The sequence below is a fragment of the Perognathus longimembris genome, chromosome 26 (genome assembly GCF_023159225.1).
Source record: "Perognathus longimembris pacificus isolate PPM17 chromosome 26, ASM2315922v1, whole genome shotgun sequence".
In the NCBI taxonomy this organism is placed as follows: Eukaryota; Metazoa; Chordata; class Mammalia; order Rodentia; family Heteromyidae; genus Perognathus; species Perognathus longimembris.
In genome coordinates this window covers 5903260-5971136 of record NC_063186.1, presented here as the reverse complement: position 1 = coordinate 5971136, position 67877 = coordinate 5903260, and the positions used below count along the sequence as shown (strand labels likewise).

General features: G+C 57.1%; 5 protein-coding genes across 6 annotated transcripts; 2 read left to right on the top strand and 3 right to left on the bottom strand.

Annotated features, from left to right (window-relative positions):
- Positions 1 to 10437: 10437 nt before the first annotated feature.
- Positions 10438 to 11715, top strand: Ccr9 (C-C motif chemokine receptor 9). Its single transcript, XM_048334460.1, has 2 exons — positions 10438 to 10451; positions 10614 to 11715. The coding sequence occupies exons 1-2, from the start codon at positions 10438 to 10440 to the stop codon at positions 11713 to 11715; spliced, it is 1116 nt and encodes a 371-aa protein (XP_048190417.1).
- A 428-nt stretch (positions 11716 to 12143) lies between these two features.
- Positions 12144 to 48026, bottom strand: Fyco1 (FYVE and coiled-coil domain autophagy adaptor 1). The gene is made up of 18 exons (XM_048334560.1): positions 47895 to 48026; positions 36058 to 36188; positions 34244 to 34350; positions 32202 to 32327; positions 31376 to 31482; positions 29347 to 29490; positions 27622 to 27712; positions 23660 to 25855; positions 23250 to 23342; positions 22730 to 22848; positions 22009 to 22176; positions 20899 to 21045; positions 20457 to 20665; positions 20039 to 20183; positions 13189 to 13284; positions 12894 to 13104; positions 12387 to 12496; positions 12144 to 12286 (listed from the first exon to the last, which is right to left on the bottom strand). The coding sequence occupies exons 2-18, from the start codon at positions 36110 to 36112 to the stop codon at positions 12211 to 12213; spliced, it is 4200 nt and encodes a 1399-aa protein (XP_048190517.1). The 5' UTR covers positions 36113 to 36188; positions 47895 to 48026; the 3' UTR covers positions 12144 to 12210.
- On the top strand, positions 16067 to 17166 carry Cxcr6 (C-X-C motif chemokine receptor 6). Its single transcript, XM_048334561.1, has one exon. It carries the CDS (start codon positions 16109 to 16111, stop codon positions 17147 to 17149), a length of 1041 nt encoding a protein of 346 aa, XP_048190518.1. The 5' UTR covers positions 16067 to 16108; the 3' UTR covers positions 17150 to 17166.
- Positions 48027 to 49992: 1966 nt separating the features above from the next.
- Positions 49993 to 51012, bottom strand: Xcr1 (X-C motif chemokine receptor 1). The gene has a single exon (XM_048334459.1). The coding sequence runs from the start codon at positions 51010 to 51012 to the stop codon at positions 49993 to 49995; it is 1020 nt and encodes a 339-aa protein (XP_048190416.1).
- Positions 51013 to 64030: 13018 nt separating this feature from the next.
- On the bottom strand, positions 64031 to 66910 carry LOC125342289 (C-C chemokine receptor type 1-like). 2 transcript variants are annotated; one of them, XM_048334414.1, is made up of 2 exons: positions 66648 to 66910; positions 64031 to 65213 (listed from the first exon to the last, which is right to left on the bottom strand). In XM_048334414.1, the coding sequence occupies exon 2, from the start codon at positions 65200 to 65202 to the stop codon at positions 64081 to 64083; it is 1122 nt and encodes a 373-aa protein (XP_048190371.1). In that variant the 5' UTR covers positions 65203 to 65213; positions 66648 to 66910; the 3' UTR covers positions 64031 to 64080. The 2 variants fall into 2 exon arrangements, with proteins under 2 accessions (XP_048190371.1, XP_048190372.1); XM_048334415.1 differs by having other exon boundaries at positions 64031 to 65186.
- Positions 66911 to 67877: the final 967 nt, after the last annotated feature.

The following is a 67877-nucleotide window of genomic DNA, read 5'->3' as shown; positions in this document are numbered from 1 at the left end:
AGATGAGCGGGGACGGTGCCCTGGCGCTGAGGAGCTCTGGCTGGGTGAGGAGAGGGCTCGGGGCGGCGAGCACCTTCCTTCCTCTCAAGGGAACTGCCCCCAGCTTTCCCCTGCGCACGCGGCGCCTGATTGGCTCCATCAGCCTGGAGCAGCCGCGAAAGCCGTAACGCATCCCCACTCCCCAGGAAGTCCTGACAAGCTTGCAACAGCTCACAGACTCTCTCACAGAGCTGTTGGGTTAGACAGCTTCCAAAGCTGTTCCCCGATTCTCAGCACGCTGCAGAAATGAGGGGTGGGCCGCACACACGCATAGGCCGTTGCCTACTAAGATCCACCACGAGGAAAAGGAATGCAACGACACACATCAACTCAGAGTATTTCCAAGTGCAGCTTCACTCAAGTCTGTTTCCAGCCTAATGGCACTTTTGAGGTTTAGTGAAACCCAGGACTCACCCGAACTTCTGCCTATTCAGCGATCAGCAGAGTAAACCGAGTGCTCGAGCCCGGAGCCCGTGGCTCACCTCTAGAATCCCAGCTGCTCAGAGGCTGAGATCTGAAGGTCCGGCTTGAACGCCAGTGCCAGCAGACAAATCTGTGAGACTCGTCTCCAGTTAGCCGGCATAGAGCCAGAACCGGAGTCACGCGGTGGTGGTAGAACAGCAGCAGCGTTGAGTGGAGAAACCAAGGACGACTACAAGGCCCTGAGTTCAAACCCCAGTACTGGCACCAAAATAAACGTGTGGAAGGCACGTTCCCCCTTCCCCCAAGTCATCCATCGAATCACCACATGGTGGCCCGAACAGAGAGGCAGTCACGAGAGGAGGCAGGGGGGCCGTCGGGCAGCAGCTCTTACGTAGTGTTGACCAGAGAGTTTAGAGAAAGCCTTCAGGCTTGGGAAGAGAGTTGGGCGGGCAGAACTAGACAGTGGGGAAGCGAGGAGGCAGGGGCAGGGGCAGGGGGAGCGGCGGGAAGGAAAGAGGGAGAAACAGACGACTGTCAGCAGCAGTCCCTCTGTCCTCGTGGGCAGCACATTCCAGGGCAGCCCAGGAAGCCACGTGTGGTTTGGGGGTGCCTGGCTGTCGGGTTCCACCCACAGGGCCAGGCATGGCCAGAGACTCAGGTGTCTGTCGGTTTTCGGCCGTTCCGAGGCGATGAGGCGGCAGGCAGAGGACGGAAGCCTGGAACGCGAGTGGCGGGCTTATCGGCAAGGCCTGCTTGGATGTGGTTTACACATCCTGAGAGAGCAGCGCGGCAGAGGGGGGAAATCGCTGTCCCCAGGATGAGTTACGACGCGCGTGCGTGTGTGTGTGCGCGCGCGAACACAGAGCCCATCTTTGCCATCAGAGGAGTAAGGAGACGTAGTTGTGCACTTGTTTGCCCCGGCACTACTTAGCATTCAACAGAAACGACTTAGCATTCGGGAGAAACGACAGATGTTTGTGGCGTTGCTTATGATGTTCTATCAACAGAAACACTTGTTGGAATCCTAAAATGGTTAATGTTGTTATGTGTGGGCACCCCCTGCCTGGAAGGCTTTTGTCTGCAATGACGCTTTGACCTGTCCTTCGAGCGTTGAGTGTCTGTCAGGAATGCCAGTACGTCATCTAGATCACCTGCAAGTTGCTCTGTCCATTCAGAAACATCTTTCCGTGTGTCAGTTCGCAGGTTAGGTCCATTTCACTTGATTTTATGCCTGCACTGGGGTTTGAACTCAGGGCCTTGCGCTTTTCCGTCAGGCGTTTCCACTCAGGGCTGGAGTGGAAATGCGAGCCACAGCTCCACCCCCGCCATCTCATTCTTCCTCATTGCCACACGGCATCCTGCAGGATGGACGCACCGCCGCTCTGTCACCCTCGTATTGCCGAGCCACGTGGGGATGGGTTTCTATCTTCCAGAGAGGCCGGCCATCTTCAGATAAACACGTGTGTGTGTGTGCACGCGCGTGCGCGACTAATGGGCTGTCAGTGGAAAGCTGTGAGCCAATGGGATGCAGACTTTATATTCCTAATAGCTATTGCCATCCTCCCCCAGTGGTAGGTGCGTTTGCCATCTTGTATCCAGTCTCCTGTATTTAAGCCGAAAAAAAAAAAAAAAAAAAAGGCAGCAGAAACACGGGATTCTGAGTGCGCGTCCGTGCACGGTGACCCTGCCCACAGGAACTCCGTTCTGTCAGGTGCCCGATCTGCGCTCGGTTCTCAGAGCTGCCTGGGATGAGCCCTTTGTTCTGCACCCAAAAGCTCCCTAGCTGATGTGTCCCCTCTTATCAGTCACAACCAGAGGACAGCTGGGAACGTGGCTTAGCAGTAGAGCACTTGCCTTGTTGCATACACGAAGACCTGGGTTCGATTCCTCAGCACCACAGACACAGAAAAAGCCGGAAGTGGCGCTGTGGCTCAAGTGGCAGAGTGCTAGCCTCGAGCACAGAGAGGCTCAGGGACAGCGCTCAGGCCCTGAGTTCAAGCTCCAGGACTGGCAAAAAAAAATACACACCCAAACCCCAGAGGACAGGGGAGCCTTCTGGTCTCCCGGAGTCTGTGCCAGGGGCTCTGGCTCACCTCTCTTGGCCAGGATGTGTCTAGAACATTCCTTTTTCACTGAGACGATGGAACCAGCCTTCTGGGATCTGCCTCTTCACTCTTCCACTTGGTTAATATTTTAGGCATCATTTTTCTTTCTGGTCTTGGGAGCAGAGCTGCTTCTCCCCCCCCCGCCCAAGAGTGGTTTGCAAGAAGCAGGCAGTCATACACAGCACTAGAATTTTGTTTTTCATCATACCAGAAGGTCACGAGAAGCATCTGCTTGTATAGAAATGCAGGCAAAACAAAAGCAGCGGTGTGTGTGTGTGTGTGTGTGTGTGTGTGTGTGTGTGTGTGCAAGCGCTTGCCGCATGCACGCACACCTGTACGCCGTTTTCTTTCCATAGCGTGACTTTTAACACCCACACGCCTTTAGCAGATGGAGGGAGTGAAGCCCCCCCACAGCAGCGGCAAAGATGAAAGACAGAGAAATGGGGTGGCTTGCTTCGCCATCCCCGGGCGACCCCGTTCCTGGTGGCCAGCTCCTCCACAACCACAGAGAGCCCGGGATGAGGGCTGGCGCCTGCCCTGCCTGCCCTGCCGACGCCCCCCTAAGGGAGGGAAGCCCGCCCTCCCTCGCCGGGGGCTGTGTGCGGAGCTCCCGCCCGGGCCATGGAGCCGAGGCCCAGCGCGTCCTCCGCCGCAGCTCCCTTTATCTCTGCAGTGCATCTGCCTGGGCGCAGCTGAAGGCTGGGGGGGCTTCAGAAGGTCGCGGCGGGGGTGGGGAGCGCCTTCAGGGTGCCGAGGGGCCGAAGCAGGCCAGAGAGGTCCACGTGGGCCCTGGAGATGGACCCGGGGGGTGAAGACTGCGACCCGGGGCAAACGTGGGGAGCGATCGCAAAGATGGCTTGTGATAGGCGATAGCAGGGCACGCCGCCTTGTAGAATTACTGAACGTCGTATTTCTCCGTTTAGCTAGGCAGGTTCCGGGGCTTGAGCTTGGGCTCCAGGCGCTGCGCCTGAGCTTTTTGTGCTCCAGGCTGGTGCTCCACCCCTCGAACCACACTTCCCCTTCTGGCTTTTTGGTGGGTAATTGGAGATTCAAACTCTCACAGACTTTCCTGACCCTGACTGGGCGGAGATCTTCGGATCTCAGCCTCGTCCTCAGGAGAGGAGGCTTCCAGGCATGAGCCATGGGGGCAAGGGGGAGGCCCCGCCCTCCTAGAAGGCAGCGTTGGAATGGGTTCTGTTTGGCCCTTTGTGAAGGTGACTCGCGGGCCGGAACTGCCCCTCGGGAGATGCTGTTTTTTGAGCTCGGTGAGAATTTCCACTCACCAGCCCGGCGGTAGAACAGGGCGGGGACCAGCCCAGACCCTGCTTTGCGCAGCCCCAGGCCTGGCAGCTCTCCAGGTGCTCCTCACCCATCCTCACCGTCAGCCCCCCAGGAGCTGGGCGCGCGGGCGTGAGCCAGGGACGCTCGCCCACACCCAGGCCTTTCTAGCCGAGTTTGTAGGTGGGGAACGAGGAGCATGTCCGCCCAAATCAGTCAGCTGGGGCCCAGGTGGGTCTCGATGCTTTTGAGGGTCAGATGAAGTTGTGACAGGAAAGAACTGTGTGTGACACAAGGATCCAAGTGTGTGTGTGCGCGCGCGTGTGTGTGTGTGTGTGTACGTGCTGTTACTGGGGCTTGAATTCAGGGCTTTACAATTTCCCCTGAGTTTGTTTGCCCAAGGCTGCCACTCTACCACTCGAGACACACCTCCAGGTCCAGCTTTTTGCTGGTTAACTGGAGATAAACGAACATAAAAAGCTAAGGGCCAACACCCAGGCCGTGAGTTCAAGCCTTATTCCTGACACAGGAAGAGAGAAAGAAAGAGAGAAGGAGAGGAAACAGAACGAGGCCTCCTCAGCACTGTGGCCTTGAGCAGGTGTGTGACGGTGTGTGTGTGTGTGTGTGTGTGTCACACCAAGGCCTCAAGCCAGCTGCTGCCCCCCCCACTCCACCCCCCCTCCCCAAGAAGCTGTACTTCAGCCTTCATTAGAGAGGCTCAGCTTTTTGGTGCGGTTGCTTTGATGTGGCCATTTTGAAACTGAGGACATTCTGACACGGGCTATTTTGATGAGGTGGAGACATGCTGACTTTTGGAAGAACCTTTCAACCTTTTTAGGGGAAAAAAAATCAAATATTAATGCACCACAAGGTTGGGGGTGAGCAAGGGTCAGCACCATGGAGAAAGAGGGCAAGGTGGAGTCTGTAGGGTAGGGCCCATTCTTATTCATACTTCTAAGAGGAACATTTAAAACGTTAGTGCTGGGGTTTGAACTCAGGGCCCGGGCGCTGTCCTTGAACTCAAGGCTGGTGCTGTACCACTTGAGCCACAGCTCCACTGTGGGCCTTTTGGCAGTTAATTGGAGATGTGAGTCTCCGGTCTCCGCCTCCTGAGTACCTGGGGTTGGCGAGAGCCACCGGCTCCTGGCTTGATAGTGTCCCGCCTCGTCTGCGGCTGCACATTGTCTCGGCACAGCCCGGCAGCCTGGAGAGGTGGATGCTAAGCAGTGGGGCTCAAGCAAGATGGCCCGGTTTGAACGAGCAGAAGGGACCAGGCTCGTCTGATCATTCGGTCCATGCTGAGCGACGGTGGAGCGAAGGGCGGGCGTTTCGTGGCCCCTGCCCCCTGGGGAGTCACTCTCTCCTTTCATTCTTACTGATGGGCTCTCCGCCTTTGCTTTTTTCTCTGTGTCCGTGTCTCTTTCTTTCTCGTGCTGGCAGGGCCTGGGCTCTGTCTCTTCGCTTTTTCACTCAAGGGTGGTGCTCTACCGCTTGAGTCACACCCCCACTTCAGGCTTTCTTGGCGGTTCACTGGAGCTAAGGGGCTCGTGGACTTTCCTGCCTGGGCTGGCTTTGAACTGCGGCCCTCGGATCTCAGCCCCCCTGAGTTGCTAGGGTGCCAGGCGTGAGCCGCCAGTGTGCCAGGCTCTCTGCCTTTTTCTTGTGGGCCACGTTCCGTGGCGATGCTGGGCCGGTGCGGTGTGAGAGAGCAGCCCGCCCCGCCATGTGGCAGAGACGAGGTGAGTCTGCTCTACACGTGGCTCCCAGCCCCCTCCCCAGGCCCAGCGGGAGTACCGCGAGGGGGTTTCCATCCGTCCCCCAGCTACTCAGGAGGCCGAGGGCTGAGGATCTGAGATGAACCAGACGCCCTCGGCAGAGAGTGTCCACCGCCCCCCAGCGCGGACCAGCGGCTGCGGGGAAGAACGCGCCTGGAATGGGTGCGAGTGGCTGGGGCTATGGGACCCGACAGCGTGCGTGTGCGTGTGTGTGTGTGCGCGTGTGTGTGTGTGTACGTCTGTACTTGGGCCTGAACTCGGGGCCTCACACCGTCGCTCGGCTTCTGTTGCTCCAGGCTGGCGCTCCCCTTGAGTCCTTTTGCCGATTCACTGGGGATACGGGCCTCCCTGGCCTTCCCTGCCCGGGCTGGCTTTGAACCGGGATCCGCAGAGCTCAGCCTCCCGAGGGGCTGGGATGGCCGCGCGCGCCACCGGCCCGACGATACAGAACACAAAGGACTACTGCAGTGATTCCAAATAGGGGTGGCACTGCACACGAGCCTGTTGGGGTGACAACCCAAGACATCTTGTACGTGTGCACCCCCGTCTCTGGGACCCCGAGAGCAGCGGGGCTTCCAGGACGAGCTGCGCCCAGTGTCAGCGTACAGGGCCCGTCCCCCTAAGATGGCGTTCCCTCTGCGGACGGCTCCCCACTTCCCCCTCGGCCGCCCCCTCCCTGCAGTGACACGGCGGGCCGGGCCGGGGGGCTCGGCTTCCTTTCCGGTGTTTTCACCAGATGGCTGAGCTGGGAGCCCGCAGAAGGCCTGCTGCCCTCACCCCGGGCGGAGCCGGCCCCGCACGCCCCTCCCGCTGAGCCCACGCCACCCGTGCCTGAGCCCTGCCCCGGCTGCCGCGGTGGCTCTAACCCCCCACCCCCCACTCCAGGTGCCGTGTACTTTTTCTAGAAAGTTCCAGGGCAGCCAAGGTGAACTGGCGTTGCCTGGCTTCTTGTAAGGTGAGTAACGAGCTCTCCTCCAGGCCACACTCGTGAAGGGTCAGGCTCCAGGTGGGTCGGTGATTTCTGTATCTCAAAGGAAGGAGCAGAAGGTTCTGGAAAGAGCGGTCCAGAGGGGCCAGGGCTGAGAAAATGGGGTCCTCGGGTCTGAGAGGAGGCCCTCATGGGAAGGATGTATCCTCAGGAGCAGAGAGGGAGAAGCGAGAGAAGCCTGGAGCTGAGCGGTGGAGGGGGCCGCGGGGCTCCCCGCAGGGGTGGAGGAGCTGGGGGGGGGGGCAGGGAGCGGCCAGACAAGGGAAAGGTGCTTGAGGGCTTTCAGATTGCGTGTGTGTGTGTGTGTGTGTGCGCGCGTGTGCACACACGCACCCAGCCTCCATCCTGGGGAGCCTGTCCCCTACTGCCTTTGCCAAGCCAGCCTGTGTCCTTCCCCCAGGCCAGCAAGGGTGCCGGGTGGGTGCCGAGTGCCGGACACCCCGCAGCCTGATGGACAGACAGCCCCAGCCCCCACCGCCACGCGGCCCCCCTCCCCCAGAGGAACCCGACTGCAGGGGCGGCTCAGCCTCTGCAGCAGACAGGCAGCAGGAAGCAAGGACCCTCCCCCCCCCCACCCCCCCACGCTAGCCCGGGCTCTGCGGAGTCCTTTTCGTTTCCTCCTGGGCCCGCTACTCGTGTGCAGTCACTCCGTGGCAGGGGCGTCCGTCACGGGGGTGACGGCAGTGTGCTCACCCGCACGCATCCCCAGGCCCGCGCGCGCTTCGGGGTGGCATCCCTCCGTGAGGACGTGTTCCCATCCCAGAGCAACAGCCCCGGCCCTTCCGCCCCGGCAAGTTCCCTCCTCAGCGAAGCCCTCGCGGCCCGCGTGCCCGTGACCGCCGCCACCCCCGGGGGCCGGTACCTGTGCCACACGTGGGTGCCCCCTCCCCGGCCGGGGACAGGGAGGAAGAAGGCAGGGGTGAGGTTGCGCTGCTGCGGGCATGGAATGGATGAGACGTACACTGAGAAATACTTTCTGCTATCGCAAAGATGCACATTGGGTGACAGTTACGTACGGCAGCGAGTACCGTCCTTGTCCAATAGTGTCGCTACCCTCCCCTCGCTTTCTCTCACGTCCCTCCCTTTTTTAAATTAAAAAATATATAATTTAGGTTCAGGAAGGAAGACTGTGTGTGCATGCCTGCCAGTACGGGGACTTGAACTCAGGGCCCGGGCGCTGTCCCTGAGCTTTTTCACTCAAGGCTGGCACTAGACCACTTGAACCACAGCTTCTTGGTGGCCCACGGGAGATGCAGCCTCAGACGCTCCTGCCCACGCTGGCTCTGCACCGCGATCCTCAGCTCTCCGCCTGCACATTAGCTAGCGAGTCACAGGCGCGAGTCACAGGCGCGAGCCCGCAGCGGCAGCCTGAGCAAGGTGGTTCAGCTTTCCTCTCTGGCTCCGTCCAGGTCTGCTTTGTAACGGGAGGAGGAGACAGCATGGAGCTAGGGCAGGATTTCAGAGCAGCAAAAGGAATCTCTGGGTTCTGTAAGTAGCTCCCCGCTTGTGGGGTGCGCTCCTTTCCACGCCGGCCAGGGGGTGAGGGTGCTAACACCCTTCCGTGGATGTTATGAACGGAACTGCTCTGAGCTGCTTCTCCTTTGCTTCTGTAAGGCTGACATGCTTTCACGGCAGCGCTTAGAATTTCACGCGCTTGGCCAGCTCTTCAGCTCACTCACCACATTAAAGGAAACAAAGTCAGGTTTTGCTGCTCAACCCAGTTTTCCAGAAAGGCATGGTGATTTTTTATTTTATTTTATTTAATGTGCCGCTCCTGGGGCTTGAACTTAGGACCTGGGCGCTGTCCCTGAACGTTTTTGCTCAAGGCTAGCGCTCTGCCACTTTGAGCCACAGCTCCACTTGTGGCTTTTTGGTGGTTCGTTGGAGATAAGCGTTCCGTGGACTTTGCTGCCCGGCCTCCTGAGTAGCAAGGGATGCCTGGCTCATGCCACTTACCTTAATGCAGTTTAAAACTTAATAGAAAGGCGACGTGCAGAGGAGCTAGTCACCTAAGCCAGGTAGAGTTCAATGTACTTTTTGAAATGGCCACACACCATAATCTTGTACGTCTTGTGTTTTGATCTAGTGATTTCGGTGACCTCTTTTCTATCAGCTTGAGGCGGCCCTTCCTCTTTTTATTGGCCACATGTGGTTTATGGGATGTATGAATCATAACGTTGTATACCTACCGGTGGCTGAATATTTAGGTTGTTTCCAGTTCTTTTGTGTTTTATTTTGTGTGTGTATTGTCCTGGGGCATGAACTGAGCGCCGGGGCCCCGTCCTTTAGCTTTTTTTGCACTCAAGCCCGGCATTCTGCCTCTAGCCTTTTGCTGGTTAACAGTCTCAGACTTTCCTGGCCGGGCGGGCTCTGCTCCTTAAATCCTCGGGTCTCAGCCTCGGCGCTCAGCTGCTGGGGTGACCTCACGGGACCTGGGCGCCTGCCTGCCGACACGGGATCACCAGGGCGCCCGTGTCAAAGTAACCACCGGCCTGTTATCTTCACCGAATCTGCTAGTTGGCAGAGTAAGAGGAAGGAAGTGCGGGTGAGAGGACAAGGCATTCAGCAGCTCAGGGCTTGACGAAGTGGACTCCTGGCACTGTGATCCTAGTTACTCAAGAGGCTGGGATGATGGAGGACCGCAGTTTGAGACCAGTCTGGGTAGAAGAGTTTCCATGGCTTAGGTGGTGGAGGACGAGTCAAGCCAGTGCAAGGTCATCAGTTCAAGCCCTGGTATTGCCTCCTTAAAGTAAACTAATGATACGCAGCCAGGAGGCTGAGAGCAAAGGATCACAGTTCGAAGCCAGCCTGGGCAGGAAGTCTATGATACTCTTTTTTTGCCAGTCCTCGGGCTTGAACTCAGGGCCTGGGCTCTGTCTCCTTTTTGCTCAAGGCTAGCACTCTGCCACTTGAGCCACAGCGCCACTTCCGACTTTTTCTATATATGTGGTGCTGAGGAATCGAACCGAGGGCTTCATGTATACAAGGCAAACACTACCACTAGGCCATTTTTCCCAGCCCTTCTATGAGACTCTTATCTCCGATAAACTACTTAAAAAGAGCTGGAAGTGACTCTGTGGCTTAAGTGGTAGAGCGCTAGCCTTAAGCAAAATAATTTTGCTCAGAGACAGCACCCAGGTCCAGGACTGGCATGCATAAATGAATGGAGTAAATAAATAAATAGATACAAAGGGTGAAAAAAAAATAAAAGACCGCTTATGGTTCCTCATCCGTGAGTGGGAGAAATGCTATATTGCCTAAATAAAAAAGAATGGATACTGGTAAGCATAAGAATATTCCAGCCGAGGGAGTCATGATAGATTAAAAATGAGAAGTCCTCCTCATCTCCATCTTAATAACCAAAGTGATCTGAAATCTGGACTATTCATCTGCCGTTGGTCTGTGTAGCCCTGGCTGGTCTGGAACCCTCTCCGCCTTCTTCCCCACACGCTCTGGAGAGCTGGGATTACAGGGATGTGTCCCCGGGCTCGGCTCAAGCTTCACCCCTGCCTGCCGTTTCTTTTCATGAGCAGGGACATATTTAATGTCTGCGTTTTCGGTGTCTGGTTGGTGGTGTGTGATAATTACAAGCCTCTCTTTTTTTTCTCCCCCTCCCTTTCTTTCTAGAAGCAGGCTGGTACCTGACCCACCATGACACCCACAGAATTCATAGTAAGTACCGAGCCGTGCCCCGTGGTGCCCCGGCCTTTCCTGTCTTGAGCGGAGGCCGCAGCGCCCCTCGCTGGGGTGGGGGGGTGGGGGGTGAGGACGGTGCGAGGCCGGGCAGTGCGCGTGCGCGTGGCCCAGGCCTAGTGCGGCTAGCGGGTTCATGGGGGGGGGGCGGCTCGGAGGCCTCCCCGTCCCCCCCCACCCCCCCCTGTCGCCCCGGCTTGCCGGCCTCCAAGCCCCGGGAGCGCCTGGGGCTCCTGGCACGGGGAGGGAGGGGAGGCCGGGCGGGCCTGGGCCTCACGCGCCCCCTCTCCCCCCCCCCCCCCGCCCGCAGAGCGACTACGGCCTGGAGGCCACGTCGCCCGCGGACGACGACTACGCGAGCCTGAACCTGAGCCTGGGCGACGCCTTCTGCGACAAGAGCGCGGTGCGGCGGCTGGCGGGCCGCGTGCTGCCGCCGCTCTACGGGCTGGTGTTCGCGGCGGGCGCGCTGGGCAACGGGCTGGTGCTGCTGGCGCTGGGCGCGGGGCGGCGCGGGCGCGCGCCCACGGCCACGGCCCTGCTGCTGCGGCACCTGGCGGCCGCCGACCTGCTCTTCCTGCTCACGCTGCCCTTCTGGGCGGCGGCGGCGGGCGGCGGGGCGGCGGCGCCCACGCCCGCGTGCCGCGCGCTCGGCGGCGCCTACCGCGCCAACCTGTGCGGCGGCGCGCTGCTGCTGGCGGGGCTCGGCGTCGAGCGCTACCTGGCGGTGGCGCGGGCGCGGCGCGGGCCCGGCGGGCGGCGGCGGCGGCTGCGGCGCTGCCGGGCGGCCAGCGCGGGCGTGTGGCTGGCGGCCGCGCTGCTGGGCCTGCCCGAGCTGCTGCTGAGCCGCGCCGCGCCCGCGGGGCCCGGGCCCGCCGCCTGCACGCTGGCCTTCCCGCGCGCCGCCGGCGCCCGCCTCAAGGCCGCGCTGCTGGCGCTGCAGGCCGCGCTGGGCTTCCTGCTGCCCGCCGCCGTCATGGCCGCCTGCTACGCGCTGGTGATCCGCGCGCTGCTGCGCGCGCGGCCCTCGCCGGCCCGGCGGCGCGCGCTCCGGCTGGCGGCCGCCGTGCTCGCCGCCTTCGTCCTCACCCAGCTGCCCTACAACGGCGTGCTGCTGCTGCGCGCCGCCCGCGCCGCCCGCGCCACCGCCCACGCCGGCGCGCCCGCCCGCGCCCGCTGCGCCGCCGCCGTGCGCCTCGACGTGGCGCTGACGCTCACGCAGACGCTCGCCTTCCTCCACGGCTGCCTCAACCCCGCGCTCCACGCCTTCGCCGGCCGCCGCTTCCGCCGGGACCTCGCCGCCGCGCTCGCGCGCCTGCGCGGCCGCCGCCCCGCCCGCCGCCCCGCGGCCCGGCCCCGCGGGAGCCTCCGCCCGCCGTCCACGCAGCTGGAGACGGCCTCGGGGGCGTCGCTCTGAGGGACCCCGGCCCGCCCCCGGGCGTGGGGCGTGGGGCGTGGGGCTCGGCGCGCACGCGCGCAGGAAAAGCCGGAAGCGGCGCCGTGGCTCACGTGGCACAGCGCGAGCCCGGAGCCCCGGACAGCCGCGGACAGCGCCCCGGCCCGGAGAAGAAAGCCAAGCCCTCGCTACGGTGAGCCTCGGTGCCCGGGCCGCCGGCTCCCGCCCGGCCCCCCCTCCACCCGAGCCCCAGGCCCTGCCGGCGCCCGCGTGGTGGGGGGGGGAGGAAGGGCGGGAGCGAGGGTGGGACGCGGAGCTCGCGGTGGGCTTTATTCACTCCTGAGGGCCGCGCGGGGTGGGCGCGGATCTTTGGCAGATGGGGGGGGGGGTAAAGTGCGTTCTGACCGCGGGCCCTGCCGTCGGGGGTGGGGGGGGGTAGTGTGCGGTGGGCGGGGCGGTCGGGCCTGTAGTGTCGCGGGGAGCGGGGCCGGGTGGGGCCCGTCGGTCCGCCGTCCGCTAGGGGAGGTCGCTGCCGTCGTAGATGACCGGCCGGTCCACCGTCAGGCGGTAGAACACTTTTTTGGAGACAAACCTGAAAATCGGTGGGGGGGGGGCGGGGTGGTGACGGTGTCAGGCTCCGGGGAACCGGGGGCGCCCGGAGCCCCCTCCCCGCCCCTCCCCCGCCCCCCCACCTGGAGAAGGTGTTGTCGAAGATGAGCAGGTAGACGCCGGCCGCGCGCGCCTTGAGCTGGCCGCGGATGTGCTCCCGGTGCGAGTTGCAGCGCGTGGTGGGGATGAGGACCTGCGGGGGACCAGTGTGGGGGTGGGGGGGCCGTCGGTGCCGCCCTCGCGTGGCCACGGGGGAGGACCACGGGTGGGGTGGGTCACGGGTGCAGGGAGGGGCCCCTCCGCCCCCTGGCGCCCAGGGCGGGTGCAGGATGGGGGCTCGGCGGCGACCCCGGGCGCGCCCCGCTGCCCCTGGGGCCCGCGGCCAAGCCCAGGTCGCCGCTGGCCCCCAGGATGACTGAGGTGGCTGCAGTGGCTCCCCCCCTCCTGGGGCGTTGAACGCGGGTCCTCGCTTTCTCGCTCCGCTGCAGTGGAGACTCGCCTTGAGCAGGAAAGCCACCCGCGCGCACAAGGCCCGAGTTCGAGTCCCGGCCGTGGCACGCGGGGAAGGGGGGGGTTCCGGGCGCGCGCACCTTGCACTGGTCCAATGGCGTGTCCTCCGCCTCCCGGAAGACCACGCTGAAGGAGATGCTCTTGGGGTCGGAGGAGAAGACCCAGCGGATGGTGAGGCCCGGCTCGGCCACCGTGATGGGGATGAGGCTGTAGGTGCTGGAGCGCACGAACAGCTCCCGGCTGCCCTCGCCGAAGCCCGCGATCTCCTCCACCGTGAGCGGCAGCCGGATCCTGGAAGCAAAGCCCAGGGGCCGTGAGGGGCGCTGGGGTAGAGACGCGGCCTCGCCCGGCGCCGCGGGAGCGGGGGGCACCTACATCAGCTCCCCGGACTTGAGCAGGCAGATCTCGGTGTCCTGGCCCCCGGGCGCGTCCTCGGCGTCCTCGGGCGTCAGGGGGCTGGGCGCGGTGTCTCTGCGGGGACAGGAGAGCAGGAGCCTTGAGCGCCCGGGGCGCCCAGGCCCGGACCCCGGCTGGCAGGAGGGGCGCTGGGAAGCGACTCCAGGAGCCTCCCGCCCTCGGCCACACTGCAGGCCCTGCCGGCCCCTCTTGGGGAGGCGGGGGTGGGGGTGGTGCCAGGATTAGGGTGCTGTCTGCTCGCTTCCCCACCATCCCCCTCCCCCCACAGCGGGCCTGTGGGAGGCAGACCGTGGCTCGCGCGGTCATCCGGGAAGGGTGGGGGCCTTAAGTCCACTTAACCAGCGACAAAAGCCGGCAGTGGAGGTGCGGTTCTTGAGCCACGACGCCAGGCCCCGTGAGGCTGAGATGAAGCCCGTCAGGACCTGGGGCGGGGGGGGGGGGGAAACGGGTCCACGGAGCCTCCTCTTGGGTTAGACCCGTGTCTCCCAAGCCTGCAATAGACGGCCACCTCGAACTTGAGTGGTGTCCTGTGTTTATTTGCTCCTGCCGCCCCTAACACCAGTGGAATCCGTGAACCCCCAGCAGGTACGAGGAGGCTGCACCCCTGGACCTGACAGATGAGGGTCCAGAGCCCCCCAGGATGGGCTCGATCCCGGCACCCTGGCTGAGAGCTGACCAAACTCCCCAGACAGCTCCCGCGCCCAGCACTGCCAAACAGGACCCCAGGGTCCCAAGGAGAAAAGCTCCCTCCCAGCTCCCCAGTGAGGGGCGGGTGCTCTGACCCTCTCCCCACTTAGTTCCTGACCCCATCCTGCAATGATTTCATGCTTCAGTTACTCAGCAGCGGCGGGTCATGAGTCACACACGCGCATGCACGCACACGAGTGCTTCAGGGACTTTCCCTCGGGGCGACACGGCTGTGTGGGACGCTGCCAACACCTGCAGTTCACCTTCACGCCCACCGTGGGGCGCCACCGACACACCGCGCCTGACAGCCAGCAGCAGCCTGTAGCTGCCTGACCGGCAGGGCGCCCCCTGCCCCTTCCCTTCCGACACCCCGACCCGCGAGAAGAGGGCCAGGCCTCCAGGGATCGCCGATAGCCCCGGCGGCCCGGGCCCGGCCTCAGAGGATCTGTTTGAAAGGACAGGGCTCTTCTCTGAAAAAGGGGTGCTGCAGCCAGGCTGGGGGTAAAAGGCACTGAGCCAGGCGCCCCGGGCCGCCGAGCTCTGAGGGTCACAGTTCAAAGCCACCAGAGCAGCCGTGGTTCTAGAGGTGGAGCTGGTTGCGAGCCGCCATGCACCTGCCCCTGAGCTCGCCCTGCACCGCCCCGCACGGCCTCCCCTGCCCTCCAGCCTGGCACGGCCGCGGAGGCACCAACTTCCGCCACCACGGTGGAGGCCAGGGCCCCTCGCTCTCCAGCTCTTGCTGGGCGAGTTCCGAGCCCTCCCCAGTGCCCTGGGCGGGGCCTGCGGATGAGCCTGACGGCACCACGTGCCCGGGAGGCTTAAATAGGTGGGGCCGGCCCCCAACCACAACAGAGGAGGAGACGGCGGGTGGCGGGCCGGTCTGCACGCGTGCACGCAGCCCCTCGGCGGGTGAGTGTCCCCTGCGCCGAGCCAGGTGAGAGGACGTGCTGGGCTGGAGGAGGCGCTTGCGAGGCAGGCAGGCAGCACGGGGGTCCTCGGGCCCCATCGGGGACGAGGGGGAGTCCAGCCCGGCCACACTCATTCGCTGGACAATCTGCTATCCTAGCATTTCTCCTGCATTTTACACAAGCTTTCTATTACAGTTTTCCAGTATAAATCGATTTGCCACTGTAGAAACCTTGGAAACCATAGAGAACTACAGAGGAGAGGGAACAATTCCACCAGCCGAAGGAAACTGCTGATAAGATTTGGCCACGTCCCGTCATTTTTAAAGGGTAGTGGTCAAAATCATAAAAGCTGTTTTGTTTTGCACCAGTCCTGCGTCTAGAACTCAGGGCCCGGGTGCAGGCCCTGCGCTTCTCCTGCCCATGGCTGATGCAACCACAGCTCCACTCTGGGCTTTCTGATGAGCCTCAGGCCTTCCTGCCTGGGCTGGCTTTGAACCATCATCCTCAGGTCTCAGCCTCCTGAGGAGCTGGGATGACGGGTGGCAGCCATTGCTGCCTGGCTAGTCCGTGTCCTCAGCAAGCCCAGCGCAGCAGCAGGGGCTGGGAAGGAGGGTGGCTGGCCTCAAGAGAGCCGGAGTTGCTTGTGTCATAGTTGAGACGTTTCCACGTGAGGGAGAAGCGCAGCCCCAGCCCCCTCTGACCTACTTCACCTCGCGCCCCAGCCGGGGAAGGGGCCTCGCCGGCTCGCCTATCAGGCTGGGAGATCGCATGTTGTGGTTGAGTCGTGGGGACTAAGCGGGTCTCCCCGCAGGGGCAAGGCAGCCCTTCCTTCCTGGGGAAGAAAGGAGGCCCACAGAGACGTCAGGGGAGACGCTGTTCCAGCCAGGACCAACTTCGCTGACAGACGTGTCTCGAGTGGACTAGAAAGCCCCTCCCCACGTGCGGCCTGATAAAGCATGGCAGCCTGCGCAGACACTGCCCTTGCTAAGCCTCGGGAGGTGTGGGCGGGAGCCAGGGAGTGCCGAGGCCCGGCTCCCCGGTGGGGGTCCGGGCGGCCTTGGCCCCGGGCGCATGCGCTCCAGATGCCCTGGTCTCGCGTGGGAAGGCAGGGCCTGGGCCCTGAGGGCTCGGCCCACAGCGAAGCCCCGGCCCCTCCTGGCTCCTGAGAAGCCGGCAGGGACCCCGGCTGCGCGCCCACCTCGGGGTGTGACGGGAAGCGCCCCCGCCGCCCCAAGCACAACTGCTGTGTTTTCTCTGGCGCGCAGGCGCGGGTCGGAGTCGGGATGGAGCCCACGCCCGAGGAGGAGGAGGAGTACCAGGACCCCGGCTTGTTCGGCACCCCGGGCGACAGCAGGCAGGCGCACGAGCGCTTCCTGGCCTTCCAGAGGGCCTTCCTGCCCGCCGTGTACCTGGCCGTGTTCGCCCTGGGCCTGCTGGGCAACGCCCTGGTGCTGCTCGTGCACGCCCGCTACCAGGCCCGCCGCAGCCTCACCGACCTGCTCCTGCTCAACCTGCCGCTGGCCGACCTGCTGTTCGCGTGCACGCTGCCCTTCTGGGCCTACGCCGGCAGCCGCGAGTGGGTCTTCGGGCAGGCCGTGTGCAAGGCCCTGCAGGGCGTCTACTCCGTCAACCTCTACGCGTCCATGCTCACCCTCACCGGCATCACCGCGGGCCGCTTTGTGATGGTGGCCCAGGCCACCCGGGCCCACGCCCACCGGGAGCGGTGGGCGGCGTGGGGCAGGGCCGCGTGCGCGCTCACCTGGGCGGGCGCCCTGCTGCTCTCGCTGCCGCAGCTGCTCCACAGCCGCGTGGAGCAGCTCGACAGGCTCGCCTGCCACTACCACCACGAGGACGCCGCCCCGGCCGCGCTCGCCCTGCAGGCGGCGCTGGGCTTCTTCCTGCCGCTGCTCGCCATGCTCGTGTGCTACCCGCTCGTCGTGAGGACGCTGCTCCGGGCCCGGGGCCCCCGCAGGCGCAAGCCCCTCAAGATCATCCTCGTGGCCGCGGCCGTGTTCCTGCTCACGCAGACGCCCTACGTGCTGGCCAGGCTCGTCCAGGCCACCAGCTGGGAGCACGCGGCCTCCCCCCGCTTCGGCTACGCCCTCGTGGTGACCGAGGCCCTGGCCTACCTGCGCGCCTGCCTCAACCCCGTGCTCTACGCCTTCGTGGGCCTCAAGTTCCGCAAGAACTTCTGCAAGCTCGTCAGGGACCTCGGCTGCCTCCCTGCTAGGGGGGCCTCGAGCGCGTGCAAGTCCTCCGAGGACAACTCCAAGACGTGCTCGGCCTCCCCCAACGCCGAGGCCACCAGCATGCTCCAGCTGTAGGCCCGCGGGGCGCGGGAGGGGCGTGGGGCGTGGCGGTGACCCTGGGATGGGAGGCCCAGGACTTCGTGGCGTGTACATTCTCGCGGACAGCAGGCGGGCGACGCTGCCCCGTGTGCGGGTCCTGTTCTCTTCCTAGCACCTGGGCCCACGGGGCAAAGTGTGTGTGTGTAGGGGGGCGGTCCTTTCTTTGGGGACTTTCCCTTCTCCATTTTCCCCCGATCTAGGGGTTAGCATGGGACTCGCCATCTCAGGCTCTCTGCTTCAAGGCTTTACAGAGCCCCTGATGACAGGTGACATTCTGGGTCCCCAAGTTCAAGACTCTCCTGACTACAAGGCAAACTAGTGAGGATGAGAGGCAACTTGCAAACAAGCGGGGGGCTCTGGGGCTCCGAGCTCGCATCGCCAGGCCTGGGGGGAGGCTGGACACCCGGCCCAGCTTTAGATTTCGCGTGGCGCGATGCAACTGTTCACTCCGATGAACCCCGGAAGGTTGGGGCGCTGTCACCGGCACGCTAGGAAACGCGGGAAAGGCGCTAACAAACCCAAGCGGCGTTTTTGGAGTGAACTCTGGTGGCTCTGCTCATTTCAAAGTGCGACTATCCAATGCTTTCCCCCCAAAAGTTGTATATGTACACGCACGCGTGTACCAAGCAGCATTGAAACCTTATGACTAGGAAAATAAAGCTGAAGACGTCTTCAGCTTCACACGTTATGCCTCCCACAGACAAAACCCCTGGCTTCTGGGCTCGGTATGCAGAATAGGAGCTCAAAGTATAAACCGTTGGGGCAAATCAGGTGTGCAAATGGCACCGACTCCCGCTTTCACCAGGGCTCCCATTCTCCTGCCCCAAATGTGGGGGGCCGTTGTGGCACTGCTGGGATGTAGCAGGGCCCCAGGAAGCAGCCTTCCTGACAGTACCGCGAGCGAGCTGATCCAGAAGGCAGCCCTGGGCAGGAAGGAAGGGAGGAAGAGACAGGCCGGGGCCCTGTGGCCTCCACACAGGTCTCCTTAGGAAGTGGGGGGGGGGGGGGGCAGCAGAGTGGTGGAGGCGTGGCTCAGCTGCTAGGGCGCCAGCCAATGAGCAAAAATGTCAGGAACCAAAAGCGAGGTCAGGCCCTGGTGCTCCACGACAGAACAGGGCTGCCGCAGCCCCACCCTGCGTGTGCGCAGGGCAGCTTCCACATGGCGGGCAGCTTGGGAGCACGGCCTCCCCTCTGCCTCCGTCCTCACGACCGACCGCTCCTCTCCCCTCAGGAGATCACCGTGTCCACACCAAGGTGTCCACTCCCACAGGCCACCAGCAAGTGGGTGGCAGGGTGAGGAGTCAGGAGGCTGGGATCTGAAGATCTACTCACAGCCAAGCTGGGCGGGAAAGTCCATCAGACTCTTGTCAGTGAGCCTCCCCCCTCATTTATTTACTTATTGCCAGCCCTGGGCTTGAATTCAGGGCCTGAGCACTGTCCCTGGCTTCTTTTTGCTCAAAGCTAGCATTCTACCACTTGAGCCACAGCGCCTCTTCTGGCTTTTTCTGTGTAGGTGGTGCTGAGGAGTCGAACCCAGGGCTTCATGCATGCAAGGCAAGCACTCTACCACTAAGCCACATTCCCAACCCCAATGAACCATTTTTTAAAGCAAAGTGGAGCCATGGATCAAGTAGTAGAGCACCAGTCTGAGGCAAAAATGCTCAGGGACAGCACCCAGTCCCTGATTTCAAGCTCCAGGACACACACAGACACACACACACACACACACACACACCCGGGAACACCCTCGCAGTAACCTGTACCTTCCCTCCATGCAGTTCCAAAGGCCACACACACCCTAGCCCCAGGTCCAGGATGATGGCTTTGTAGGTGACCAGGCACACCCCCCACCTTTCCAAACCAGGAAATGAGCTGAGATGCGCGGCTCACAGAATGCAAACTGGGGTTCACACCGGCTTCACAGGTTTCACACAGCTGAGACCACAGTGCGCCTGCCAACTCCCAACTCCCTTCAAGGCGGAGATGGCAAGCCAGCCCATGCACAAGGCGTCTGCCTCAACTTAACCACGGCCGCCATATCCTGTTCTTGTTTTGCTTCTCTGCTACCAGGTGTCAGCTGCCCCGGCTGGCGGCCCCCCCTGCCCTGAGCTTCCGTGGGAATACAGGCGCGTGCGCTCTGGGGGCAAAGAGCTGCAGCCAGGATAAAAAGACACCGGGACCCCCGCGTGTGCCCAGCAGAAGAGCAACTCGCCTTCGCCAAGGTCGCCATCCCCCAAGGGTTAGCGAAACATGGCTCCCGTCGGCCTGTGTGTGCGTGTGCGTGCTTCAAAGCAGCACAAATGGCTAAACACGTAAAGCCCTGTTCACCATCCCTCGCTGTAGAGGAAACACAACACCACACTGAGCCCCCGCTCACCCGTCAGAATGTGCGTCATCCTGAGAGCACCAAACGCCGCGCAGGCGACGGGGGAGAGGCGAGGCCTCGGCGCCGCAGACACGCGCGCAGGGAAGCCACGCACTCCTACGAACCGTGCCTTTGGCACGGCCCCCAACGCAACCTGACGGGGTCCTTGTAAGAAGAGCACATGGGGGATGCAGAAGAACCCCACAAGTACGCACAAGAGACGGCACACAGTGGCCATCCGCAAGCCGAGAGGAGAGAGGGGGCCGGCCTGGTGAGCTCGCTGTGCCCGCGTGTGGCTCGGGCCGCTCCGTGCGTGGCGGCTGCTGAGCCGGGCCGGGAGGAGGAGGGGCTCGGGTCCAGCACCCCTCGCAGCATCTCTTGGACAAGGCCCCACCTGGCCATTCCCGGGGCGCCCTGTGCTGAGGTGCCCGCCCCCGGGCACACGCGCGGACAGGCCGCGTCGAGGGGCTGCACACGGAGGCGCGGGAGGCGGGACTCACGCTTCAGCCGCGCTCGGGTCCAGGGCGTCGGCCTCGCTGGGTGTCTCCGGCAAGGAGGAGCCCGACTCCTGGATCTGGCACAGCTCCTCGTCCGTGATGATGTCGAACACGGCGTCGTCGGGGGCTCGGCTGTCGGGGGCGGCTCCTGGGGGGGGGGGCACACCAGCTGTCGGGGGCCGGGGCGGGGCGGGCAGCGCGGGGGGCGGCGCTCTCGGGGTCGCAGGGACATGGCCGCCGGGGACGTTCTAGAGACGCAGCAGTGCCGGGGCGGCCGGGGCACGGGCGGGGCACGGGCTCGGCAGGGTCGAGCCGTCGCACTGGACGCCCTCAGGAGAAAGCCCCCCCCTCCATCCGAGCGCCCGAGTCTGGAGCCCGGGGGGCGGGTCTCCCGAGGGAGGAGCGCCGCGGCGGGACTGACCTTGGCCCTCGAGGGCGCGGGGCGCCGCCCGGGTGGGGGACGGCCGGGGGCTGGGCTCGCCCTGGCTGGCGCCCGAGCTGGTGCTGCCGGGCGAGTCGGGCGCGCCGAGCTGGAGGGCGCAGGCGCGGCAGCAGCGCTCCCGGCGGCCGCCGGGCTGGGCGGGGACGTGGTGGTTGCAGCAGTAGTAGCAGAAGGCGCGGCCGCAGAGCCTGCAACGGAGCGGGCGCGGGCCGTGGGCGCGCGGGGCGCGGGCGTGCGGGGCGCGCGCGGGGCGGCCTCCCGGACCCGACGGGGCTCCCGCCCACCGCGCACGCGGGCTCAGGGGAGCGCGTCCCCGAGGCCCCGGAGGCGGGCTGGGGGGGGGAGGGCTGAGCCCCCGCTTTCCGCCCCAGGGGGGGACGGGGGTGCGGGGGTGCGGGTGCGCGCCCGCGCCCGGCCTGACCTGCAGTGGTGGCGCCGCACCATCCAGCTGAACTCGCGGCCGCAGTCGGGGCAGTGGCTGGCGGCCGCGGCCGGGCCCCGCTCCTCGGCGCTCAGCTTCTGCTGGAACTCCAGCGCGTCCGACTTCTGCCACAGCGCGTCCTTGTCCCTGGGGCGGCGCACGACCGTCACCCGCCGCCCCGGGACACCAGGAGAACCCCACTCTTCACCTCGCTTACGGGAACCGGCACCCCTCTGCACGTCGCTTTCATAACTAGAAAACGTGTTTGCTTCTAAGGGGGGGTGGGGGTCCGGGCTGGGGATGAGGCTCGCGGGCAGAGCGCTCGCCTAGCACGCGTGAAGCCCTGGGTTCGAGTCCTCAGCACCACACACACAGAAAAAGCCACAAATGGGGCTGCGGCTCAAGTGGCAGAGTGCTCGCCTTGAGCAAAAGCAGGGACAGTGCTCAGGCCCTGAGTTCAAGCCCCAGGGCTGACAAAAACAAAAAGTGGGAAAAAGTGGGGGTCCACACACACAGCTAAGGGAGAGCATGAGGCCTTGAGTTCAAGGCTCAGTACCGGCAGGCATATAATCCCAACCCAACCCAGAACCTGCCAAAAAAGAAAGAAGTTAAGAGAAACATAAAACTAAGAAGATTCACTTCACCAATCCTAACACAAAAATTCATATTGTGACTGGACTAAACCATAGAAAATTACCTTATTTATGAGGAAAGAAATGACATTACTTATTGTCACTCTTGCGGCTAAGTGCACCAAGCTCTGTGTGTGTGTGTGTGCGCGCGCGCGCTGGCACCTGAGCTTTGAAACTCAAGGCGTAGGCACTGTTGCTGAGCTTGTGCTCAAGGCTAGGGCTCTGCTGCTTGAGTCACAGCTTTGGTGGTTAACTGGAGATAAAAGAGTCTCACAGACTTCCCTGCCTAGGCTGGCTTTGAACCATGATCTTCAGATCTCTGCCTTCTGTGTGGCTAGAAATAGAGGTATGAGCCACGGGTGCTCAACCACGAAATTAGAAAGTAATCACACAGCAGCACGAGAAGCCCAGGCCTGCAGCGCCAGCGACTGGGAGCGTGGGTTCTGGTCATCCAGCGCGGCCCAGGGTGGGCCCTCACCTGAGCAGCTCGATCAGTCGCTCCTCCAGGTACCTCTTGGTTCGGTTGAGGTCATCCAGGTCTGCGAGCAGCTTCTGGTCGCTCCTCTCGCGGTCTGTGGCCTCCTGGCACAGTTTGGTGTGATACTCTTGGATCTTGGCTGAGGCGTTGGTCAGCTCCTTCTGCGTCCTAGGGGAGAGCAGTGCGCTGACCTCATCAGCGCCGGTGGCGGACACCCTCAGCAGTGGATCTCTGTCCCCTTTGGTCTTGGGCAAGGCCAGCCCCGTGAGGCCCACAACGTCCTGTGCTGACCACTGTGCCACCTCGGCCCGCGTGGCCAGCCGCGTCGCCCTCCCCCTCGCCCAGGGTGCTCTCTGCTCGGTGCTCTAGGCCAGAGCTTTCCAAGGATGCTCTACAGCTTGTTCTTTGCCAGGACTGGGGCTTGAACTCAAGGCCTGGGTACTGTCCCTAGCTTTTTCGCTCAAGGCTGGTGCTCTACCACTTGAGCCATACTTTCATTTCTTGGTGTTTCTTTTTTTTTTGTGGTTGGTGGTTAATTGCAAATGACTCTGGTTGACTTCCTGCCTGGGCTGGCTTTGAACTGTGATCCTCGGGTCTCAGCCTCCTGAGTAGCCAGGGCAGGCGTGAGGCGCTGCTGCCTGGCTGAGTGGCACCGACTCAGTGACAGTGCCAACCCCCAGCCTGAGGACGAGCAGCTTGCGTGTCTGGCTGAAGGACTGACCTCTCCAGGTTTTCCCGCAGAGCGGCCTGCTCCTTGTCCTTCTGCAGCAAGGAGGCCTGGCACTCAGACAGACGGCTACTGGTGCAGCTGAGCTTCTCTCCCACGGCTGCCTGGGAAGCCTGGCACGGGACACAAGGCAGGGGACACTCAGCTTGCCCACGACACGCGGCAGGTCCCCACTGGCTGGGCCACTTCTAGAGGGAGGCGCCCGTGTGTTTCACGGTCAACAGGCCAGGAACCTGCACTTGTGGAGTAAAATCCTCCCAAGCATACGCTGCAGCCGGTGGCGGAAGCTGGGGGGCAGGGGCAGGACAGCGTGGCGCAGCTCCCGGGGATGGGACGGGGTGGAGAAGGCCAGTGGGACCTTTGGGCTGGCGCCCAAGGGTCTGGACCCAAACTCAGGGTGTGTGAAGTGAAGAGCACGGGCCGCTGAGCAGGGCAGGGAGCCCTCAGACACGGTCCCCACCAAGCCACCCTGGCTCCCTTCTTCCCTGATGGGCCGCACCCAGAGACGACCTACCTTCAGCTCGGCCGCGGCCGCCTCCGCGGCCTGCAGCTGCCGGCCTTGCTCCTCCAGCCGGGCCCGGAGGCGTTCCCCCTCTTCACCAGCGATCTGGAGGAGAAAGGGGGATGGTCAAAGAGGGGATCCTTTAGCGTTTTGGCTCAAGACGGGGGCCCAACCGCGTGGGCCACACCTCCACTTCCAGCTTTTTGGCGGCTCGCTGGAGGTAAGAATCTCGTGGACTCTGGTGCCCCGGCTGGCTTCAGATCAGGAAGGTCAGTGAGCAGCTAGGAGGACGGGCGCGAGCCCCTGGCGCCCGGCAGCCCTGGGCTTGGGTTCTAGGCTAAGGTGCCGCTGGCCGCGTGGGACCGCGGGGTCTGCCTGCCTAGGGAGGCGGGTGGAGCCCACAGGTCTGAAGCCAGCTTTACCTTCAGTCTGCCTTGGTAGTCCATGATCTCCGCGCTCAGCTGGAACTTGAGGGTGTCCTGCTCCTGGCGTGCGGCCTCCCGCAGGCTCTGGGCCTGCCGCTCGGCCTGGGCCAGCTGGGCCTGCAGGCCGGGCAGGGAGCCGGCCGCCGCCTCGGCCTTCCGGAGCGTGTCGTGCAGACGCTCGTTCTCCTGCTGCAGCGCCGCCACCTGGCTTTGCAGGCCGGCTGCCGCCCTGGCCGCCGCCTCCTTGCAGTCGCGGAGCTCCTGGGCGGCGGCGGCCAGGGCCCCCTCCGCCCGCTCCTTCTCGGCCGTCAGCGCGCACACCTGCATGCCCAGCTCGGCCGTGTCGGTGTTGGCCCGGTGCAGCTGCTCCTGCAGCTCCGCGTGCTCCAGCTGCGCGTCCTCCGAGCCGCACGCCACCGGCAGCAGCTCCGCCTGCAGGGCGGCGGTGGCCCGCGCCTCGGGCTGCGCCCCCTCTTGCTCTGAGCAGCGCAGCAGCTCCTGGACGTGGGCCCTGTTGAGAGCCTCGTTCTGCTCCTTGAGCTGCTGCACGAGCGCCCTGTGCTCCTGCAGGACGGCCTCCGCCACCGTCAGCTGGCTCTGCGCCCTGTCCCGCTCACCCAGGGCCTCCCGGAGCTTGGCCTGGAGGGCTCCCACCTCGGCCTGCAGCCGCCGGGCCTCCCCTGGGCGGGCCTCGGGCTGGGCTGCGTCCCCCGGGGCTGGCTCAGGCCCCTCGCGGCCTCTCTCGGCCGTGAGGGTGTCGATCAGCTGGGTCTGCTGGTGACACTGGCTCTCCAGGGCCTTCAGCTCCCCATCCCGCGACTCTGCCAGCTGCCGGCACTGCAGGGCCTCCTGGCGCCACCGCTGGCACTCGCCCTCCTTGCTCTGCAGGGCCGCCTCCTTCTCCGCCACCTGGGCCTTCATGGCTTCCTTGGCCTTCCTCACGGCCAGCAGGCTCGCCTCCATCTGCTCCCCCAGGTGCCGGATGCTGGCCTGCTCCGCCTCCAGCGAGGCCAGCGAGCCCTGGATGGCCACCTCGCGCCCCTGCAGGGTCTGGTAGTCGGCCTGCAGGGCTTGCAGCTTGCCCTCCAGGAGCTGGTTCCGGCCCGCCATGCTCTGCAGCTCCTTGCGCAGCTCCGCGTTGGCCTGCCGGAGCTCCTCCTCCGTGCTGCCCCCCGCTGCCTGGGGAGCGGGCTCCTCCGGGGCCAGCTGCTGGCCGAGGTGCTCCTTGTCCCGGAGCAGCTGCTTCCTCTGCTCCTCCAGCTCGCTCACGCGCAGGCTCGCCTGCGCCAGCTGCGTCTCCAGGAGCTGCAGCTGCCACGACAGCGCGCGGGCCTCGCGCTCCAGCAGCTCGGTCTCCTGCCGCCGCCGCTGCTCCTGCGCCCGGGTCTCGGCCAGCTCCTCCTCCACCGCGCCCAGGCGCGCCCGCGACTCCTGCAGCTGCCGCCGGAGCTGGGCCGCCTCCTGCTTCTCGGCGGCCAGCTCTTCCCGGAGCGGGGCCATGTCCCGCACCTGGAGCTCCAGGCCCGCCCGGGCCTCCGTGGCCAGCTGCAGCTCGCTGGCCAGCTGCGCCAGCTGCGCGCCCTGCTGCCCGCTCAGCTCGTGGAGCTTCTCCTTCAGCTCCGGGGCGTCCGGGGCCGCGGCGGGCGTGGGCTCTTGCTGCCGCGCCGGGGCCGGGGCTGCCGCTGACTCCCTCTCGGCCCTGGCCAGCCAGTCTGACAGGCTGGCTAGCAGCTGGCTGCTGGGGCCCAGGGAGTCGCGCGTGGCCTGGAGCTCCTGGGCCAGGGGCTGGAGCAGGGCCTCCACGCGCTGCAGCGCGGAGCGGCCCTGCGCGTCCTTCTCCGTGCTGCTCCCCAGCTCCAGGGACCGCAGGCAGCCCAGCAGCTCCCGCACGGTGTCCTGCGTGTCCTGGGACACTTTCCACTGCGTCTGGAGCTCGGCCAGCAGGCCCGCCAGGCGGCCACTGTCCTCCGCCTCGGGGCACGCCCTGTCCGGCTCTGCCTGCGGCCGCTGCTCCTGCAGCCTGACGGTGGCCCGCAGCTCCTGGTTCTCTCGGTCCAGCTGCTCTAAGCGCGCCTGAAGCTGCTTCTCCCGCACCTCCAACTGGTCCAGCTCCAGCCGCATCTCGTCAAAGCCCTCCAGCGCCTCGTTGTTCAGATGGCCGCTCAAGTCAAAGCTGGAGGCCACCTCCTGAGTCTGGGGGGCGGTTGGCAGGAGAGGGACAGCAGGATCAACAACAAGACACTTGAAACCTGGCCTGGCTGCTTGGAGAAGCTCTAGAATTGCAGGACAGCAGAACTCAAAATGCAGGGACTGCCTGACTTAAGGCTTGAGTCTCCAGAGCTGGCCAAGGTCTAGAACCCCATCGCTCAAAGCGTCTGCCACGGGCTGGGAAGGTGGCTTAGCGGTAGAGCGCTCGCCTCGTATGCATGAAGCCCTGGGTTCGATTCCCCAGCACCACATATCTAGAAAAAGTGCTAGCCTTGAGCAAAGAGAAGCCAGGGACAGTGCTCAGGCCCTGAGTCCATGCCCCAGGACTGGAAAACAAAACAAAAAAAGCGTCTGCCACGGCTCAAGCACGCATCCCAAGGCCACCGGCCACGCACCACTGAGAGACGCGTACTGCACATCCGCTCTTTCACCTTCATTAACTCAATGGACACTGGTGCTTAGGTCAACTACATAACTGACTGAGAACTACATATTGACTTGTAATTGACACTGAGGCTCACCCACTGTACCATTCCCACAAAATGTCGAGTGGCCTGTTTTCTACTTAGACTGTCCCTTTGGCTTAGCTGTTTGTTTCTTCAGTGCCAGTACTGGAGCTTGAAGTCAGGGCCTGGGCGCTGCCCTGGAGCTTTTGTGCTCAAAGCTGGTGCTCTACCACTTGAACCACAGCTCCACTTCCATCCTTGTAGTGGTTAGAGAAAGGAGTCTCATGGACTTCTCTGCCGGGGCTGGCTTCAAATCATGCTGCCCAGATCTCAGCCTCCTGAGCAGCCAGGGTTACAGAGAGGAGCCACTGGCACCTGGAAGGTCATTTATTTTTAGGGCTGATCAATTTGCACAAAGCTTTATAGAGCTGTGATATGTTCACAGTTCTGAAAAACTCAGTAAAATACTGCTACCTATGATTTCTTGTCCTGCCCTTATATGCTGCTCACACGTTCCTCTCCTCATGAGTGAGGATTCCTGTCACTCATCTTATGGAGGAGAGAGCTGAGGCTTAGTTATCTTGCTGGCAGGTGCAGGGCCAGGATTTGACATTCTTTTTTTTTTTTTTTTTGCCAGTCCTGGGCCTTGGACCCAGGGCCTGAGCACTGTCCCTGGCTTCTTTTTGCTCAAGGCTAGCACTCTGCCACTTGAGCCACAGCGCCACTTCTGGCCGTTTTCTGTATATGTGGTGCTGGGGAATCGAACCCAGGGCCTCATGTATATGAGGCAGGCACTCTTGCCACTAGGCCATATCCCCAGCCCCAGGATTTGACATTCTTAACTATCTTTTTTTTTTTTGGCCAGTACTGGGACTTGAACTCAAAACCTGGGCACCATCCCTGAGCTTCTTTTGCTGAAGGCTAGCACTCTATCACTTGAGCCACGGCGCCACCTCCAGCTTTTCCTATGTATATGGTGCTGAGGAATCGAACCAGTGTTTCATGCATGCTAGGCAAGCGGTCTACCACTGAGCCACCTTCCCAGCCCCTGACTCTGTCATTCTTAACTCCAGTGATAAACTGATACTTTAAGATAACTTAAAAACCTTCCAAAAACAATTCAGATTTACAAGAGACTTGCTGAATTCTATTTGGCTGAAAAAAAAATCTAGATTCCAGAAAGTAGTGGATACACTAGAGGGGGCCGGGGCTCTTATGTGAGCATTGGGTATTTGCGATCGACACCCCTGCCTCGCTAGGGACAAGGTCATACCTAGGCTGTCACAAAAGCATTCCTGCCATTACCTGCAAGTAGTTGTTCACCAAACTGTTCATGCTGGAGCTTCGGCTGGGGGGTTTCCACATATAAGCAGAAGAGCCAGTGGCCAGCGTCCTCCTGTAGGGTGACAATACACATGCTGACATATATACGTACATATGTGTATACACAAACACACACACAAGATAAAACTGTATGTAGTATTTGACAGATGAGGCTGGGCGCTGGTGGCTCAGACCTGTCATCCGAGCTACTCAGGGAGGCTGAGATCTGAGGACCATGGTCCAAAACCAGTCCAGGCAGGAAAGTCCATGAGACTTCTCTCCAATGAACCACCAGAAAGCCGAAGCTATAACTCCAAGTAGTGAGCACCAGCGACAGCATCCGGGCCCTGAGCTCAAGCCCCACAATCAACAACAACAACAAAAAACACAGGTGAATACGTAGTACTACTTTTACTACCTTCCCGTAATTCTGAAGTGATTCAAAATTAGCAAAGGTTAAAAAAAAAAGCACATTTGTATAAGGAAAACTGTTAGTTATTAAATCTTGGTGGTTTACTATGGGCTATGATAATTTATCTTATTTGTTTCACCAGTCCTGGGGCTTGAACCCAGGGCCTGAGCACTGTCCCGGAGCTTCTTTTGCTCAAGGCTAGCACTCTACCACTTGAAACACAGCGCCACTTCTGGCTTTTTCTGTTTGGGTGGTCCTGAAGAATTGAATCCAGGGCTTCATGTGTGCGTACTAGGCAAGTACTCTACCGCTAGATCACATTTCCAGCCCATAATATACTTTAAATATATCAAGACTTATACAGAAAAGATTTCCTAAGTGTGAATACTGAAATTAAAATGTCCTTATTAGCTGGGTGCTGGTGGTTCACACCTGTATTTCTAGCTACATAGGACGCTGGGATCTGAGGACTGTGGTTCAAAGCCAGCCTGGGCAGGAAAAGCCGTGAGACTCTCATCTCCATTTAACCACCACAAAACTGGAAGTGGTGCTGTGGCTCAAAGACTCGAAAGACAGCAGCTCAGGGATAGCACCCAGGCCCCAAGTTCAAGCCCCATGACTGACCCCACAAAACAAAACACGCAAGAAAAACCCTTAACAGAGAGCAACAGGTAACAACAACAAAAAGAGACGAGTCCAGAGCTTGGGCTCTGCGGCCTGGCCAGCTGTGTGGACGGGGGTGAGTCCTTCACTACGTGCTTAGACTGGAGCGTGAGAGCAACAGCTGGATGAAGCAACCCCCCATCCCCCCATCACAGACACAAATGGGCGCCGGCCCACATTCTTCCTGTGACTCCTACCTCAAAGTTCCTTAGAAAATGCAAAGTGTGGCCTTACGCAGGCCTCTCCACTGACGCGCACCGCCTGGCCCATTTGGCTTAAGGCTGGAGCCTTCAGATGCTCTCTTATCTTAAACCTGAGCAAAATCTGTACCATTGGCATGCCATGTGCTGAGTAAGCAGAATTCCCGGGGCACCCGGGGCAATCTTCAAAAAGTCAAAGGTCTCTCTCCTTGACTGTGTTTCTTAGGGGAGGTGGGGAGGCGGGGGCCTGCCTCAGAGAGAGTCCTCCTGCACAGCAAGGACAGATGTAGACCCCCATGCCCGCCTTGCTTTGTTGAGAAAGGGGTCTTGCTAACTCTCTGCCCAGGCTAGACGCTGCCGAGCCGCGATTCCCAGGAAGCTGAGACTACAGGTGTGAACCACGGGGCCCAGCTGTCTTTCTCTGGTGAGTACCTGGCGAACGTTGGCCAGGCAGCATCTAAGTCGTAGCCCCTGGAGGCCAGGTCAAACTGAACCTCGGTCAGCTCATAGAGTTGGCCCACGATGTCTGAGCTCAGCTTGGGCTTCAGAAAAGGGCTTCGTGCATAGTACCAGTCGCTGTGGAGAAACAGAAAAGGCCTGAATAACAAGGGTTTTAGTAAAAGGAATAAAGAAAGGAGTTAACCCATAACACTAAATTAACAAAAGACAAACCATTTTTGCTGCAGAAATATAGGACTCTCAAAAGTTGGTTTGCAAAAAAAAAAAAAAGTCGGCTTGCTCATCTTTGAAAATGACTGCATGCTTGCTCATTTATTATTTCTATTAAATCTCCTTCCCAAAAAGGATGTGAGGAACCTTCAACCTCCAGGGGTTACCAAGAAAAGGAACAGGACACATGGTCTTTTAAAGACAAACTCATCTTCTATTCTGTTTCCAGAATTCATCAGGAGACAGAGCTCCCTACTAATTTCTGTTCAGACATCCGTTTAAAAGCTAAAGAACAGGACTGGGGATATAGTCTAGTGGCAAGAGTGCCTGCCTCGGATACACGAGGCCCTAGGTTCGATTCCCCAGCACCACATATACAGAAAACGGCCAGAAGCGGCGCTGTGGCTCAAGTGGCAGAGTGCCAGCCTTGAGCGGGAAGAAGCCAGGGACAGTGCTCAGGCCCTGAGTCCAAGGCCCAGGACTGGCCAAAAAAAAAAAAAAAGCTAAAGAACAGGGCTGGGGATATGGCCTAGTGGCAAGAGTGTTTGCCTCCCATACATGAAGCCTTGGGTTCAATTCCCCAGTACTACATATATGGAAAACGGCCAGAAGTGGCGCTGTGGCTCAAGTGGCAGAGTGCTAGCCTTGAGCAAAAAGAAGCCAGGGACAGTGCTCAGGCCCTGAGTTCAAGGCCCAGGACTGGCCAAAAAAAAAAAAAAATTAGCCAACAGAAAGCTGGAAGTGGAGCTGTGGCTCAAGGCCGGCCAGCCTTGAGTGAAAAGCTAAGGGCCCAGGCCCTGACTTCAAGCCCCAATACCACCCCTTCCTCACACACTCACACACTCCCACACACACTTAAAAAGATAGCACTGGTGGACTTTAAGAACCACTTGGCTGACTTTGTGGGTGGTGCAGCCACGCTGCAGAACAAACTCCCTTCCCCGACAGATCTGCCGGCAGCTCGGGGCCCACACAGGAACTATTTCCTTATGCAAATCCACTGAAAAAATCCACTGAAAATGAGACAGACCAATGCCCCACTCTATCTTCTTCTTCTTTTTTTTTTTTTTTTGGCCAGTCCTGGGCCTTGAACTCAGGGCCTGAGCACTGTCCCTGGCTTCTTTTTGCTCAAGGCTAGCACTCTGCTACTTGAGCCACAGCGCCACTTCTGGCCTTTTTCTGTATATGTGGTGCTGGGGAATTGAACCCAGGGCCTCATGTATAGGAGACAAGCACTCTTTGCCACTAGGCCATCTCCCCAGCCCTATCTTCTTTCTTTTGAATTCAAGACTGGTTTCTTCAGATGAAGTAGAACACTCGCAGGGAGAGGCAGACAGAGCTGCGAAAGGGGTGCAGGGAAAAAAAGCAGTCCCATGGGTGGGTCCCACATCCGCAGCTCCTGATCCAATACCCGGCTTCCCTTCCCGGCAGGCTGCCTCGCTTCTCTCCGCTCCTTCCCCTGCCCAACGCGGCAGCAGTGCCCGCCCCGGCTGTGTGGCAGGTGAGGGCCGAGCCAGGAGCACTGGCTCCCTGGCGGCCTCGCTCGGGGCGACGACCCCGCATCGGGAGTTGAGGGATCTGGCCCTGAGCACCAAGAGTCACAGCTTCACACGAAGAGGCTTGGAGAAAAGCATTCTGCCACTCCACACCTTTCCTCACGCGTTCAAGGACCACGGATGGTGGGGAAAGGCCTCCCCAGGTGCCTGCCACCGTGTGGCACGAGGGGCCACGGCTGGTGCACGTGTCACTGCCATGGCTTCACAGGGAGTGGGCGGGCCCCGGCGGTCCTTACCTGGTCACTCTAGTGTTCATGAAGCACTGCTGTAAGGTGTCCGCCAGCCTCTGGTGCACCAGTGAGTAGCGGATAAAGGCCCGTCCTCTCCCCAGAGACGTCCGGAGCTGGGGAAGCAGATGACAGAGGAAGAGCTCTGGGACGTGGCATTCTGCCCTGGAGGGGCTGAGCGGAGTGCGGGGCCCGCCAGCATGTTGACAGATAGCCCTGAGACCCTACATCATGCTCCATTCCAAATCCAAGACACCTGACCAAACTCCAGGGCAAGTAGCCCAGCAAACTCTGAGACTAGGGTGTGGGGGGTGCCAGTCCTGAGGCTTGAACTCAGGGCCTGGGCTCTGCCCCAAGCCTCTTTTTTGCTTAAGCCGAGCGCTCTACCACTTGAGCCACAGCACCACTTCTGGTTTTTTCTGTGTATGTGGTAGAAGAATCGAACCCAGGGCTTCGTGCATGCTGGGCAAGCACTCTACCACTAAGCCATATTCTCAGCCCTGCCCCTTAGCTTTTTCACTCGAGGCTGACACTCTACCATTTGAGCCACACCTCTAGTTCCACCTTTCTTGGTGGTTCATTGGAGAGAAAGACTCAGACTTTCCTGCCTGGGCCGGATTTGGACGCGACCCTCAGAGCTCAGCCTCCCGAGTAGCTAGGATGACAGGCGGGAGCCACCAGTGCCCGGCCTCATCTTCTCACTCTGGGGTGGAAGCTCGTGGCTGTGACAGTAGTGGACTCAAGAGGAGTCCAGAGGAAGGCCAGGGAAAGGCAGGAGGCTCCGGCCCAGGCCCCAGCTGACTCCTTCATGGCCGTCCTTCCACTCCGGGCTTACCTCCGAGATGGACTTGACGAAGCGGATCCCATCATTGGCTCCTTTGACCTTGGCCAGGCAGGCACAGAAGTAGTCCCAATAGTCCTTCTTGTGACCTAGGAGGCTGGCCTTCTCCTTCTGATCAAACTGGGAGGCAACAGCACAGAGAGAAGTTTAAGCCACTCTTCAACCACCAGTACATGGCAAACAACCATCGTTTCTTCTCAGGTATTAGCACTGGAGAGCCATTCATGACTGTTAATTGTATGTATTGGCAAGTTGGTGTTGTTTTTTGTTAACATTTGGTTCGTTTGACTTTGGTGCTGGTGCTTGGGCTTGAACCCAGGGCCTCACACCCCTCCTTGGCTTGTCCACTCAAGGCTGGCACTCTACCGTTTAAACCACAGCGCCGCTTCCAGCTCTTAGCTGGCTAATTGGAGTTAAAAGTCTCATGGGCTTTCTCTCTCGGACTGGCTTTGAACCACGGCCCTCAGACCTCAGCATCCTGAGAACCTAGGACTACAGATTGTGTGCTTCCAGCACCTTGCACAAACTGGTAGGTTATCACAACATGAACATGCTTTCATTTCCAATTTTTGTTTTGTTTTGTTTTTTTGGCCAGTCCTGGGGCTTGGACTCAGGGCCTGAGCACTGTCCCTGGCTTCTTATTTTGCTTAAGGCTAGCACTCTGCCACTTGAGCCACAGCGCCCCCTCTGGCCATTTTCTGTATATGTGGTGCTGGGGAATCGAACCCAGGGCCTCATGTATATGAGGCAGGCACTCTTGCCACTAGGCCATATCCCCAGCCCTCATTTCCAATTTTTTACGAGAGGCTAGCTCAGGGGTGTATGGCTGTGACATTTGGGAATAACAGCTGCCCCCACAACATCAGTCTTTGAAGGGACTTGCAGACAGTGCGTGGAAAAGCACTGACACTGCTGTGAATGCGTGATAAAGGAATTCAAGCCAAGCACTCAAAGTGCTAACCACGCTCAGCTTGGGTAAATCTTCCGCCAGTTTACTCAACTCTCAACCAGCGATAGATACGATCTTAATAAACACATTCAAAACCACAAACAAATGTCAGCTCTGAGTCATTTCTAATCCAAACCAAAATGGGCTTCATTAGAAACAAGGACAACAACAACAGAAAAAATCCAAATCCATAAACATTTTCCAACTCTAAACCAAGAACAACAAGGCACAAGAAACCTGAAAGCCACAGCGTCCTTGTGTCCTGTGTGCTTTGCTGGGGGTTTTCTCCAGCAGTGCGTCTCGCGTTAGGCTGGCATAGGAGTTGACGACATGAGGTATTTCAGGAAAGCTTGCTCGGCTGAACCCAGGGCAGGGTGGGGATAAAGACCCAATGCCCAGTGACTGGCTTCGCCGCTCTTGTACCACACCTTGAATAGCAAGGCTCAAGAGCAGAGGCCTATGGGTAATCTTCAGAAGCCCCACACAGCCCTGAAATCACCTTTGTGACTTAGGTGCGCCTCGCCTCCATGACTGTGTAAAACTGTGATTCCAGACCTTTCACTACATTTCCAAAGGGGTAAATACCCCGAAGCTAAGATCCTTACTGAAAACAGTGGCTTTGTGACTTGCCTGAAGAGGACCTGAGGCAGTCAGGCGCTGGTGGCTCACGCCTGTAAATCTAGCTGTTCAGGAGGCTGGGATCTGAGGATTGAGGTTCAAAGCCAGCCCAGGCAGGAAAGTCTGCGAGACTCTTATTTTCAACGAAACAGCCAGGAGCCAGAAGTGAAGGTTGTGGCTCAAATGGTAGAGTGCCAGCTTTGGGGAAACCAGCTAAGGGACAGTATCCAGGCCCTGAGTTCAAGCCCCAGGTCTCGCACAACCACCAACCAACAATCAAATGAATGATCTAAATCTCCAAAAAGTGTTTTCAATCCCCCAAACCATCCTAAGGGCTACATCCCGACTTCCCAGAGGTTTCCAGCTGTGCCTCTACTCGTGAGGACGCAGCGGCTCTCCTGAGCCCTCTGAATCGTATCCTGGATGCCGTGGTGTCCCTCCAAACCTCCACACACCAGGCGACGCTTACTTGCAGGAGATACTCAAGCTTGTAAGAAAACTTGTGCAAGCTGGTGCTGTCGTCGGTGATGGGTTCTCCCACCTCCTTGAATTCGTTGCTTAGTTCTGTCACCGCATCTTTAAGACAGACAGACAGGTAGACGGGAATGCGTCACTGTAGGTGCAGAAGTCAGAGAAAGAAAGTGGCAGGAAGATGGCAGAAGCACGAGGAGGGAGAGGTCAGCAATGCTCAGGAGCCTCGCATGCATCCGGGCCCATCCATTGCCATCCAGGCAGTATAACCTCAGGGAAGAGTGCTAAGATGTTCTCAGTGCTGAGTGTCCGTGGCTCACGCCTGTCATCCTAGCTACTCAGAAGGCAGAGACCTGAGGAACACAGTTCAAAGCCAGCCAAGGCAGGAAACTCCATGACTCTTATTTCTGATTAACTACCTAAAAACCTGGAAGTGGAGCTGTGGCTCGAGTGATAGAGTGCTAGCCCTGAACAACAACAACAACAAAACCTCAGGGACAGCACCCAGGCTCAGTTCAAGCCTCAAGTTCTCAGAGCCCACGGGTACTTTATAACAGTTTGCTGACGGAACATCTTCCTTTTCCATCCCCGTACAGCTACCGTCCACAGTTAGTAATTTGCATACAGTCCATAGTGGATAAATGTGGATCTGTCCACTGTTCAGCCTTCTGATACTGACTTTCAGAACGCTTGATTCTTTATTCTGGCCTTATTTCAAGTTCTGCATTGGCTCAGTCTGCTTTGTGTTGTGATAACAAAATGCGGCAGGCTGGGTATTCGCTTTAGAAAGAGGTTTGTTTCTGTCACAGCCCTGAGACTGGGATGCATCTTGGATTTCCTGAAGGGAGACAATCCTTGCCTTGCCAGTGCTGTACTAAATGCAGGTAGACGCCTGGCCTGGGTTTTAGACTGAGGGTCCAAGAGTGGACAGCTGCATCTGGTTTGGCCCCTGGTGGCCTTCTGATCCACTCGTGAGGCAAGCATGAATCCCTTCCCGGGGTGGTGGCCACTTGTCTCCAAGGGCCCATCGTGTAACACTGCCACGTCAGGTGGGCTTGGACTCCAGCGCCCCCTCTTGCCTGTGAGGTAGCGGACTTCCCTGGACCTCTGCTGTGGCACAGGGAGGGCTACTAGATGCTGTGTGGGGCATGCGTTATTGGGCCATGCTGGACCATTCCTAAAAGAGCCCCTTGAGCAGGGCATCCGTGCTCACACCTAGTGACTCAGAGGGCTAAGGTCTGAGGATCGCGACTTGAGTGCAAGCCCCAGTACTAGCACACATACCACACATCATAAAAGAAAAGACGAGGGTTGTTAAGTCCCAATGTCTGTCCCTCAGCAAGCTGGGAGACAGCGGGCCCAGAGCTGGAGTAGGGCAGAAGCAACAGGCCCTCTGCCAGCCGGAACCATGAGGGACAGCGAAACAGGACAGACAGGTATCTGACCTTCCTGCTCAGATGGAGGGTAGTCCTCCCACAAGAAGCCAACTGCCCAGAGCTTGGAGATTTGATCAAAGGCTACCAGGAAGCTTGGAATAAACACATGCAAACCGAGACCAGACCCAGATCGGGAATGGAATTGGATTCCGTTTAAACACTAGCTGCACAGAGCAACCAGACAAGCTCCCCAGTTTTACTCAGGCTGGATATCTGACACCCAAATATTTCTATAGGGTATGTTCTCAGGGCTCTGATTACAAGTTGCAAGTTGTGCAAGCCAAGACTTGCAAGAGAGATTTTTCAACTGGCAGCAGAATGAACGCAGCCCCAGATCGCTCCCAACCTAACCCAGAACACTCAACAAGCTAGGAACCTTGTAGATCGCGGATGATCCTCTGCAACTGGCTCTCCGCGCTGGAAGAAGCCATGGTGAGGCCACCCTTCCTGGCCGTGTGGGTCTGGAAAGAGGCTGTCCGTCAGCGGCGGTCAGGCTCCATGGTGGACCTGCACGGGGAAGGAGAGAGGCCACAGGGAGGCGGTCAGACACCGGTGCAGAGGACCAGAGGGCACTGCTCTTGTCACAAGGTCACCAGATAGGACGGCTTGGCCCTGTCTCAATGGGTCTGCTTCTGACACACTTAACACTCAGACTCTATGACCTGGTTTGGAACTTCGGGAGAAACAAGATCAACTGAAGAGCATGGGATGTTCTTTCTGTGTCCTTGGAAAAGCGGCCCGTGGACTCCCTCCTCGCCTGGGGTACACACCAAGGTCCTGGACAGCCTTCGATGGGAATGACTCCCCCTAAGCCTGGGAACCAGCTCTGGGCAGAGCCGCCCAGCCCCCAGGGGAGACGAGGGCACAGGAGGACACGCCCCCTCAGGGCACCCATGGGGAGGGCAGAGCCTGGCTTGCCTGGCAGATAAATGGCTCCCTGGTCTTTGGGGTTTATGGCCTCCACTGGCCAGCGTGTGGGGGTCAGCTGGACGGTGCTGACGCACCTAGCCTGGCATCCAGGAGACTGTGTGGCTGTCCCACCCAGCAAGGGACAGGCCTCTATTTTAAGCTCCATTACAGTCCTCTGCAGCTGGTGAGTCCCGAGTTAGCAGCCCCATGTGGGCAGGCAGCTGTTCATGTGATTTGAGGACACGTCAGTGGCTGAAGCTCAATGGCGAGGGGGACACAGCGGCTCAGGGGAAGCAAGCCCGGCCACGTATGCGTGCACACCTGAGTGCCGGGGGAACATCTGAGTCCGCCCTGAGGTGTCCACTGCCAAGCCACCACGGTTGCTGTGGAGAGGTCAGCGGGTGACAGTGGCTCACACCTGTCATCCTCCTCACTCAGGAGGCTGAGATCGGAGACCTGTCATCCTCACTCAGGAGGCTGAGATCGGAAGATCAAGGTTCAAAGCCAGCCCCAACAGAAAAATGCAAGAGACGTTTTCTTTTTTCCTTTATCTTTTTTTGCCAGTCCTAGGGCTTGAACTCAGGGCCTGGGCGCTGAGCTTCTTTTGCTCAAGGCTAGCGCTCTCCCATTTGAGCCACAGCGCCACTTCTGGCTTTTTCTGTGTATGTGGTCCTGAGGAATGGAACCCAGGGCTTCATGCGTGCTAGGCCAGCACTCGACCACTAAGCCACCTTCCCAGCCCCTGCAAGAGACCTTTATTGCTGACTAACCAGCAAAAGAAAACTGAAGTGGAACTGTGGCTCAAGTGGCAGAGCGTCAGCCTTGAGTGAAAACACTGAGCAAGAGTACGAGGCCTGAGTTGAAGCCCCAGTACCAGCAACATTAACAGCCACCGCTGTGAGGGCCTGCTGCGCACAGACGGGCCCTGCTCCCTTTTGCACATGACCACGTTTACTTCTCAGCCACCCTGGTCGACAATCTCTTCCCTACTCACCTTGGGAAAGCCAAAGCTTAGGGGAGGGACTCACGCAACTCCCTAAGGCCAGGAGCTGGTGAAACTCCACTCAGTGTGATTTCAAAGCCGCCAGTGTTCCCAGAATGCCCCTGGAACCCTTTAAGGCTGTGCCATCAGCCCTCCGGCAAGGGACTAGGTGCGCCTACTAGGTCTTAGGAACCACCTTGGCCTCCATGGTCTATTTATCACCACCCTCCCACTGCCGTCTCCCCCAGGGCTCCAGGAGTCTGGGCAGTGAGGTCCTGGAAGGGCAAAGGTGGCAGCCACAAGCAGCTCCAAATATTTACATGCGCACTCTGGCATCAGCATGAGAGGGCCTGTCACAAGACCAAAGGTCTGTGCCTGTCTTAAACTCACAGGCCAGTATAGCTGTGACTCAGTGAGGATCACCCAGAGCGGGCTTCTGTGGCCCAGGAGGAAGGAAGGGGAGAGCTGAACACACCTGTGGGCCAGTCCTAGCCATCCATGACCCAGAGCCCCAGGACCAAATAAGAGAATCAATAAATGAATGAGTGAATTAATGAAGTGAATGGAGCATGTGAGGGATTTGTTTTTTGTTTCTGGTTGTGTGTGTGTGTGCACGCGCGTGTGTGTGCATGCACGCGCGCCAGTACTGGGACTTAAATTCAAGCCTTGTGCGCCATCCCTTAGCTTTTTCCTTGAAGGCTGGTGCTCTACTACTTGAGCCACAGCTCCACTTCTGGCTTTTCTGGTGGTTCATTGGGCTGGCTTTGAACCACATCCTCAGATCTCAGCTTCCAGAGTAGCTAGGATTGTAAGGGTGAGCTACCAGCACCCAACTAGGATGACTTTTTAGAACATGTGCTAGGATCTGACTAAGGGGACAATTTAATTCCACGAAGGGAACCAGATCTGCAACTGGACAGGAAGCCACCGAAAAGACCCAGGGAGGAGAGGGGGCAGGCAAAGGTGAAGACCCTTTCTCTCTCCCCCTCCCCCTCCATCTGCTGTGGACTCGGGGCTGTGTAATTTCTGGGAGGAATCATGGAGAAAGGCGCCGGTGCGCGGGGCCCATGACTGGCCCGTGAGCACACACTGGCTGAGATGCCCACGGGAGGACGGCGACAGCAGTCACAAATCCTGACAGGCTTCTAGGCCTCCCCTAGAAGCCAGCCCATCATCGCAAGGCTGGCCTGGAGTAAACCACGACTGCAAACCAGAACAGCACCTGGGCACGTCCTGGCCCGGCGCCGGTGGCTCGCACCTGTCATCCTTGCCACTCAGGAGGCTGAGAGCTGAGGATCGGGGTTCAAAACCAGCCTGGGCAGGAAGTCCGTGAGACTCTTGGCTCAAGCTAACCACCAGAAAACCGGGAGGGGGAAGGGGCGCTGTGGCTCAAGGGGCAGAGTGCTAGCCTTGAGCAAAAGAAGCTCAGGCCCTGAGTTCAAACCCCAGGACTGGCAAAAAAAAAAAAAAAAAAAAAATCTTGGGCCACTTTAGGTTTGACAACCAGTCAAACTTAACATGTAAGTCTTGCCTGAAAACAACCAATTTCCCGACAGAGAGGAAAGGGAATTAAGTGCAGGGTTATTTGGGTTCGGGGGAGGGGTGCTGGGGTTTGAGCTTTGAACCTCGGGCACCAGCCCTGTTGTCTCACTGGCTCAGAGTGGAGTTTCCTGAGTCAGAAATCACCCACTGGAGGCTGAGATCACAGGCGGGCCCTACCCCGTGTAGCTTCCCTTGCATGGAGACCCAGTCTCTCAAGACTCTCCTGCCTGGGCTGCCCTCAAACTCCCCATGTTCTTAGCCTTCCAAGTAGCTACACTGTGTGAGCCACTGGCATCTGACTTAATTGTGGTCTTAAACTTATTACCTGGCTTCTGGTCATGATGTAGGAGTGACTTTAGAGGTAAAGTAATTTGTGGCTTGCCTGCAGAAATACTCTACATGCCTTAAACAGAGACCGCCAATTAAAGCCAAACTGAGGTACAAACACACTGACTCATGTGAACTAATTTCAACTATGGTGCAATTGGCTAAAGCTTACCATGCAGCTTGGGCAGGAACACAATGGCTGAGCAGGCACACTAGGAAAGAAGAACCACAAGAGGAGGAGGAGCCTGCAGGGTGGGGGTCAGCCATGCCATGCCTTCAGAACACTTTTCCCACCACCACAGCTAAGAACTGGACCCCAGGAAGGTACCATGCATTTGGTGTCCTCCCTGCTCCCAAGGAGAAAGACGCCACTGTGACCAAATAAGAATGACCAATGGCTTATACACAATGGAATACTACATAGCGATTAGGAATGGTGAAATATCGTTATTCACAGGGAAATGGTCAGAACTCGAACAAATAATGTTGAGTGAGACAAGCCTAGAACACAGAAAACAAAGGGGCATGATCTCCCTGATATATGACTGTTAACAAAGGGAGACGGAGAGACAGTAGAGACCAAGTCTGTCAACACTGTATATGTGCTTGATACATTGTATATTGCTTATGTGTCTACCTGACCTAGACAAGGGATGGAAAAACAGGTCGTAAGATATCACAAGAAATGTACACACTTTGGGGCTGGGGATATAGCCTAGTGGCAAGAGTGCCTGCCTCGGATACACGAGGCCCTAGGTTCGATTCCCCAGCACCACATATACAGAAAACGGCCAGAAGCGGTGCTGTGGCTCAAGTGGCAGAGTGCTAGCCTTGAGCGGGAAGAAGCCAGGGACAGTGCTCAGGCCCTGAGTCCAAGGCCCAGGACTGGCAAAAAAAAAAAAAAAAAGAAAGAAAAGAAATGTACACACTGCCCTACTATGTAACTGCACCCTCTTTGCACAACACCTTGTAAAAAAAAGTATGTTCAATTAATAAAAAAATAAATTAATTAAAAAAAAATGACCAAAGGCAGTTCAGAAAGCAGGGAGCCCCTTTGCACAAGCGTTTGTCACCTGGGCCTGGTTCAGCACACCCACCAGTAGCCATGAAGTCATCATCTACAGAAAGGAAGTATACCTGCCTAGCACCTGGGGCTCTGAAGGCCTGGCAGCCCCTGCCAGGCTAGCTCCTGTGTGGCAACTGTTGGTAGGCATCAGGAAGGCTGTTTAGGAGTTTCCCGGAGGCCAGCTCAGAGGTAGGCTCACTCCCTTCAACCCTCCTGAGCCAAAGCCATTAGGTGACCCAACCCCGTAGGGCTGTAATTGCAGTGTTTACCAGCTTGAGTGGCTCATCCTTCCCAGACACTCTGTACATTTGCAGTCTTTTCTCTTTTAACAGGAATGAGGGCACCCAGGCACTGGTGGCTCACACCTGCCATCCTAGCTACTCAGGAAGCTGACACCTGAGGACTGAGGTTTGAACCCAGCCAGGGCAGAAAAGTCTGTGAGACTCTTATCTCCAAATAACCATCAAAAAGCCAGAAGTAGTCAGGTACCAGTAGCTCATGCCTGTAATTCTAGCTATTCAGGAAGCTGGGATCTGAGGATTGTGGTTGAAAGCCAGCCCACGTAGGAAAGCCTCTGAGACTCTCATCTCCGGTTAACTACTAGAAAACTGGAAGTGGCGCTGTGGCTCAACGTGGTAGAGGACCAGCCATCCAGGCCCTGAGTTCAAGCCCCAGTACTAGCACACACACACACGTACACACACAACCAAAAGAACAGAATCTCTAGTACACTGTGACCTGGTTACTACTTGTGACCTTGAGGAGGTATCCTGTGACCTTGTGAGCCAACTGCCAACTGGCAGCTAGGCACCACGATGAATGGCTGATAGCAGCCAGGCCTGGACTGTGAACAAGGGCGGACCTTTAAACAATCCCACTGTGGGGGAGAGATGCACATCAGCTCCCACAGCGTTACAGACTCCAAAGATCCTTGGACGCCTCAGAAGGCCGTGATGAAAACCAGCCACCCACATCAGGAGCTGAAGGCCCTGCCGGGGCCCCATTCTCATCCTAGGGCCTTCAGGCCCCTTTGCCACCAACAATAACCCGGTAATCCTTTAATCTGTTCTCACTCTTGTCTGTCGCTGACACTGCCGTCCATTTATCTCCCCAGCCATGGGGGATTGCTCTGGCACTGGGAGAGACCTCAGTGAGCTACTAGAGTGAGATAATACAGCCACTCTCACCCCACAGACAAACCTAAACCTCGAGGCAGAGAAATATGCCCAAAGTGTAAATCACCATCACCGTTAGTGTCAGCATCTTTGCAGTGGTACAAGACTAGATCAATTAACTTAAAAGAACAACTTTTTATTTTGGGAGGAGTGTGTATGTGATACACACCTGTAATTTGAGCTACACAGGAGGCATCAAAATAGGAGGAACAAGATTTGAGGGTAGGGGCTGGGAATATGGCCTAGTGGTAGAGTCCTTGTCTCATATACACAAAGCCCTGGGTTCGATTCCTCAGCACCACCTCTTAACCTGAAGCCCTTTATCCTACACGTGAGATGACTGTCCACCTGCCCCCTTCCTTCTTTCTCCTAGCCGTGTCTGACCTCAACTACCCTGTAGTGGTCCAGGCCCTGACTCAGAGGCTGGTTTTATTTATTTATTTATTTATTGTGTGTGTGTGTGTGTGTGTGTATACTCTTACTACTTGGGCCACACTACCAGAAGTGGTGCTTTGGCTCAAGTGGTAAAGGGCTAGCCTTGAGCAAAAGCAGCTCAGCGACAGTGCCCAGGCCCTGAGTTCAGGCCCCAGGAAAAATAAAAAATAAAAAGAAGAGGTTTGGTTTGGGGATAATGGATATTTTCTGAAGATTCAAAGACAAAACTTTGGCAAATCAAGATCAAAGCACCTTTCAATATGAGGCAGAGGAAGCGTGCTGTCTGGCTGTGGTCTCATGGTGGAAACCACTGGTAGAACTCAGAGTCTGCAACCAAGCTCACTGCAGGCAGCCCCGGCAGCAGGTAAGACATATTTCTACCAGCCTGGCTTCCTAGCCCTAGCACAATGTGGCAGTATTTGAAAACAGAGCCTTCAGGGGCATCTGGGATTGAATGAGGCCATGAGGGTGGGCCCTACTCCAAGAGCACTGCCTTCCCAAGAAGAGGGATTTGGGATGCAAAAAACATCAGGGGCAGGGAAGAAAGTCCAGGTGAGGTCAAGCCTGAGGGCGGCCACCTGCAAGCCAATGAAAGGCCTCCAGAGGAGCCCAACCTGCCTGTCAGTGCCTTGATCAAGAAAATGAATTTGGTGCTTCAGCTAGCCTCGTCTCTGATTTTGTGATGAAGCCTAGCAGGATAACGTACTTCCCCTAGGCCCTTTTCTGGTGTGTGAATCTGGCACTGTCTAGTAGGCAAACTTGGGTGAGGAGGAGTTGGGGAGTCAGAGCAGAGAGTCCCCAGGCACAGAGAGGCAAGGAGGAGGAAGGGGCAAGAGCAAAGCTCGGGTGGCTTGAAGGACCCAGTTGTGGCAATAGACAAAATGTCTTTTCTTTATTTAGGGGATGACTGAAGTTGGTTGATTTGGACCCTCTTCAGACTTTTGGACTCAGACTAAAGTGTTTTTGTTTTTTGGTTGGTCTTGAACTCAGGGCCTGGGGGGCTGTCCCTGAGCTCCTCAGCTCAAGGCTAGTGCTCTACCACTTGAGCTATAGTGCCACTTCATTTTCTGGTGGTTCATTGGAGGTAAGAGTCTCACAGACTTTCCTGGCTGGGCTGACGTTGAACTAGATCCTCAGGTCGCAGCTTCCTGAGTAGCTAGGATGACAGGCGTCAGCCCCCAGCACCGAGCGCTATCTGCTTGTTTTGTTTCTATGAATGTCTGTGCTAGGGCTTGAACTCAGGGCCAGGGCACTTTCCCTGAGCTTTTTGATTTTTGCTCAAGGCTGTATCTCTACTACTTGAGCCACACAGCTCCACGCTTGCTTCTTGCTGATTAACTGGAGAGCCTGACTCTACTGTTTTATGGAACAAATCACATGATAAAGATCATAGCATAGCTGGGTGACTGTGTATATTTAGCTCACCTATTTCAGGCACTCTGTCCTGAAGTAGTTGCCTGACCTCTTTCTACCTTGTTTTTTGTTTTGATTTTCTGCTGGTTCGGGGGCTTGAACTCAAGGTCCGGGCATGATCCATTAGATTTTTTCCCCCTCAAGGCTTGCATGCTACCACTTGAACCACAGCTCTACTTCTGAGGCTTCATTGCAGATAAGAGTCTCAAGGCTTTACCTGCCCCTTAAATTGTGATCCTCAGATCTCAGCCTCGAGAGTAGTTAGGACTACAGACCTGAGTTAAGAGGTGTGACTTCCTTGTGGGTGTTTGTTTTTGCAGGAGCAAGGTAAGGTGGTAACTCTTGACCTTCCTAAGTATGATGGAATTAGAATGGTCCTTTAGAGGAAGTGGGAAAGAGGAAAAATAGTCATTCTCAACGGCTAACTTTGTTTAAAGCTTTAGAGTGTGCCCCACCTGCTCCAGACTAAATCCTGGGTTATCTGGAAGAAAGTACCTGGAAGGCCAGGTTTAGCTTCAGGGAAACGCCTTCCAGTGCTATTTGAGCCTCTCACCTGGGGCTTAGCCTCCAGCCCCTTGCTAAACCTCTGCCAGGGTTGTCTCCCGAGCCCCACCCCCAGGCATGCTGAGGGTTTGCTTAGAATGCTTTATCAGTCCAAGACTTTCTTCTGGATGCTAAGGGGGGGGGGGGGGAAGCCTTAATTCAATTTCCTGCCCCAAATCAAAAGGTGCAAGTATCCAGACAGCCCCTGAGCCCTGGAACCAGCCACGAGGCCGTGCTGCTGTCACCACCCCAGGGAATCTCTTTCAAAAGTCTTTCCTCATGGGGCTGGGGATATGGCCTAGTGGCAAGAGTGCCTGCCTCATATACATGAGGCCCTGGGTTCGATTCCCCAGCACCACATATACAGAAAGCGGCCAGAAGGGGCGCTGTGGCTCAAGTGGCAGAGTGCTAGCCTTGACCGGGAAGAAGCCAGGGACAGTGCTCAGGCCCTGAGTCCAAGGCCCAGGACTGGCCAAAAAAAAAAGGCTGGAAGCATAACTTAAGTGGTAGAATGCGTCTAGCTAGCACAAGGCCATGAGTTCAAATGCTAGTACTGCAAAATACAAAGACTCTGTACCACCATTTTTTTTTTTTTTTTTGCCAGTCCTGGGCCTTGGACTCAGGGCCTGAGCACTGTCCCTGGCTTCTTTTTGCTCAAGGCTAGCGCTCTGCCACTTGAGCCACAGCACCACTTCTGGCCATTTTCTGTATATGTGGTGCTGGGGAATCGAACCCAGGGCCTCATGTATATGAGGCAGGCACTCTTGCCACTAGGCCATATCCCCAGCCCCCCACCAATTTTTTTTAATGTAGCAACAAAACAGACATTGTTTACAACATTTTAATTCCCACTATATTCATTGTTCAAACTGAGGCTCAAATGCCATTCTGAGAGAGACAAGCAGCTGAGAGCAGAGGTCAGCATGAACACAATCTGAGATTATAAACTTACCTAAATGATTCAACCAGTTGTTTAGAGCTGTTTTGAGGTGCTTGGTTCCTCACTCAGTTCTACCAGTGATTTCCACCGAGACCACAGCCATACAACATGCTTCCTTGCCTCCTGTTGCAAGATGCTTTGATCTTGACTTACCAAAGTCTAGTCTTTGGTTACCTACCCATCAGCCAGATAGATGGCTTTGGGAAAGGAGAAGCCAGGACTGGGGAGCTGTCACTTCTTGAGTCCCCTACTGTGTTATGGATGTGGTAGCCCACATCAATGACTAACTCTGGTCAAAGCTCCCTGCTGCTTTGATTTCATTCCAGGTGGCTCTTCTCAGTGCATCGCAAACATCTGAGGGCCAGCCAGGGTAAAAAAAACCTAGACTCCTGGTGGTCTCCCCCAAACCCAGCCCCGAGAGGACGGAAACAGCTACAGGACCCCTGCCCGAGATCATTACCAATTTCTAAAGCAAATGCAAAAAATGAGTATCTGTAAGATATTAAGAGCGGAATTGGGCACCTGTGGCTCACACCTACAACCTTAAGCTATTCAAGCTCGGAGTAAGAAAGATTGCAGTTCAAGATCAAGAAAAGTTTCCAAGGAGCTGGGAATGTGGCTTAGTGGTCAAGCTAGCCTTGAGCACAGAGAGGCTCAGGGACAGTGCCCAGGCCCTGAGTTCAAGCCCCAGGACTGGCAAAAAGAAAAAAGAAAGTAGCAAAAAATAGGGCTGGAGACATGGTTCAAGTGGTAGGGTACCAGCCTAGCAAGCAGGTCCTGAGTTCAAACTCCAGAATTGAGGAAGAAAAAAAAAAGTATATGGATGGTCACTATACAATTCTATGTTTTACCTATGTTCTTAATAAACAATTGAGAGTAATTTTAAAAAAAACACCAGAAGTGCTACCCAATGATGAAAACATTTAACCTAAGTAAATAAACCTTATTTCCTACAGTCTTTTCAGGTCCTTCTAATAAAAGAAGCAGAGGGGCTGGGAATGTGGCCTAGTGGTAGAGGGCTTGCCTAGCATGCATGAAGCCCAGGTTCGATTCCTCAGCACCATATAAACAGAAAAAGCTGTGGCTCAAGTGGGGGAGTGCTAGCCTTGAGCTAAAAGAAGCCAGGGACAGTGCTCAGGCCCTGAGTCCCCAGTCCCCGGATGGACAAAAGAAAAAAAAAGGTTTCATCTGGGTGCTGGTGGCTCATGCCTGGAATCCTAGCTATTCAGGAGGCTGAGACCTCTGAGGGTCACAGTCTGAAGCCAGCCTGGGCAGGAGAAGTCCTTGAGTCTTATCTCCAATTAAGCACCAAAAAGCCAGCAGATGGCTGGGGCATTAAGCTGGCAGCAGGAAACTACAAGGCCCACAGCAGCAGATTAAACCCTGATCCTCTCCTCCTAGAAAGCCTTTGTGGTGGTAAGAAAAGCAGGGGAACAGAAAAAAAATGTGGCCAATGCAGGAAGCCACCACAAGTCTCCACAAGTGCTTTTTTTTTCCTTTGGTGCCAGTCCTAGGTCTTGAATCAGGACTTGGGTACTGCCCCTGAGCTTCTTTGCTTGAGGCTATTTGCTATACCCTTTAAGCCACGGTTCCCCTTCCGGCTTTTCTGTGGTTAATTGGCCTTTCCTTCTCTGGGTTGGCTTTGAACCCTGGTCCTCAGCGCTGAGCCTCCCCAGTAGCTAGGATTACAAGCATGAGTCACCTGTGCCTGGCTAACAAGTGCTTCCCCACGCCCAGGATAGAGACAAGCAATGGGGATCAAGAGAATGGTAAAACAGTACAATGTATCACCTTATAGACACAACAAGGGAGCCATGTGTATAAAGGACACTGTCAATCACAGGAGCCTAAGTTAAAAAAAAAAATTCTCTTGCCTCATTCCCAGCCACACTTGCGCTTAAACCTCGATTCCAACAGCACTGCCCCCCTAACCAAGACCCAACACACCAGAAAACGCTTTTCACCCAAACTGTCCAACAGGTGCTTTCTGGAAACACCTAAGGCAGTTCTCAGAAGACCTGCACCTGGGCAGTGACGTGAACACGGGGTCAGCACTCCCTCCCCCCCCCCCCCAGTACCTCCAAAGTGAAGCTTTTTTGGACGGTGGGAGCTGTCTGGGCCCAGATACTCACCCCCCCCCAAACTAAGCTGTCTGGGCCCAACTAAGTCCCCCCACACTGAATCATCTGGGCCCAGTTAAGCTCGCCCCCCCCCCCCCAAAATTAAACTTGTCTGGGCCCAACTGACCCTCCCCCCTCCCCCCAAACCGTCTGGACACAGTTAAGCCCGCCCCCCGCCCCCCAACTAGAGAAACTAAACTGTCTAGGCCCAGTTAAACTTGCCACCCGCCCCCCCTCAAATCAACCTGTCTGGGCCCAGCTAGACTCCCCCAAACTAAACTGTCTGGGCCCAGCTAGACTCCCCGCCCCCCCCCCCCAAACTGAACTGTCAAACTAGAGAAACTGTCTGGGCTTAGCTAAGCCCCCCCCCCCACCCCTTCTCCCTGGAACTCAGCCGTCTGGGCTCAGCCAGGCTCACGGCCCGGGCCCGGCCCCCCACGGCCCCCCACGGCCCCCCGGGTCCCGGAGGCCTGTGCTCCCGGCGTCCCCCTCCCCGGCCCGGCCTGCCGAGGAGCTTTTCCTAACCCACCCCCGAGGGCGGCTTCTCCAGCGGGCGGCTGGGATGCCCGGGGCCGCGGGGCGCGGGGCCGCGGGGCCGGGCGGGCCGGGCGGCGCAACAGGTGGGCAAACTGTTGCCTGTTTCCCTCTCGGGGTTCGCTGAGGAACCCCCGAGCGGGCCTCCCCCGCACCACCCCCCCACACCAACAGCCACCGCTGGCACACCGACGACGACGTCCCTGCGGCTCGTCCGCGACACTTACGCGGCCGTGGGCCCCCCGCCCGGACGAACCGAAACTTTCTGAAGCCGAGCGGAAGAGGGCGCGAGCCCCGCGTCGACCGCCATGACGCGCACACTCGGCTGGCAACGAGCGGACTACAACTCCCAGCGGCCCCGCGCGCGGCACGCAGACCTACAACGCCCATCGGACGCCCACGTGGGAGCGGGCGTGGGCGGGGCCGGGGGGGGGCGGGCCCAAGGCTGCCGTTTAGATGCCGACTACGACTCCCGGCATGCTCCGGGGAGCGGCGGGGAGGAGAAGCCTGACTACGACTCCCGGCATGCTCGAGGGCGGGGATTTTAATACCGCTGGCCAAGCCACGCCCCTCTCCCCCAGCTCCGCCTTGGGCAGGTGTGCGCTTAACGTGATTCTGGTTTATAACCTTTGCAATTTGGGGGAAATGGAAAAAGGAGAGAAAAAGAGAAGCCGGGTGGCCGGTGGCCCACGCACACCATCCTAGCTACTCAAGGAAGCGGGGATCCGAGGATCATGGGTTCCATGCCAGCCTGGGCGGGCAAAAATCCATGACACTCTTAGGTCCAATGAACCACTCGGGCACCGGAAGTGGCCCTGTGGCTCAAGCGGTAGAGCGCCAACCCTGAGCGAAGCCTGAGGCCCTGAGTTCAAGCCCCGCCCCTGGCTAAAAACAAAAAGCCTTGAGTTCCATTCCTGAGAAGCATTTATTCCATATGGTGCCTTATCAACAGCAGAGTCTTAATACTTTTGAGCAAGCATTTATTTCAGCCTAACAGGATTCAAGTGGAGAGTGAATGGAAAAGGAGAAAGTTCTATTTCCTGCTCCCCGCTCAAGCAAGTGGGAATTAAAGACTCCAAATGGCGGGAGGGACTGGGAATCCCCGCTTGCTGCCTTTGATTTCTTTCTGGGCTCAAGGAATACACCTGGTCACAACTTCTAGTGAACATAGGGAGATTTGTTTGGGCCTACCCTAAACTTGGGGCCCCCGGGGGGATGACGCTTAGAGCTACATTTCTGCTGGTAAGCTCTTCATCTTTGGATTCTACCCATTCTGAATGACTTCTAAGCCACCACACCCCCCATTTCAAAGAAGTGGGCAAGTTGACACAAACCCCCTTAGCACTCCCAATCCTTTGTAATTTAGCATCTAAAAGGAGATACGGTCAGAAGGAAGCTGAACTTTTTGTTGTTGCTGTTGCTGTTGTTCAGTCTCGAACTCAGGGCCCGGGCACTGTCCCTGAGCTTCTTTTTACTCAAGGCTAGCGCTCTACCTCTTGAGCTGCAGCGCCACTTCAGGCTTTTTCTGTGCATGTGGTGCTGAGGAATCGAACCCAGGGCTTCATGCATGCTAGGCAAGCGCCCGACCACTGAGCCATATTCCTACCTCTTTTTTTCTAGTGTTTTTATTGGGGGAGGGGGTTGATTTTTGTCTTGCCTCTTTTTTTTAGTTTATAGTTTTAACTTCTAGTCCAGCCCTTTATATATTTGTTAAGAATAATATACTTTAACCTGTCTCCTTCCCTACGTATCCTGCCTACTTGCTTAGCTTGGATCTGCCAACCTGAGGATTGAGGTTCGAAGCCAGCCAGGCCAGGAAAGTCTATGAGACTCTTAACTCTAATTAACCACCACAAAAAGAAAGCTGTGGAAGTTCAGCCAGCGGTGGCTCCAATGGTAGCATGCTCTCCGGTTGTACAGTGATGAAGAATGACTTCAAACCCCAAGGTGAGCTGAGCGCTGAGCGCTGTCATCCTAGCTACTTGGGAGGTTGAGATCTGAGGATCACGGTTCAAAGCCAGCCCAGGCAGGCAAATCCACGAGACTCTTAGCTCCCACTACGTAATAAAAAGCCAGAAGTCTATGGCTTAGGTGGTAGAGTGACAGCTTTGGCCAAAACCAACGAAGCAAGCGAGACCCTGAGTTCAAGCCCTAATGCAGATGAAAGAAAAAAAACAAACAAATGAACAAATGCAGGGAGCCCCGTGTAAAACCCACGCTTCCCTCTTCTTCCCCATTCCCGCGTGTGATCGCGATCGCTTGTGTCTTCCCGTCCTTGCGATGTGGTCTCCTCCTTGCTCCCCGCTCACGCACCATCCCTTGCCCTCAGTAGAAGGAGGGACCCTCGTAGACGAAGGCCCCCGGACTGTGGGGGAACGGGCCGGGGCTGGGGGTCCGTCGCCGACACTGCCCTATCTGCCGCAGGAGTCTTTTGAGGTGTCTGCGGAACTTGACCCCCACAAACACGTAGAGCACGGGGTTGAAGCAGCAGTGGGAGAAAGCCAGGTTCCGGCAGACGAGCACGGCCAGCTCTAGCTGCTGGGTCACCCCACATCCCTGGATCACCCCGATTTTCACTAACGTCTGCAGAAACAGGACGAGATTATAGGGGGCCCAGCTGAGGAAGTACACCGCCACGATGGTCAGCACCAGCCGGACCGTCCGGTGCCTGGGCTTCGATCGGGAACGGAGCAGGGTCTTGAGGATCTGCACGTTGCAAAACACGACGATCCCCGTGGAGAAGGCGAAGAAGACGTTGTGTTGATAGACGGACGCGAGGAACGCCCGGGTTTCCGAATAATCGCACCGCCAGGAGGGGGAGACTTCGTGGAAGAGGGCGTCGGGGATGGAAGACACCACGCTGGCTGCCCAGACCACGGCGATCACCAGGACCCGCCATCGAAGGGCCCGCACCCCCAGGAGGGACAGAGGCCTGCTCACCGACAGGTAGCGGTGGATGGTCATGAGGGCCAGGAAGAAGATGCTGCTGTAGAGACTGACGGAGAAGAGCAGATTGAAGAGCTTGCAGCAGACATCGCCAAACACCCAGCCCCAGTGATGTGCCGAGATCCACACGGGCAGCAGGCACGAGAACAGCAGATCGGACAGGCACAGGTTGAGGATGAAGAGGTTGGTGAACGTCTCCAGGTTCTCGTATTTCACCAGCACCCACAGCACCAGGCTGTTGCCCGCCAGGCTGAGCAAGAACACCAGCGAGTACAAGATGGCGGTGGACGTGGAGGCCAGCAGGAGGATACGGCTCTCGCAGAGGAAGCTCAGAGGATTGTAGTCAAAGACGGTGGTGGTCTCGGCGAGCCCCGAGGCCTCCGTGGGGTCTCCCGGCATGCTCTGGGGCAGGGGTGCAGAGAGCCACTGAAATGACAGACGTGTGGGCTTGAATGGCCTCTTCCCTTCCATGCGCCTCCCTCCCTTCCCAAGAAATCCCCACCAGTTCCCTGGCACCCCTGGGGGCCGTGGGGTGGGGGTCCCCCAGGCTCTGAGGGCCTGGCTGTGACCCGATCCTTCCCTCCCTTCGCTGGGATCGCACCTCCTCCCCCCCCCCCCGCCATGTGCTCAGTCTCCATCCTAAGTTCCACCCTCTGCCCCTTGCCGTTCCCCTGCCTCGCCTGTACCCCCAACACCCCCATCTGGGGGCAGGCTCTGTATACCTCCATCCTGTGAGGGGCCGGCAAGGTTCGATTCCTCCTTGTGAACTCTTCTGGCTGAAGAACCGCCGTCCTGTCTCCAATCCTTGCAACAAGAAGAAGAAGAAGGAGGAGGAGGAGTCAGGCGCCGGTGGCTCCCACCTGTCATCCCGGCTACTCAGGAGGCTGAGATCTGAGGATCATAGCTCGAAGCCAGCCCCAGGCGGGAAACTCTGTGCGACTCTCATCTCCAAGAAACCACTGAAAAGCTGGAAGAGGGAGCCGTGGCTCAAGTGGTAGAGCGCCAGCCTCAAGAGAAGAAAGGAAGGGACAGTTGCCCAGGTCCTGAGTGAAGCAAGCCTCAGTATTGGCATCCAGATGAATCAAGCGTGGTTTATGATCTACCTACTCTAAAAGACAGTGTCGATTTCTAGGCAACTCCAGATACAAAGAATCAGATCCTCTCAGGGTACAGCTCCCAAACTACTCAGAAAAAAAAAGCCAGAAGTGGAGCTGTGGCTCAAGTGGTTGAGCGCTAGCCTTGACCAAAGGAAGTTTAAGGACACCGCCAAGGCCCTGAGTTCAAGCCACAACAACGACAATGATACATACACACACACAGTGTAAATAAATAAATGAGATACAAGCCCTATAAAGGCACTTACCCAACGCTGCACCTGTTCCCCTGCGCCTTGAGGCAGAAATAATGCTTCTCTGTTTCACGGCATTTCGACTTCCCTCCGAATCTCTTATTTCCCCATTTTCCCACCTGTGGGGTGAACCCAGGAACTTGTGAGTGCGTGCTTTACCACTGAGCTATGTCCCCAACTTTAAAAAAAAAAAAAACCCACAAGACTATTTGGGGACATTCAATTGCCCATGGTGAACTCAAATTCCAGAGGCTCCTACTTCAGCCTCACAATGCGCTGGGATTAGAGGTGAAGTGTTACCCAGGAAGGTTGAGAAGAGACATTCTTGCACACTTGTGCACTTGTGTGTGTGGGGGCGGTGGGGGGGGGGGGAAGCAATTGGCTTCTCGCCATTCGGAACCGTGATCCTCAGATCTCGGCTTCCTGAGTAGCTAGGATGACAGGAGACTCTTATCTCTATCTAAAAAAAAAAAAAATGATGGGGCTGGGGATATGGCCTAGTGGCAAGAGTGCCTGCCTCATATACCTGAGGCCCTGGGTTCGATTCCCCAGCACCACATATATACAGAAAACGGCCAGAAGTGGCGCTGTGGCTCAAGTGGCTCAAGTGGCAGAGTGCTAGCCTTGAGCAAAAAGAAGCTCAGGGACGGTGCTCAGGCCCTGAGTCCAAGGCCCAGGACTGGCCCAAAAAAGAAAAAAGTAGGCAAAGCTAGGCACCCGTGGCTCACACTTGTAATCATAGCTACTGAGGAGGCTGAGATTTAAAGATCAAAGTTCAGAGCCAACCTTGGCAGACCAATCTGAGAGACTCTTATTTCCAGCTAAGCAGCAAACGCCAGCCAGATGTGGCTCAAGTAATAGGGTACCAGCCTCCAGTGAAAAAGCCAAGAGCTAGCACCCAGACCCCGAGTCCAGGTTTTTGCTCCTCAATTGCACATTCCCATCTCCTGGACATTCCTGCCTGCACTGGCTTCAGACCTGGACCCTCAGATCTCAGCCTCCTGAGTAGCTAGGATGACTGGCGGGAGCCGCCAAGCACTAGGTAGTGACTATATGCTTTTAGCAAGGTAGGGGTAATATTGAGAGGACTCATATAGCGAGTGTTGAGTTAAATGCTGATTCCCTAAATCTGAAGCTAGCTTGAAACCGAGGAGCTTTGTGTTTCCTCATGCGGGGTTTCAGGATGAAGGACACTCGTTACTGTTGCTTTAAATAGAAAGTTTTAGAGGATTATGGATGATTGAATGTTCAGAAGGGGAAGTCCGGTCTCAAAGACATTGCAGTAGACACAGGTGGGGCCTGGTCCTGCCTGGCATCCTAGCTATTCAGGAGGCTGAGACCTGAGGAGTGCGGTTCAAAGCCAGCCCGGGCAGGAAAGTCTGTGACGACCTCCTCCTCCCCCTCCTCCTCCTTTTCCTCCTCCCCCTCCTCTTCCCCCTCCTCCTCCTCCTTCCCCTCCCCCTCCTCCCCCTCCTCAACCTCCTCTCCCCCTCCTCCCCCTCCTCCTCCTCCTCCTCCCCCTCCTCAACCTCCTCTCCCCCTCCTCAACCTCCTCTCCCCCTCCTCCCCCTCCTCCTCCCCCTCCTCCCCCTCCTCAACCTCCTCTCCCCCTCCTCAACCTCCTCTCCCCCTCCTCCTCCCCCTCCTCCTCCTTTTCCTCCTCCTCCTCCCCCTCCTCCTTCCCCTCCTCCTCTTCCTTCTCTCTCTTTCCCTCCTCCTCCTCCTCCTCCTCTCCTCTTCCTCCTCATCTTCCTCCTCCTCCTCCTTCTCCCCCTCCTCCTTCCCCTCCTCCTCTTCCTCCTCTCTCTTCCTCCTCCTCCTCCTCCTCTCCTCCTCCTCCTCCTCTTCTTCCCCTCCTCCTCCTCCTTTTTTTTTTTACCAGTCCTGGGGCTTGAACTCAAGGCCTGGGCACTGTCCCTGAGCTACTTTTTTGCTCTACCACATGAGCCGCAGCGCCATTTCTGGCCTTTTCTGCGTATGTGGTGCTGAGGAATCGAACCCAGGGCTTCATGCGTGCTAGGCAAGCGCTCTACCACTAGGCCACCTTCCCAGTCTGGGGAGACTCTTATCTCCCATAAACTGCTCAGAAAAAAAAAAAAAAAAAGCCGGAAGCGGCGTCTGCGGCTCAACGTGGTAGAGTGCTCGCCTTGAGCACAAAGAGGCTCAGGGACAGCGCCCAGGCCCCGAGTTCAAGCCCTCGGATCGGCAAAAAAAAATAAAAATGGGAGGTGAGATTGGTGTCGCGGAGCCCCAGAGATGTGTGGCAACCACAAGGCAACGTCTGCTTAGCCTTTTCTCTCGAGTGCTCTACCGTTTGAGCCACAGGCTTCGGCTTTTTGGTTGGTTTTTGTTTGGGTGGTGAATAAGAGCCACAGAATGTCCCGCGGAGGCCGGCCTCGAACCACGATCCTTCCGTCTCCCGTCTCCTGAGTAGCTAGGGTGACAGGCGTGGGCCACCGGCCGCCGGCTCGGCCTGGAGTTCTCCCACAGACCTCAGTCCACGGACGACGACAGAGTTTGCTAGTCGATTTCGAAAACGAGAACTCGTAGTTCCCAATTTCCTTAGGTGGTGAGGATTGGGGGGGGGGGCGGTGGAGGGGGGAGGAGGGAGGGCCAGGAAAAGGATTTTATTTTGCCTGTGTAGCCTGGAGCTGCCACACACCATTTCCCAGTTCCCCTCACCAAGAAAAAAAAAAGAAGAAGAAAGAGTGGCTGCCTACATTTCACTCCCACTTCCCTGAAGTCTGGGTACCCACACCCCATTTCTCCAGCACGGGGGTCCCGTGTGTCTCTTATCGAGAGGTGTGTGGAGGTGGGCTGTGCCCCAGGGGCAGAAAGCCCTACGCAATAGGATAGGTGAGCGGCTCTCTCCATCTCTAACTCTGCCCCCGCTTCATCTCCGACGCCCCTCCCTCCTCCCCTCTCTCCCTGCCTCCGAATCTCTAGGTGTCTCTCCACCCAGCTCTAGCTCCATCCAGCTGGGCCCCCCTCTCTACCTCCATCTCTCTCTAAATCCCATTCATCTTTTCATTTTCTGTCCTTCCCTCCCTTCCTCTCTCCCTCCCTCCCTCCCTCCCTCCCTCCTTTCCTTCCTTCCTTCCTTCCTTCCTTCCTTCCTTCCTTCCTTCCTTCCTTCCTTCCTTCCTTCCTCCCTCCCTCCCTTCCTTCCTTCCTTCCTTCCTTCCTTCCTTCCTTTCTTTCCTTCTAGGCCCTGAGTTTAAGCCCCAGGAATGGCATAAAATAAGTAAGTAAGTAAAAGTAACAGTGCCCAGGCCCCAGGGCCAGCAAAAAAACAAACAAAACCGTGAAGTGTGTGTGTGTGTGTGTGTGTGTGTGTGTGTGTGTGTGTGTGTGTGTGTGTGTGCTTGGTGCATGTTTGTGCTGGTCCTGGACTTGAACTCAGGGCCCGTCGGTTGCTGTCCCTGGTCATTGGTGCTTGACTTAGTTGGGATGGGCCGGTGACACAAGGAAGTGGGAGGAGGAGGTTTGACTTTTAGAAGGCCAATGCTACCAACTTACAAGAAATTCAGTTTGTGGGCAGACAACCCACATCTCTATTGATGTATCACGTCGGATATTTCCGCTGGAGGTTTCTCCCTTGGCCTAATTCTTTTAGAAATACAAAGCTGACTTGATACTAACCCCCCTCCGAACAATTTCCTTTTCCTGTCTTGGTTTGTTTTTTTTTTTCTATCAGCCTGTCTGTGTGATCTACTTTGTTCTTCAGAAATAAGCATAGGAGGGTTCTTTTCTTGTTCTCTCTCTCTCTCTGACAGAGACTGTGTGTGTGTGTGTGTGTGTGTGTGTGTGTGTGTGTGTGTGTGTGTGAGATGGGTCTTGAACTCAGGGCCTGGGCGCTGTCCCTGAGCTCTTTTGCTCAAGGCCAGTGCTTTTGCCACTTGAGCCACAGCGCCACTTCTGGTTTACTGGACCTATTTCCCCAAGAAGGTTAGACGGACGTATGGGCAGTTCCAGTTTAAAGATGGCAGGGAAGAGACTGGGAGTGTGGCTTAGCGGTAGAGGGCTTGCCTAGCACGCATGAAGCCCTGGGTTCGATTCCTCAGCACCACATACACAGAAAAAGCCGGAAGTGGCGCTGCGGCTCAAGTGGCAGAGCGCTAGCCTTGAGCAAAAAAGAAGCTCAGGGGACAGCGCCCAGGCCCCGAGTTCAAGCCCCAGGACCAGCACCAAGATAAAATAAAATAAAAATGCCAGTGAAGTTTGCTGTTCCACACTGCCCTCTATTGGAATAATACCATCGCATCCGAGGATTGCACTTGAACTTCACCTCACTGCAGAGAAATACTGGCCCCTTGTGAGCACTCAGAAACGGTCCACTCCTCCTCCTCCCCCCGCCCTCCCCTCCCCCCCCCCCCCCCGACTTAAGGTCTCAGGAAGCCAGGCACCAGTGGCTCACGCCTATAATCCCAGCTACTCAGAAGGCTTAGGTGTGAGGATGGTGGTTTGAAGTCAGCCTGGGCAAGTCGGTCTGTGAGACTGCTGATCTCCAACGAACCGCCCAAGCACCAGAAAGTGGAGCTGTGGCTCAAATGGTAGAGCACCAACCTTGAGTGGACAGCCTACGAGGTCCTGAGTTCAAGTCCCCCCGCAACCGACAAAAATAAATAAATGGACTCAGAGAAACTGATGTTGCATAAATCACATGAACTTTAAACTGTTTCACGGATTTTCTTCTTAGAACTCATTCTGTTCTCCCCTTCTGGATGGCTGAGCTACTCCCCCACCCACTCCCCCACCCCCCAAAAAAACCCAGGCTTCTTTCTCTATGGTGTCTTCTTCACTCAAATCCTCTGGCCCTTCACGTGTTTTTCTTGTTTTGCCCATCAGGGAGCAGTCTTCCCTTCCGAAAAAACTCAGTTCCTCCTCCCACTTGACGGGCTAGGCCCAAAAACTGACTTAACCAGGGCGCTGGTGGCTCCCACCTGTCATTCCAGCTACTCAGGAGGCTGGGGTCTGAGGACCACAGTTCAAAGCCAGCCCAGGCAGGAAAGTCTGTGAGACTCTTTGACAGCTTTTCTCTCCCCCCCCGCCCCACCTACCCCCAGAGCCGAGGATGGAACTCAGGGCCTTGTACTTGCCAGGCAAGTGTTCTTCCACGGAGCTAGATTCCCCAAGCCCCGTGAGAGACTCGTATCGCCAATGAACCACCAGAAAACTGGAAGTGGAGCTGTGGCTCAAGTGGTAGAGCGCTAGCCTTGAGAAAAAAGAGCTCAGGGACAGCTCCCGGGGCCCTGAGTTCAAGCCCCCCCCCCACCCCAGGACTAGCCCAAAAACGTTTTTATATGTGACTCACTTTACATTTCTTGCAGACAGCACCATCCAACCATTCTTCCCTATGGCCAACTCCAAAGTAGCTCGGAGGAAAACCCTCCAGGCTCCCAGGAACCCAGCTGAACAACCATTAGATGGAATTTCCTTATGAGGAAACCAGAGCTGCTTTTTGCTCAAGGTGAGCTCTCTACCCCTTGAGCCACAGTGCCACTTACAGCGTGTGTGTGTGTGTGTGTGTGTGTGTGTGTGCGCGCGCGTGCCAGTCCTGCGGCCTGAACTCAGGGTCTAGGCTCTGTCCCTGAGCTTTTATGCTGAAGGCAAGCGCCCCATGGCTTTGAGCCACAGCTCCAGACTTCTGGTTTTCTGCTGGTTCCTTGGGGAAATAAGAATCTCACTGACTCTTTCCTGCCCAGCCTGGCTTTGAACCTGGATCCTCCGATCTCAGCCTCCTGAGTAGCTAGGATGACCGGCGTGAGCCACGCCCCCCGTGCCTGGCCTTGGTTTATTATCGAGAACTCACCTAGCCCACCGCTCTGCCTATGGGGGTGGGGGGTGGGGGAGGATGGTTGGGGTTCAAATGACCAGCCGGTGACTCACTTCTCCAAAGTGAATCAGCAGTGCAGGAGAACAGTCATGAGGCTCTGATGGAGGAGAGAGGGGTGGGGGGGGGGGGGGTGGGGGGGGGATAAGTTCCAGCCTGGCAGGGTTGCAGGAATGAGGAACAGCCATGGTCCTGGGCAAGGCTCAGGGTGCAGAAACATGCACGTAGCATGCATGGCCCGGTGAGTCGGATTTCCCATCACCGGCTTGTTGCTTTGCATCATGGGAGCCCCAAGCCATGAGAGAGCAAAAAGGGCTTGGGAACCCCATGTCCTAACCCTGAGTTCCTGGTTGGAGGGAGTTGGGCGGGGGCGGGGGGGGGCTGTGTTTGTGGTTTGGACTGCCGTGTCATTAGACCATGAGAGAGCCGCAGTCCTGTGGCTCCAGAGTCACAGGACGAGGCCTCTGTGGCCGGCACGGGCCAGGGGCCATTGCGCAGCCTTGGGCTGGCGGCTAAGCATCTAGAAGCTTCCACCTGTCAGTTGTCTGTTGGACTTTATTATCTCCAGCTAGGTCAAAATTGACCTTGGGTTCCCAGGGGCCCCAGTATTTGTTAATTTATTTTATGCGGTCCGTTGTGGGCGCTGTCTCTGAGCTCTTTTTCTTGCTCCAGGCTAGCGCTCTACCCCTTGGGGAGCCCCTTCCGGTTTTCGGGGGGGGGGGGGGTTCGACGGAGAAAAAAGTCTCACGGATTTTTTTTTCCCTGCCCGGGTTGGCTTTGAACCACAGTCCTCCTCAGATCTCAGCCTCGTGAGGGGCTAAGAGGAAAGGTGTGAGCCATCGGTGCCCAGCTGGGGCATGTTCATTTGTTTGAATGGTGTGTGTGTGTGTGTGTGTGTGTGTGTGTGTGTGTGTGTGTGTGTTCAAGGGGGACAGAACTCAGGGCCTTGTGGCTGCTAGGTAAGCACTTTGCCTACTGAGCCACAGCCCAGCCCCCCGCTGGTAGTTCATCGATTGATGTACTTATATGGCGAACACGTTCTGAGCTTGTGGTCTTGGTTGAGAGGAACTGCTTGATCTCTATCTAGCTGCACCTTCTACGTGGAGGAGAGCGGAGAACATCACAAAGAGGCCCAGTAGGATCGATTCCCCTGCACATCTTTTCTTTGGTTCAGGAGTCTGAGGATAGCAGCTGAGGCTTTCTCCCATCTATAGGGGGAACTTCCTACCAAAACAGTGCTGAACGGGCTGGGAAAGTGGCTTAGTGGCAAGAGTACCCGCCTAGCATACATGAAGCCCTGGGTTCGATTCCTCAGCACCACATAGACAGAAAAAGCCGGAAGTGGCGCTGCGGCTCAAGTGGTAGAGTGCTAGCCTTGAGCACAAAGAAGTTCAGGAACAGTGCTCAGGTTCTGAGTTCAAGCCCCAGGACTGGCACACAACAAACATACACACAAAATAGACATTCTTCCTAGAAGCTCTTACTTCTAGGTATTTTTTTTAGGGGTGGGGGGAAACTGTGTTGTTTGCTTGTTTTTGTAGCAATCCTGGGGTTAGAACTTAGGGCCTGGGCACCGCCCCTAAGGTTCTTTGCTTAAAGCTAAGCACTCTACCGCTTGAGCCACAGCGCCACTTCCAGCTTTTTCTGTGATTCATCGGAAATAGGTGCCTCACAGACTTTGCCCGCTTTTCAAACCGAGACCCTCAGATCTCAGCCTCCTGAGTGTCTAGGATGACAGGCGTGAGCCACCAGCACCCGGATTCTATACTCACCTGGATTGCCCAAGGGTGCCCTAGGGCTGTAGGTGCAACATTCTGCCAGTTCATTTCTCCCTGGGTGGCAGGATCAGGTGGGAAGAAAAGCGCATCCGTTTCTCCTTGGAACGACCGTCAGGAAGATGGCGCGTGGCAGGTGGCAGGTGTTCAAGCATTCAAAGAATTGCTAGAAAACAGTCCCTTCTCGCCAAGCCATGGACAGGAATTGCTAAGAACCTCAGCGTGAAACTCAGTGTGAAACTCAAGAGCCACTTCTGCCTGGACGGCTAACCTTGGGGCTTTGAACCCTTCACCTGGAAGTTAAACTTCAGTACGTTCCAGTCCTGTGGAAGTGAACCTGGGATTTCCCCACCTGTAAGCCTGCCTCCCTTCCTCCCTTCCTCCCTTCCTCCCCCCTCCCCTCTTCGCTTTTTATTTTATTTTATACTGCCATTTAGAGTAGCTCAAGCTCATACCACGGGACCACCATGCACCACTTTGTCACGGCCTTTCCTCTTCAAAAAAGTTGAACTCGGGACTCTAGGGAGTAGAAGAAGGGACAATGAAACTACCTGCCCTGGGGGGGGGGTGATGTAACCCCACCACGGGGGCATGTCCCTTTGGTGGGGGAAGTGAAGTTGAAGGTTTCTCTGCCCGGTCTTTTTATTCGGTTACTACGGCCATACGATGCGAAGGCTTCCATAGGTTAAAATGATGCGATTCTAGCCAAGGCCTGTATTGATGTGCCGGTGGTTCTGGCAAAGGGAGCTTTGGTGCCATCTTGGGCTCTTGGTACCGGGTGGGCTACGGGCCAAGTTGAAAGGTCACCTCCGGGTCTGAGGTGGCAGTGTTCTGCTGGGGCCGCAGGCTTTCAACCTATTTCCTCCTTTGCTCGTAACACGAAGGGCTGCCCGCCCCTCTGTGGGTGGCCGTACAATAATCACAAGTTTCTTGGAGGGTTGAAGCAAAGGTCCTGGGATTGACATCATTCCCCCCCACCCCCCACCCACTCAGGGTGTTAGGTTGGGGGGCCTTTATCTATGTAAACATGCGGGGAAAATTATTGTCATGCTGTTAGACAAATAGCTGATAGAAATATGTCAAGCTTTCAAGTAAGAAATAGATCCTTTCTGCCCCTAGACCAAGCCTGGTCGACTTCACATCTCAGGATGGGACGGATGGGTGCCCCCACCTCCACCCCCGCCCCCCCCGCCCCCTCCCCCACCCCCGCCCCCGCCCCCTCCCCCACCCCCAGCCCTGCTCAAGTTTGACTCCTTTGCTGATGAAGGGAAAATCGACACTCTTCCCTGACAGCTTGCCTAGCTCCCTGGCCGTCTGGTCCTACCATCAGCCACAGCGGGCGGCCTCCTCCGGTTCCCGCCCACCCCACCCACCCTCCCCACTGTCCCGTCGGCTCGTTTTCAGTTCCTACAATGGGTCAGGTTCTCGGTCTCACTTCCAGGTTTCTTTGCATCTGTGAATCAGGTTTTTTTTTTTTTTTTCCTGCCTGGTACTTACATCCTTTCCACTTCCTATCCCCTTCCCCACCCCCCCACCCCCACCCCACCCACACCCCACACCCCCAACCCCGGCCCCGGGCCTCAGAATTCTGATAGAAAGAGTGCAATCGAAAATGCAGTGCTGGACTGCAAAGGTGGCTTAGCGGTAGAGCGCTCGCCTAGCACGCACGAAGCCCTGGGTTCGATTCCTCCGTGCCACGTACACAGAAAAAGCCGGAAATGGCGCCGTGGCTCAAGTGGTGGAGAGCTAGCCTTGAGCACAAAGAAGCTCGGGGACAGTGGTTATGCCCTGAGTTCAAACCCCAGGACCAGCATATAAACACACACACACACACACACACACACACACACACACACACAGCTATCTGCTTGCTACGTCTCCTGTGGGGTCTAATGTGGTTCTGTCATAGTGTCTGAGCTGGGTCTCCACATTGCTGCCCCCCCCTCCCTCCCTCCTTTTCCCCCCCTCTCCTGTCTCCCTTCTCCCCCTCCCTCCCTCCCTCCCTCCTCTTCCTTCTCCCTTCTCCCTTTCCACCCCCACCCCTGTTTTAATATCACCCACAAGAAGCTCCCGTGCGCTTTGCTTTCTGTCTGTTAGGAGGGAGCACTTCCTCTTTTCTTTAATTCTATAGAATCGGAAAAGAAAAAAAAAAAAAAAGGCAGACTTCTTTCCAAGGAATATGAGCACGAAAACATGGAGGAACTAGGACACGGGCACAAAATGGGCTTGGCAAGGGGTAGGTTACAAGATACCTCAGAAGAGTTTAGGGTTCTAGGTTCTTCCCCACCCCCCACCCCAGGTGTCCTTCCTTCTAGTCACTCATTTATTGGCTTTGTTTTTGGGGTTTTGGTTTAAGTGCCAGCCCTGGGGCTCCTCAGATCTCAGCCTCCTGTGTTGCTAGGATTCCAGGCCCCAGCCACCAGCCCCCCCACCCCCCCCACCCCCCGGCTTTTCAATGTATTATTATTGAAGTTTGATTTAATTTTTTCTGAACTTTAAAAGGTTGGACGGGTGGGGGGGGGGAGGAGGGGAGGTGTTTACCGTGTAACGTGTCGGTCTAAGGGTTCAGTATTTCCTGTTCGGCATCGCCCTGTCCGTCATTCTCCCCCATCCCGTCGGTTCCCTGCCCCCCCACCCTGACCATTTCCCATTTCCCACTTCCCTTATGGCATACGTAGGTGGAGAATTCCTGCTGTCTTTGCCTCCCGGGTTCTCTTTTCCACTCACTCACCCCCCCCTCTCCGACTCTCCCCATCTTCCCCTAGAGTCTCCTTTCGCCTTCTGGTATTCGTTTTGCTCTTCGTTTGTGATGTCGAACACATTTTGCCTCTGTCCTGTGGGCGGAAGGGGGGATCTTACTTCAGAAATGAGGTCAGGAGGTGGTGTTGCAAAGAGATGGGGGAATTCGCAGCCTGTGAAACAGCCAAATAAATAAAACTCAGCTAGTAAAAGCGAGATTCTGTTTCATCCGTCTGTCATAGTGGCACACGCTCGTAGAACCCGGCTGCTGGGCTGGGGATTTTATATATCCAAGAAATGTTTTCCCCCCAAATAGTTTCCTAAAGAACAGCAATATTGGGCTGGGGATATAGCCTAGTGGCAAGAGCGCTTGCCTCATGTACATGAAGCCCTGGGTTCGATTCCCCAGCACCACATATACAGAAAACGGCCAGAAGTGGCGCTGTGGCTCAAGTGGCAGAGTGCTAGCCTTGAGCAAAAGGAAGCCAGGGACAGTGCTCAGGCCCTGAGTCCAAGGCCCAGGACTGGCCAAAAAAAAACACAAAAAAAACCTGAAAGAACCCAGCTACTCAGGAGGCAGAGATAGGAAATCACAGTCTGAGACCAGCCTGGGGAAAAGTGCAAAACTCTATCTTAAAAAAGAATTCTAGGGGCTGGTGGCTCACTCCTGTCATCCTAGCTACTCAGAAGGCTGAGATCTGAGGATCCTGGTTCAAAGCCAGCCTGGGCAGGAAAGGCTGTGAGACTCTCATCTCCAATGAAACCACCTGAAAACCAGAAGTGGAGCTGTGGCTCAAAGTAGTAGAGCGATAGGCTTGAGCAAAAGAACTCAGGGACAGCGCCCAGGCCCTGAGTTCAAGCCCCAGGATTGGGGTAGACACACACACACACACACACACACACACACACACACACACACACACACACTAAAAGGGTTATAGGGGAAGGGGGGGTGGTCATGGCTCAAGTGGTAGAGGAAGCAAGCTCCACGGGCCGGCGTTGAGACTCCGTCCTAGAGAAGGGAGGAGGAAGAGGAAGAAGAGAAGATGCAACAGTCATCATTAAGAAACTATTGTGACTCAAGTATTTGTCTTTATTTTTATCAAAGTGCTAGGCAAGTGTTTCTCAATGCACTGAAGTCTTCTTCGCCCCACAGTGCGGTGAGAAAGCCTCATGGACTTGCAAAGGGACGGCTGGCATCGATCTGCCTGGCCCCACTGCTAGAGTCTCCCGACATGGTCTCCCGACGTGCGCTCCGTGCACAGGCCTTAGGGTCTTCATCGTACAAAGAGAACAGTCGGCACCAGTAGCTCACGCCTGTCATCCTAGCTACTCAGGAGGCTGAGATTCCCAAGGACTGCAGTTCAAAGCCAGCCCAGGCAGGGAAGTCTGTGACACTCTTTACCTCCAACCAACCACTCGGAAAGAGCCAGAAGTGGCGCTGCGGCTCCAAGCGGTAGAGTGCTAGCCTTGAGCAAAAAGAAGCTCAGAGACAGAGCCCCCCAGGCCCTGAGTTCAAGCCCCACGACCACCACCGCCACCACCAACAACAACAAGAAGCCATTCATGGAGATATGGCTCAAGTGGTAGAGTTCCAGCCTTGAGCAAACGAAGCAGGACAGAGTCATGGCCTTGGGTTCGAGCCCCAGGACTGGCACAAGGAAAAAAAAAATCAATCTCCAAGTTCACTGGTGCGAGTAGGGGGGGTGGGGAGGGGTGGGGTGGGGGCAGGAACTGGCCGGTGACACCCGTCAGGCAGCCGGGAGCGGGAGTCAGAACCCGGCCGAGAGCTCGTGCTCTCCCGTGGAAGGGGACACGGAGCTGGCCCGGTCCAGCCCGTCCACGGAGACGAAGGGCAGCCACTTCCCGAGGCGCAGGGCCACGTGCCGCTGGAACAGCTGGCGGAGGTACCTCCGGAAGCGCTCCCCCACGAACACGTAGATGATGGGGTTGACGCAGCAGTGGCTATAGGCGATCACCTCGGTCACCTGCATGGCCGCGTCCAGCTGTCGGCTCTGCTCGCACATCTGGCTGAACAGGGAGTCCTGGAAGGCGGCCACGAGCACGCACAGGTTGTAAGGGGTCCAGAAGAGGAAGAAGATGAGCATGATGGCGAAAATCAGCCGGACCGCTTTGGCTTTCCTCTCGTTGGGCCGCCGGAGGAGGACGTGGATGATGCCCGCGTAGCAGACGATCATCACCAGCAGAGGCGCCAGGAAGCCCAGAACGTTCAGCTTCAGAGCCTGGAATCGCCTCCACTCTCTCAGGTTCTCCGGTGGGAAGTGGAGGCTGCAGGTGAAATGTGCGATCTCCCGTTGGGTCTTGGAGAAATACAACCCGGGGAGCGAGGCCAAAATGGCCACTGCCCAGGTCACCACGCTAGTGATGACGCCAAAGGTGACCGTCCGGGCCCGCAAGGCAAACACGGCGTGGACGATGGCCAGGTATCGGTCGATGGTCAGCAGGATGATAAAGAAGATCTCGCCGTACAGCCCCAGGTAGTAGAACATGGAGAGGAGTTTGCACATGGCGTCCCCGAAAACCCAGTCGTCCTTCAGCTTGTAATGGATCCAGAAAGGCAACGTGAAGAGGAACAGCAGGTCCGAGATGGCCAGGTTGAGGAGGTAGATGCTGGTCATACTGCGGAGCCTCCTGTATTGCATCAGGACCAACACCACCAGGGTGTTGCCCACCAGACCGACGATAAACACCAGGGAATACAGGGGGGGCAGCAGCTGGGCCCCCAGAGCTCGGACAGCCACCTTTTCGCACGGAGTTGTGTCTCCGTAATCAAATTCGGTGATGGTGGAATAGTTCTCGGCGACCATGGTGGTCTCCATCGTGGTTGCTCCCAGGGTCGTCTCCATCGTGGTTGCTCCTAAAGTCGTCTCCATCGTGATTCCTCCTATGGATCAAGAAATGTATCTTGCGATTAGAGAGATAGGTGGGTTCAGGGGGCCACCAAGCCCGGTGTCCGGGGGCTCCTGTGTAGAATCCTAGCTATTCAGGAGGAAGCTGAGGTCCCAGGATCTGGGTTGGAAAGCTGGCTTAGAAGAGACAGAGCCCGGGCTGGGGATATGGCCTAGTGGCAAGAGCGCTTGCCTCGTATACATGAAGCCCTGGGTTCGATTCCCCAGCACCACATATATAGAAAACGGCCAGAAGCGGCGCTGTGGCTCAAGTGGCAGAGTGCTAGCCTTGAGCAGGAAGAAGCCAGGGACAGTGCTCAGGCCCTGAGTTCAAGGCCCAGGACTGGCAAAATAAAATTTAAAAAAAAAGACAAAAAGAGCCCAGAAACTCCCCTGTCCCATGAAGGAACCAGCAAGGAAAAAGAAGCTGAATATGGAGCGGTGGCTCACGTGGTAGAGTGCTAGCCTTGAGCAAAAAGAAGCTCAGGGAGAGAGAGCCGGGGCTCTGAAGTTCAAACCTCAGGCCGGACCGGCACACGCGCGCGCACACACACACACACACACACCCCTACCGAATCATCTCGGCACTTGCAATGTTGTTTTTGTTTCCAGCAAAGATGTCTCTCTTCACACACATTCTTCACACAATATATATGTATTTTTTTCCCCTTTCTTTCTCTTTCGTTTTGGCTAACTTTCTTGTATTGGTTTCAGTGCTGGGGCTTGGACTTGGGGGACACCAGGGCACTGTCCCTTAGCTTTGTTTCACGCCTAGCTGGTACTCTACCACTTGAACCATAGCTTTCCTTCCAGCTAGGTTTATTGGAGCCAAAGTTGTCCTGGACTTTCCTGCCCGGGGCTGGCTTCAAATTGTGCTCCTCAGATCTCAGCTCCCTAAGTAGCTAGGATGACAGGCGTGAGCCACCGGCGCCCCAGGCTGCAAATCTGTACTTCTAATCAATACTGTCCTCTTGCTATGATTGTCTTCACGCAGCATTATTAGTTTTTCTTTTTTGGTGGCAAACGTTGCCAGATCATTGCTCTACCTCAGTGAGCTTTCTAACAGAAAATCGACTTTGTTTTTCTTGCATTTAAAATGTTCTTCTTATTATGGACTGGTTGGCTTTCTTAATCAGTCACCAACAAGCAATCACTCAAGAAAGCTTTTCTTTTTAAGCAAAAAAAAAAAAAGAAACAAACACGAGAGACTTTTTATACCTGAACCCACAACCTTACAACCGCCCCCCCCCCCAGTGTTCTCATTGCTCCATTTATGATTGCTTTATAGATAAAGCAATTGCTTTCTAGATTACAGCCTCCTCCACCCCTCTCGGAGCCCCGTAAGGGTCTTTAAGCAAGGCTTTCCCCTCACAATAATAACGGACAACACAGAAAAGGCAAAAGAAAAAAAAAAAAAGCCAATGACTTACCTGCCCAAGGATTTCCCGTCCTTTGTTTCTGGGACTTTTAAAAAAATCTGTATGAATTTCAAGATTCAAGGTACTGACCAAGAAGGAAGTACCAACTTCCTGTAAGATGAAGTAAATCTGGACCCTGATCAGCAATGGGGACAGGGTAGGAGGAGGCCAAGTTCTCCTTTTGTATGGTTGGGTGCCTAGAAATGGCCACATGCATTCACCCGTGATCGCTTTCAGGGGTTCAACTTTACTAGAAGGGCTGTGACACACAGTCCCCTATCTAAGCATTTTGACATTGTCTATGCCCTTCTTCCCCCTCGCCCCCTCTCTGATAAACATGTCTCTCTTGCGACAATGTTCTCGCAATGTGTGCTATCACTGCTGTGTCCCTGGGCTGCTTTTTTTTCCTTCCCTGCCCTCGGTGAATTAGGCAGGACGCTATGGGGGTCACGCTGGAGTCCGCAAGGTCGCGATGAGCTGCTTGCAGAACTCTGGGCACAATTGCATGCAGCTGTGTCTTGTGCAGACAGGGCACGGAATTCTTGTGGCTAGCGGGAACACTTATTTTTGTTGTTGTTGTTGGGTTGTGGTTGTGGGGCTTGAACTCGGGACCTGGATGCTGTCCCTGAGCTCTGCTTAGGGCTTTCTCAAGGCGAGCGTTCTACCATTTTGAGCCACGGTGCCACTGTGGGCTACTCTGGGCTGAGCTAGGTCCTAGCGGCTCACGCCTGTCATCCTAGCTACTCAGGAGGCAGAGATAGGAGGATTACAGTTCAAAGCCAGCCCAGGCAAGAAAGTTTGTGAGTCTCGTCTCTCCTCGTGAACCAGCAAAGAAGCCAGAAGTGGATCTGTGATCCAAGTGGTACAGCGCTAGCCTTGAGATTTTTTTTTGTCGGGGGGGGGCAGGGGGAGCTAAGAAATAGCTACCAGGTCCCGAGTTCAAGCCCCAGGATTGGCACAAAATAAACAAAACAACAACAAAAAAGCTACTGGCCCGAATCTCTGTTCCTCAGATACTATGATGTGTTTAGAGTTACAGTGCAGCCTGGGCATTGAAAATTTAATGTGTGTGTGTGAGAGAGAGAGAAAGAGAGAGAGAGAGAGAGAGAGAGAGAGGTTATTAGAGACATGGCTCAGGTAGTAGAGTGACAGACAATGAGTAAAAACGTCAGATACCAAGATCAAGTCCCAGGCCTAGAAAAATAGGAAGAGAGAGAGAGAGAGAGAGAGAGAGAGAGAGAG

What these genes read in the sequence shown, in the direction of transcription:
- Cxcr6 (XM_048334561.1), top strand. Translation starts at nt 16,109, where the DNA reads ATGGAGCCCACGCCCGAGGAGGAGGAGGAGTACCAGGACCCCGGCTTG.
- Fyco1 (XM_048334560.1), bottom strand. Translation starts at nt 36,112, where the DNA reads ATGGCTTCTTCCAGCGCGGAGAGCCAGTTGCAGAGGATCATCCGCGAT. An exon ending in CGGCCGCGGCCGAGCTGAAG is followed by an intron (nt 22,849 to 23,249) that starts GTAGGTCGTCTC and finishes GTCCCGTGCCAG; the next exon opens with GCTTCCCAGGCAGCCGTGGG. An exon ending in CCGCGCCCTCGAGGGCCAAG is followed by an intron (nt 20,184 to 20,456) that starts GTCAGTCCCGCC and finishes CCCCCCCCCCAG; the next exon opens with GAGCCGCCCCCGACAGCCGA.
- Xcr1 (XM_048334459.1), bottom strand. Translation starts at nt 51,012, where the DNA reads ATGCCGGGAGACCCCACGGAGGCCTCGGGGCTCGCCGAGACCACCACC.
- LOC125342289 (XM_048334414.1), bottom strand. Translation starts at nt 65,202, where the DNA reads ATGGAGACGACTTTAGGAGCAACCACGATGGAGACGACCCTGGGAGCA.